General features: G+C 53.1%; 1 protein-coding gene across 2 annotated transcripts; it reads left to right on the forward strand.

The window, feature by feature from the left end:
- The first annotated feature begins 2,282 nt into the window (after positions 1–2,282).
- pafah1b3 lies at positions 2,283–24,619 on the forward strand. Of its 2 annotated transcripts, XM_041182657.1 has the most exons (6): positions 2,283–2,307; positions 3,990–4,148; positions 8,843–8,932; positions 10,256–10,372; positions 20,512–20,634; positions 24,175–24,618. In XM_041182657.1, the coding sequence occupies exons 2-6, from the start codon at positions 4,068–4,070 to the stop codon at positions 24,436–24,438; spliced, it is 675 nt and encodes a 224-aa protein (XP_041038591.1). In that variant the 5' UTR covers positions 2,283–2,307; positions 3,990–4,067; the 3' UTR covers positions 24,439–24,618. The 2 variants fall into 2 exon arrangements, with proteins under 2 accessions (XP_041038591.1, XP_041038593.1); XM_041182659.1 differs by lacking the exons at positions 2,283–2,307; positions 3,990–4,148 and adding an exon at positions 5,957–6,013 and having other exon boundaries at positions 24,175–24,619.
- Positions 24,620–62,600: the final 37,981 nt, after the last annotated feature.

The raw sequence follows: 62,600 nt of genomic DNA on the forward strand, positions 1-62,600 counted from the left end.
TCTCTCTCTCTATCCCCCTCCCTCTCTCTCTCTCTATCCCCCCTCGCTCTCTCTATCCCCCTGTCTCTCTCTCTCTCTATCCCCCCCTCTCTCTCTCTCTATCTCTCTATCTCTCTCTATCTCTCTCTCTCTCTCTATCTCTCTCTCTCTCTCTCTCTATCCCCTCTCTCTCTCTCTCTCTTTCTCTATCCCCCCTCACTCAATCTCTCTATTCACCCTCTCTCTCTCTCTCTCTATCTCGATCTCTCTCTAACGGTTTTTCACTCACCCGCTCTCGGCGTTTTGCTGACGCCCCATCCCGGTTCCCGTCAACTGCGCCGCCAATCGTCGCCCAGCGCCTGCAGCAGCTCCGCCAATCGTCGCCCAGCGCCTGCAGCAGCTCCGCCAATCAGCGTTCAGCGCCTGCAGCAGCTCCGCCAATCGTCGCCCAGCGCCTGCAGCAGCTCCGCCAATCAGCGTTCAGCGCCTGCCGATGCTCCGCCAATCGTTGCCATCGCCTGCAGCAGCTCCGCCAATCGTCGCCATCGCCTGCAGCAGCTCCGCCAATCGTCGCCATCGCCTGCAGCAGCTCCGCCAATCGTCGCCCAGCGCCTGCAGCAGCTCCGCCAATCAGCGTTCAGCGCCTGCCGATGCTCCGCCAATCAGCGTTCAGCGCCTGCAGCAGCTCCGCCAATCGTCGCCCAGCGCCTGCAGCAGCTCCGCCAATCAGCGTTCAGCGCCTGCCGATGCTCCGCCAATCGTCGCCATCGCCTGCAGCAGCTCCGCCAATCGTCGCCCAGCGCCTGCAGCAGCTCCGCCAATCAGCGTTCAGCGCCTGCCGATGCTCCGCCAGTCGTCGCCATCGCCTGCAGCAGCTCCGCCAATCGTCGCCCAGCGCCTGCAGCAGCTCCGCCAATCAGCGTTCAGCGCCTGCCGATGCTCCGCCAATCGTCGCCATCGCCTGCAGCAGCTCCGCCAATCGTCGCCCAGCGCCTGCAGCAGCTCCGCCAATCAGCGTTCAGCGCCTGCCGATGCTCCGCCAATCGTCGCCATCGCCTGCAGCAGCTCCGCCAGTCGTCGCCCAGCGCCTGCAGCAGCTCCGCCAATCAGCGTTCAGCGCCTGCCGATGCTCCGCCAGTCGTCGCCATCGCCTGCAGCAGCTCCGCCAGTCGTCGCCCAGCGCCTGCAGCAGCTCCGCCAATCAGCGTTCAGCGCCTGCCGATGCTCCGCCAGTCGTCGCCATCGCCTGCAGCAGCTCCGCCAATCGTCGTCCAGCGTCTGCAGCAGCTCCGCAATCAGCGTTCAGCGCCTGCAGCAGGTACGCCAATCAGCGTTCAGTGCCTGCAGCAGCCCAGCCAATTTGCGTTCAACGCCTGCAGCAGCTTAGCCAATCGTCGCCCAGTACCTGCAGCTTTGCTCCAATCAGCGTTCAGCGCCTTCAGCATTTCCGCCAATCGTCACCCAGCGCCTTCCGCAGCTCCGCCAATCGTCGGCTAGCGCCTGCGGCATCTCCGCCATTCAGCGTTCGTCGCCTTCTACAGCTCCGCCAATCAGCCTTCAAGGCCTTAAGCTGCTTCACCATTCGTCGTCCAGCGCCAGCGCCTGCACCTGCCCCGCCAATCGCCGCTAATAACCTTCAGCAACTACGCCAATCAGCGCTCAAGACTTCAGATCAGGGGTGGACCCCTGCCCTAGCACCTCCCCTCACCTTGGCCCGGTAAATATCTGTCCAGGCACCACACCCTGGCATCACCGCTAGCCGAGGCCCGGCATCCCCCACTGCTCGGGGCAACCTCTACCCTCCGCTTCGGTTATGCCTGTCGCCTGGCACCGCCCCGCTGGACACGAGCCTCCCTCTCACTCCGCCTCTCCATATGGCCCCTCCCCCTATCCACATACTGCTACTGGCCATGCCTCTACACCAGGCCCCGCCTCTACCCCTGGCTCCCGCCTCTGGCACCTCCCCGCCACTGGCCCCGCCTCTACATCTTGCCCCTTCCCCTGGTACCGCCTCCACGCCTGACCCCACCCATCAGCTGGCCCCGCCTTTGCACCTGGTCCTGCCCCCTCTCGCTCTCCCCTCATTCTGCGCCCCCTATAAATGCCCCGCCTCTTCACTTGGCTCCGCCCTCCCGCTGACTCGCTCATTCTCTGCACCTCATCCATCGTGACCACATAGCCGGCCACGCACGTTTCGGCTGGCTCCCCCTACGTGCGGAGTGGTTGTTCCCAAACATAACGACCCACCCCCTCCCCCCCCCCAAACAGTGAATGGTACAAACCGAGCACCAGTCGCGCAAGCGCAGAAATATTCAGCGCTGCGTCCGGGTAAGATAGACAGATAGAGGGATAGAGAGAGAGAGGGAGGGAGGGAGGGGGGAGAGAGAGCTTCATCCCTCCCCGCGACATCACCCCCCCCCCGATCCCTCCCCCCGAGATCCCCCATCCCCCCCCCCCGAGATCCCCCGATCCCTCCCCCCGAGATCCCCCATCCCCCCCCCCCCGAGATCCCCGATCCTCCCCCGAGATCCCCATCCCCCCCCGAGATCCCCCGATCCCTCCCCCCGAGATCCCCCGATCCCTCCCCCCGAGATCCCCCCCCCCCGAGATCCCCCGATCCCTCCCCCCGAGATCCCCCCCCCCCGAGATCCCCCCATCCCTCCCCCCGAGATCCCCCCCCCCGAGATCCCCCGATCCCTCCCCCCGAGATCCCTCCCCCCGAGATCCCCCCCCCCCGAGATCCCCCGATCCCTCCCCCCGAGATCCCCCCCCCCGAGATCCCCCCATCCCTCCCCCCGAGATCCCCCCCCCCCGAGATCCCCCGATCCCTCCCCCCGAGATCCCTCCCCCCGAGATCCCCCCCCCCCCGAGATCCCCCGATCCCTCCCCCCGAGATCCCTCCCCCCGAGATCCCCCCCCCCCGAGATCCCCCGATCCCTCCCCCCGAGATCCCCCCCCCCGAGATCCCCCGATCCCCCCCCCCCCGAGATCCCCCCCCCCCGAGATCCCCCCATCCCTCCCACCGAGATCCCCCCATCCCTCCCCCACCGAGATCCCCTCGCACCCCCCCCCCCCCCCAGATATCCCCCTTTGCCAAACCTGCCCCCTCTCGCCCCCCCCGCCCCCTCTCGCCCCCTCCCCTGCCCCCATCGTGCCCCCCCACCCCCATCGCCTACCCCATCGTGCCCCCCCACCCCCATCGCCTACCCCATCGTGCCCCCCCACCCCCATCGCCTACCCCATCGTGCCCCCCCACCCCCATCGCCTACCCCATCGTGCCCCCCCCACCCCCATCGCCTACCCCATCGTGCCCCCCCACCCCCATCACCTACCCCATCGTGCCCCCCCACCCCCATCGCCTACCCCATCGTGCCCCCCCACCCCCATCGCCTACCCCATCGTGCCCCCCCACCCCCATCGCCTACCCCATCGTGCCCCCCCACCCCCATCGCCTACCCCATCGTGCCCCCCCACCCCCATCGCCTACCCCATCGTGCCCCCCCACCCCCATCGCCTACCCCATCGTGCCCCCCCCACCCCCATCGCCTACCCCATCGTGCCCCCCCACCCCCATCGCCTACCCCATCGTGCCCCCCCCACCCCCATCGCCTACCCCATCGTGCCCCCCCACCCCCATCGCCTACCCCATCGTGCCCCCCCACCCCCATCGCCTACCCCATCGTGCCCCCCCCACCCCCATCGCCTACCCCATCGTGCCCCCCCACCCCCATCGCCTACCCCATCGTGCCCCCCCCACCCCCATCGCCTACCCCATCGTGCCCCCCCACCCCCATCGCCTACCCCATCGTGCCCCCCCCACCCCCATCGCCTACTCCATCGTGCCCCCCCACCCCCATTGCCTACCCCATCGTGCCCCCCCCCACCCCCATCGCCTACCCCCATCATGCCCCCCCCACCCCCATCGCCTGCCCCCATCGTGCCCCCCCACCCCGGGCGTACCTGGAGAATCAATGCCTCTCATGGCCTGTTCTTTACCTGACGTATTTCAGGATCGCTCTCGCAGTGAACACCCCTGAATCCTGATCAAAGAACCTTCTGGAAGTCTCAGCACACGTTATTTGGTCGGAATGAGTGACGGAGATAACAACCCAGCAGCCATTCCTGTTCCTGTCACTGACGTTCAGGGCGATGGACGATGGATGTCCCAGGTAAAGTGGCAGCTCAATAACAGGAGCTTCCTGTGTCGTCACATCAGCTACTCCTCAAAATGGGTGACGGACACTCTGCCTGTCAGTTCTGCACTATCCAGGTGTTATACCTTCCACTTTTATACGCTCCAAAGAAATTATAGACTGTCTACAGCACAGAACGAGGCCATTCAGCCCGAGCAAATCCGTTCCTCCCTCTCTTCACTCTTTTCCCTGCACTCTGCACATTTCCTCTTTTCTCTTTTGAATTCCACGATTGACCTTGCCTCCACCACCCTCTCAGGCAAGGCATTCCCGATCCTAATAACTCTTCCTTATGTGGCCCTTTGTGAATCTTTCCTGCACCCTCTCCAAAGCCTTCTTACAGTGTGTCACCCAGAATGGGACACGCTATTCCGGGGTTTATGAAAGTTTGTCTTCTCCAGGCTTTTGTACTCTTTACTTCTATTTGAAAAACCCAGAATCCCATATGCCTTTGCCAACTTGCTCAACCTGTGCTGTCACTTGCAATGATTTGTGTACAAATGTCCCCAGGTCTCTGTGCTCCTGAACCCCCTTTATTTTACATTGTGTCTTCCCGTCCTTCCTACCAAAATGCAATATTTCACACTTCTCTGCACTAAATTTCATCTGCCATTTATCTGCCCATTCCACCAACTTGCCTATGTCCCCTTGAAGTCAGTCACTATGTCCTCACAGTTCACAATCTTTCAACGTTTTATTTCATCTGCAATTTTTTAAATTGTGCCCTACTTGTGTCTGAGGTCTTGGGTCAAGAATGTGGATCAAGGAAAGCATGGGTCCTAGCACTGACCCCTGGCGAACCTCGCTGTGTACCTGACACCTGCAAGGAAAGCATGGGTCCTAGCACTGACCCCTGGCGAACCTCGCTGTGTACCTGACACCTGCAAGGAAAGCATGGGTCCTAGCACTGACCCCTGGCGAACCTCGCTGTGTACCTGACACCTGCAAGGAAAGCATGGGTCCTAGCACTGACCCCTGGCGAACCTCGCTGTGTACCTGACACCTGCAAGGAAAGCATGGGTCCTAGCACTGACCCCTGGCGAACCTCGCTGTGTACCTGACACCTGCAAGGAAAGCATGGGTCCTAGCACTGACCCCTGGCGAACCTCGCTGTGTACCTGACACCTGCAAGGAAAGCATGGGTCCTAGCACTGACCCCTGGCGAACCTCGCTGTGTACCTGACACCTGCAATGGGGGAGTTATTTTATGAGGAAAAGTTGGAGAGGCTGGAGCTGTATCCATTGGAGTTTAGAAGATTGAGAGGTGATCTTATTGAAAAATATAAGACCCTGAGGGGACTTGACAGGGTGAATGCTGAAAGAATGTTTTCCCCTTGTAGAACTAGGGGACACAGCGGAAATGTAAGGGGTGTCCCATTTAAGATGTACAAACATGCGAATTGGGAGCAGGAGCTGGCCACCAGGATTAGAGGGGAGGTGGTGGAGTAGTGGTATTGTCACTGGACGAGTAATCCTGAGATCCAGGGTAATCCTCTGGGGACCCGGTTCGAATCACACCACAGCAGATGGTAAATTTGAAATCAGCACTAGGACCATCAGGAAAACAGTTTAAACAAGGAGATGTGGAATATTATAAAAGGGAAGACCAGAAAGAGTGGGAAGGACCTGGCAAGGTTATAGGGAGTGATTGGGAAGTAGTAATTGTGCAACACGATAATCAAACTGTTAGTGTGCATTCTTCACAGTTAATCGGTACTGACTGTACCTTTACAGGCTCTGAACAAGACATAGAACACGAGGAGGCACTTCACACACACACACACTGGGTAGTTATGAGGAGCAGACGACGGCAGATACAGGGTTGACTGACTATGAACAAGGTAATACTGAGGTACAGGACAACGTTATTCGTCCTTAAGTCCAACTACCCAAAGTAGGAACAAAGGTAACAAACGTGCCAAAAGGGGCCAGTGTGTGGACAGATGCCACTCTCATAAGGAGAGCAGGAAAGGCTAATGGTAAATACAAACATTAGCTAAATGTGCAGGACGAAGGACAGGAGACAAGATCTATCAATTGGCAAACTGAGGTCAAGATGTGTAAACCCAGAAAGCACAGGATGAGTTCTGACAGTGGACCAGAAAGCAGCCGTGACACTAGAAAAAGATCACAGACTTGCGAACAGGATCCTGCTCACTTGGGAGAAGATCATAGAGTAGATGTCCAGAAAAGGAGAGGAATGTGAGTAGAGGCCCTAGCTTAACAAGGAAGACGAGAGCAAGCTAGCAATCTCAACAGGAGCAGAGTCCTTATGACAAGAGAGATTCTAGTAGCTGCTAATAAATTGGAAAATAATCTGATAAAGGAAGCCAAATGGAAAGAGTTAGAAAGTTGGAAGGAATTTGGGGTATTTTCTGAAATACCTGACAGAGGACAGCTAGCTTTATCTCACAGATGGATCTGTACAGAAAAGCTACTCCCAGATGGCACACATAAGGCCAAAGAGAGATTAGTAGCCCGAGGCCTTGAAGAGATTCTAGGAGATCAGGGTGTCAGAGTGGACTTGCCTACTGCAGGGAAAGTGAGTTTGAAGATTTTTCTAAGCTATTTTGGCATCCTATTCCTGGGAGTGCGAATCGATTGATATAAAGGCTGAGTTTTTACAGGGGGAGAAGTTTCAAAGGGAAATTTCTTTTTAAAGTGCCCAAAGAAACCGGGGGTGTAGCAGGAAAGCTGTGGGAGTTGAGCAAGTGTGTTTATGGAGTGAATGACGTGTCAAGAGTTTGGCATTTTCCCATGAGGTCTGTCCTGTTGAAATCGGGTTGCATTCAGTTAAAGGCAAACCCTGCAGTGTTCTACTGGTATCATAAGCAGAAACTAGCTGGAATCTTTATCATGCATGTTGGTGATTTCCTGAGGGGAGGATCTGTAGAATTTGAACACTGGATAAGCGAAGATAAGCAAGGAATTCCAGGTTGGAGGTCAGGCTTCAGGGGCCTTTAAGCATATAGGTTTAGACATTATACAGTCATAGAGGTCTACAGCACACAAAAAGGCCCTTCGGCCCATCGAGTCTGCACCGGTCAAACAAGTAGCTAACTATTGTAATCCCATTTTCCAGCACTAGTCCCATATCCTTGTTAGCCATGGCTTCGCAATTGAACATCCGGATACTTCTTAAATGTTATGAGGGTTGCTGCCTCTACCACCCTTTCAGATTCCCATCACCCACCTCACATCCCCACTAAACCTCCTGCCCCTTCCCTTAAATCTATGCCCCCTGGTTACTGATCCCTCCGCCAGGGGGAAAGGTTCCTTCCTGTCTACCCTACATTAAGCAGAGCTAGTTAGGAGTGACATTGAATCAACAATCTTATCTAGAAAATGTTAATCATATCCCAATAACTCAGGTTGGATCCTCACCAAAAGAGGATCCTGTTACCAAGGAAGAAACGGAACAGTTGAGTAGTTTGACTGGGCAGTTGAACTGGTTGTGCACTCAGACTAGGCCTGGCTAGTTATGACGTGTTGGAGCTGAGTACCATGATGAAACATGCTGCAGTTCAGCAAGTTCTGAGAGCAAATAAAAATATTTAAAAATTAAATTCTCAGAGATGTGTGCTCAAGTTTCCAGCCTTGGGTGATCCAGAAGATATGAGGTTGGTCATTTTTAGCGATGCTTGACATGCTGATCTTCCAGATGGGTACTCTAGCACAGCAGGGTTCATCATATCCTTGGTGGGATAGAACGATAAATGTTGTCCGCTGGCTTGGGAGGCCAAGAAAATAAAAAGGGTAGTGGAAAGCACCTTAGCTGCTGAAACGCTGACCTTGGTAGAAGCATTAGATATGGGGGTTTACTTATCCAATATACTGACAGAAATATCATATATGGGACAATGTGGGAAAAGGTTGCCCATGGAGTGTTATGCTGATAACCAGTCTCCTTGGGATAATGTTCATTCCGTGAAACGTATCACTGAGAAAAGGCTAAGAACAGACCTCGCCAGCATAACAGAAACGTTAGAGTGGAGAGAGATCTCTAAGATACAATGGGTTGATACAAGTCACCAACTATTCGACTGTTTTACGAAGAGAAGCACCTGCTCTAAGAAATGATTAAATGTATTATAAGAGGGGAGTTTTCTGTTATAATGAAATACGGGCACTATGGATGTGGAAATATGTGGCATTATTTCCTTATGTTTGTTTAAAAAAAATGTTCTTTTAAGGTTTTTTTCAAAGTTTTAATTTAAAAAGAAAAGAGGGGAATCTGTCAATGTACGAATAATTACCGTGCCCGGCAATCTCCTTGTTAAAGACAATTGCGGGTTAACCAGGTGATTATCCGGTCGAAACAGTATAAAAACATACAGCTGGAACACTTTGTGTGGAAGCTATTCAGAAGCCAGTAGCACTGAGGAGTTGTCTTGAAAATAGAGCAGCTTGAACCAAAGGACCAGCCGGGATTAATTCTTCCACTATAACCTCTTATTGTGAGTAACACCATGGATTGTGCTCAGAGCCCATTCCCCAGCCCTCATACTTTTGGAGTTTCGAATGGGATTTTGGATTACACGTGGTGATTTGCCATACCCGAGGCTTACCTGTTGTTTCCTTGCTGAGATGTATTTGGACTGTTTTGAATGTTCCAGTATAATCACGGAGTAACATTGCTTCTCTCAACATTAACCCCTTGTATCTTGCAGCACAACCGCTTTGTGGCTGACACAAAGGACAAGGAACCTGATGTCTTGTTCGTGGGAGACTCGCTGGTCCAATTACTCCACCAGTTTGAGGTGAGTCCCTCCTCTCAATGAAAGAGGCACCAGGTAGGAATATAGAAGCAGGAGGAGGCCATTCAGCCAACTGAGCCTGCTCAAGCCATTCAATAAGATCATGGCTGATCTGGTTGTGGTTTCAACTGCACTTTGCCGTCTGTCCCCCCCATAACCCTTGACTCCTTCGCCTAACAAAATCTGTCTAACTCTCCCTCAAATATATTCAATGACCCAGCCTCCATTGTTTTCAGGGGAAGAGAATTCCACAGACTAATGACACTGGGAGAGGAACATTTTTTTCCATCTCTGTCTTAAACGGTAGACCTCTTATTCTTAAACTGTGTCCCCTGGCTCTAGTCTCTCTCACAAGTGGAAAGGTACTCTCGGTATCTAACCTATCAAATCCCCTCAGGATCTTGTGTTTCAGTAAGATTACCCCTCATTCTTCGAAAGATAAGCCCCTCATCCCACAAATGAGTCGCATGAACCTTCTCTGAACTGCTTCTAAAACATTTATATCTTGTTTCAAACAAGGAGACCAAAACTACACTGTATTCTTGATATGGTCTCACCGAAGCCCTATACAGCTGCAGTAAAACATTCCTACTTTTAGATTCCATTCCCCTTGCAATAAACAGCAACACTCCCTTTGCTTTCCTCATCACTTGCTGTGCCTGCATCCTAACTTTTTGATTCATGTACCACGACAGCCAGATCCCTCTGTACCATCGAGTTCTGCAGACTCTCTCCATTTAAGTAATACACTGCTTCTCTGTTCTTCCTGCCAAAGTGGACATGTTTACAATTACCCACGTTATACTCCATCAGCCAACGTTTTTCCCACTCACTAAATCCATCGATATCCCTTTGCAGACACTCCACCTCCTCTTGCAACTTACTTCCCTACCTATCATTGGCAAATTTAGCTCCAATACATTCGGGTCCTTCATCCAAGTCATTGATGTAGATTGTAGTTAGTCGAGACCCCAGCACTGATCCCTATGGCACTCCACGAGGTGGCGCTTGCCAACCCAGATTGCCCAACAATAAATTTACTTTGTAATTTGGAATTGAGTCACACAAATCAGGGACAAGGCAGCTCCCAACTGCAGCAACAATGGAAGATGATGAAAATCCCACCGAGGTGGTGTGTGTCACAAGTGGTATTGTTCTGGAGCTTACGCCAAGGAATCATTCCCACTGTCCAAAGTCAGTGACCCCCAGGCCCGAGCTCACCCTATAATGGCTGGTGTCTCACTGTCTCTCTCTGTTCCCCCTGTGTGTCACACCCCGTGTCTCTGTCTCTCACTCTCCCACTTACGGCTGTGTCTCTCCGGACAGATCTGGCGCCAGTTATTTTCCCCTCTTCACGCCCTGAATTTTGGAATTGGAGGAGATGCAACACAACACGTCCTGTGGAGACTACAAAATGGAGAACTGGAGAACATCAGACCAAAGGTACAGGTTGAGGATGAGCCAGGAATCTATCAGAGCAAAGGGATAGATTGTCAGAGACCTGGGAATATTAGAGCAGAGGGATAGATTGTCAGAGATCTGGGAATATTAGAGCAGAGGGATAGATTGTCAGAGATCTGGGAATATTAGAGCAGAGGGATAGATTGTCAAAGATCTGGGAATATTAGAGCAGAGAGATTGTCAGAGATCTGGGAATATTAGAGCAGAGGGATAGATTGTCAAAGATCTGGGAATATCAGAGCAGAGGGATAGATTGCCAGAGATCTGCGAATATTAGAGCAGAGGGATAGATTGCCAGAGATCTGGGAATGAGAGAGATCTGGGAATATTAGAGCAGAGGGATAGATTTTCAGAGATCTGGACATATTAGGGCAAAGGGATAGATTGTCAGAGATTTGGGAATATTAGAGCAGAGGGATAGATTGTCAGAGATCTGGGAATATTAGAGCAGAGGGATAGATTGTCAGAGATCTTGGAATATTAGAGCAGAGGGATAGATTGTCAAAGATCTGTGAATATTAGAGCAGAGGGATAGATTGTCAAAGATCTGCGAATATTAGAGCAGAGGGATAGATTGCCAGAGATCTGGGAATGAGAGAGATCTGGGAATATTAGAGCAGAGGGATAGATTGTCAGAGATCTGGACATATTAGGGCAAAGGGATAGATTGTCAGAGATCTGGGAATATTAGAGCAGAGGGATAGATTGTCAGAGATCTGGACATATTAGGGCAAAGGGATAGATTGTCAGAGATTTGGGAATATTAGAGCAGAGGGATAGATTCTCAGAGATCTGGGAATATTAGAGCAAAGGGATAGATTGTCAGAGATCTGGGAATATTAGAGCAGAGGGATAGATAGTCAGAGATCTGGGAATGTCAGAGATCTGGGAATGTTAGCAAAGGGAGTGGTGTGGGAAAGAGGGGTTCCATTTCGTGGAGCACTGGCATCATTATTGGAACAGGAGGAGTCGGTACCGTTGGGACGGTCTCCACCTGAACCGATCTGGGACCAATGTTCTAGCGAAAAGGGTAAATAGGGTGGTCAACAGGACTTTAAACTAGAAAGTGGGGGGGGGGGGAAGGGGAAAACTCCAAGAAGTATGACGAATGGGAAACAAAGCAGCAGGTTAGCGTGTGGGGGGTGGATTCAACTTCATGGGAAATTATGAAAAAACTGAAAAGAAAGGAGAGCCCAGGAGAGGCTTTCTCCAGAACACAAAATAGGACAGAGTGTTTGGAAAGGGCTAAGAATCTAACTTCAAGCACATCAGATAAAGGGACGACAATGAGAAAGGGGATGGGAAATACAGGATTGAAGGTGTTGCATCTGAATGCACGTAGTATACGAAATAAGGTAAATGAGCTTGTGGCTCAGATTGAAATTGGCAGGTATGATGTGATAGACATTACGGAGACATGGCTGCAAGGGGATCAGGACCGGGAGCTAAATATCCAAGGATATACATCCTATCGACAAGATAGGCAGGTTGGCAGAGGGGCTGGGGTTGCTTTGTTAGTAAGAAATTAAATTAAATCGATAGTAAGAAATGATGTAGGGTCAGATGATTTAGAATCAGTGTGGGTAGAGTTGAGGAACCGCAAAGGTAAAAAAACCATAATGGGAGTTATGTACAGGCCTCCGAACAGTAGTCAGGATGTGGGGCACAAGATACACCAGGAGTTAGAAAAAGCATGTAAGAAAGGCAAGGTTACAGTGATCATGGGGGATTTCAATATGCAGGTAGACTGGGAAAATCAGGTTGGTAGTGGATCCCAAGAAAAGGAATTTGTGGAATGTCTACGAGATGGCTTTTTGCAGCAGCTTGTGGTGGTGCCCACTAGGGAACAGGCAATTCTAGATTTAGTGATGTGTAATGAGGCAGATTCGATAAGGGAGCTTAAGGTGAAGGAACCCTTAAGAGGAAGTGACCATAATATGATAGAATTTATCCTGCAATTTGAGAGGAAAAAGCTGGAATCAGATGTAACGGTATTACAGTTGAATAAAGGCAACTACAGAGGCATGAGGGAGGAGCTGGCCAGAATTGACTGGGAGATGAGCCTAGCAGGAAAGACAGTGGAACAGCAATGGCAGGAGTTTCTGGGAGTAATTTGGGAGACACAGCAAAAATTCATCCCTAGGAAGAAGAAGCATACTAAAGGGAGGACAAGGCAACCATGGCTGACAAGGGAAGGCAGGGACAGCATAAAAGCTAAAGAGAAAGCATACAATGTGGCGAAGAGCAGTGGGAAACCAGGGGATTGGGAAGCCTACAAAGACCAACAGAGGACAACTAAAAAAGAAATAAGGAGGGAGAAGATTAAATATGAGGGTAAACTAGCCAGTAACATAAAAAAAAGATTGCAAGAGTTTTTTTTAGATATATAAAGGGTAAGAGAGAGGCAAAAGTGGACATTGGGCCACTGGAAAATGACGCTGGAGAATTAGTAGTGGGGAACAAAGAAATGGCGGAGGAACTGAATAGGTACTTTGCGTCAGTCTTCACGGTGGAAGACACGAGTAACATCCTCAATGTTCAAGAGAGTCGGGGGGCAGAGGTGAGTATGGTGGCCATTACCAAGGAGAAGGTGCTAGGAAAACTGAAAGGTCTGAAGGTGGATAAATCACCTGGACTAGATGGATAACACCCCAGAGTTCTGAAGGAGATAGCTGAAGAGATAGTGGAGGCTTCAGTGGTGATCTTTCAGGAATCACTGGAGTCAGGGAGAGTCCCAGAGGACTGGAAAATCGCTAATGTAACCCCCCCTGTTTAAAAAGGGAGTGAGGCAAAAGACGGGAAATTACAGGCCGATTAGCCTGACCTCGGTCTTTGGTAAGATTTTAGAGTCCATTATTAAGGATGAGATTTCAGAATACTTGGAAGTGCATGGTAAAATTGGGCAAAGTCAGCATGGTTTCATCAAGGGGAGGTCATGCCTGGCAAATCTGTTAGAATTCTTTGAGGAGGTAACGAGTAGGTTAGACAAAGGAGAGCCAATGGATGTTATCTACTTGGACTTCCAGAAGGCCTTTGACAAGGTGCCGCACAGGAGGCTGCTCAGTAAGATAAGAGCCCATGGTGTTAGAGGCAAGGTACTAGCATGGATAGAAGATTGGCTGTCTGGCAGGAGGCAGAGAGTGGGGATAAGGGGTCCTTCTCAGGATGGCGGCCGGTGACTAGTGGAGTTCCGCAGGGGTCAGTGTTGGGACCACAACTTTTCACTTTATACATTAATGATCTAGATGAAGGAACTGAGGGCTTTCTGGCTAAGTTTGCAGATGATACAAAGACAGGTGGAGGGACAGGTAGTATTGAGGAGGCAGGGAGGCTGCAGAAGGATTTGGACAGGTTAGGAGAATGGGCAAAGAAGTGGCAGATGGAATACAATGTGGGGAAGTGTGAGGTCATACACTTCGGTAGGAAGAATAGAGGCATAGACTATTTTCTAAATGGGGAGAGAATTCAGAAATCTGGAATGCAAAGGGACTTGGGAGTCCTGGTCCAGGATTCTCTTAAGGTTAATTTGCAGGTTGAGTCGGTAGTTAGGAAGGCAAATGCAATGTTGGCATTTATTTCGAGAGCACTAGAATATAAAAGCAGGGATGTGCTGCTGAGGCTTTATAAGGCTCTGGTCAGACCACATTTAGAATATTGTGAGCAATTTTGGGCCCCGTATCTCAGGAAAGATGTTCTGGCCCTGGAGAGGGTCCAGAGGAGGTTCACGAGAACGATCCCAGGAATGAAAGACTTAACATATGAGGAATGTTTGAGGACTCTGGGTCAGTACTCGATGGAGTTTAGAAGAATGAGAGGGGATCTGATTGAAACTTACAGAATACTGAAAGGCCTGGATAGAGTGGACGTGGGGAAGATGTTTCCATTAGTAGGAGAGACTAGGACCCGAGGGCACAGCCTCAGAGTAAAGGGAAGACCTTTTAGAACAGAGATGAGGAGAAACTTCTTTAGCCAGAGAGTGGTGAATCTATGGAATTCATTGCCACAGAAGGCTGTGGAGGCCAGGTCATTGAGTGCACTTAAGACTGAGATAGATAGGTTCTTGATTGGTAAGGGGATCAAAGGTTACGGGGAGAAGGCGGGAGAATGGGAATGAGAAACTTATCAGCCATGATTGAATGGCGGAGCAGACTCGATGGGCCGAATGGCCTAATTTCTGCTCCTATGTCTTAGAGATAGATAGAGATATGGGAATGTCAGGAGCAAAGGGATAGAGTGTCAGATCTGGGAATAATAAGAGCAAAGGGATAGATTGTCAGAGATCTGGGAATATTAGAGCAAAGGAATAGATTGTCAGAGATCTGGGAATATTAGAGCAAAGGAATAGATTGTCAGAGATCTGGGAATATTAGAGCGAAGGAATAGATTGTCAGAGATCTGGGAATATTAGAGCAGAGGGATAGATTGTCAGAGATCTGGGAATATTAGAGCGAAGGAATAGATTGTCAGAGATCTGGGAATATTAGAGCGAAGGAATAGATTGTCAGAGATCTGGGAATATTAGAGTACGGGGATGGATTGTCAGTGGTCTGGGAATGTCAGAGATCTGGGAATATTAGAGCAGAGGGATAGATTGTCAGAGATCTGAGAATATTAGAGCAGAGGGATAGATTGTCAGAGCTCTGGGAATTTCACAGCAAAGGGATAGATTGTCAAAGATCTGGGAATGTCAGAGATCTGGGAATATTAGAGCAGAGGGATAGATTGTCAGATCTGGGAATATTAGAGCAGAGGGATAGATTGTCAGAGATCTGGGAATATTAGAGCGAAGGAATAGATTGTCAGAGATCTGGGAATATTAGAGTACAGGGATGGATTGTCAGTGGTCTGGGAATGTCAGAGATCTGGGAATATTAGAGCAGAGGGATAGATTGTCAGAGATCTGGGAATATTAGAGCAGGGGGATAGATTGTCAGATCTGGGAATATTAGAGCAGAGGGATAGATTGTCAGAGATCTGGGAATATTAGAGCAGAGGGATAGATTGTCAGAGATCTGAGAATATTAGAGCAGAGGGATAGATTGTCAGAGATCTGGGAATTTCACAGCAAAGGGATAGATTGTCAAAGATCTGGGAATGTCAGAGATCTGGGAATATTAGAGCAGAGGGATAGATTGTCAGAGATCTGGGAATATTAGAGCAGAGGGATAGATTGTCAGAGATCTAAGAATATTAAAGCAGAGGGATAGATTGTCAGAGATCTGGGAATATTGGAGTAAAAGGATAGGTTCTCAGAGATCTGGGAATATTAGCAAAGGGATAGATTGTCAGAGATCTGAGAATATTAGAGCAGAGGGATAGATTGTCAGAGATCTGGGAATATTAGAGCAGAGGGATAGATTGTCAGATCTGGGAATATTAGAGCAGAGGGATAGATTGTCAAGAGATCTGGGAATATTAGAGTAAAGGGATAGGTTGTCAGAGATCTGGGAATATTAGCAAAGGGATATATTGTCAGAGATCTGGGAATATTAGAGTAAAGGGATAGATTGTCAGAGATCTGGGAATACTAGAGCAGAGGGATAGACTGTCAGAGATCTGAGAATATTAGAGCAGAGGGATAGATTGTCAGAGATCTTGGAATATTAGAGCAAAGGGATAGATTGTCAGAGATCTGGGAATATTAGAGTAAAGGGATAGATTGTCAGAGATCTGGGAATATTAGAGTACAGGGATGGATTGTCAGTGGTCTGGGAATGTCAGAGATCTGGGAATATTAGTGCGAAGGAATAGATTGTCAGAGATCTGGGAATATTAGAGTACAGGGATGGATTGTCAGTTGTCTGGGAATGTCAGAGATCTGGGAATATTAGAGCAGAGGGATAGATTGTCAGAAATCTGGGAATATTAGAGCAGAGGGATAGATTGTCAGATCTGGGAATATTAGAGCAGAGGGATAGATTGTCAGAGATCTGGGAATATTAGAGCAGAGGGATAGATTGTCAGAGATCTGAGAATATTAGAGCAGAGGGATAGATTGTCAGAGATCTGGGAATTTCACAGCAAAGGGATAGATTGTCAAAGATCTGGGAATGTCAGAGATCTGGGAATATTAGAGCAGAGGGATAGATTGTCAGAGATCTGGGAATATTAGAGCAGAGGGGTAGATTGTCAGAGATCTAAGAATATTAAAGCAGAGGGATAGATTGTCAGAGATCTGGGAATATTGGAGTAAAGGGATAGGTTCTCAGAGATCTGGGAATATTAGCAAAGGGATAGATTGTCAGAGATCTGAGAATATTAGAGCAGAGGGATAGATTGTCAGAGATCTGGGAATATTAGAGCAGAGGGATAGATTGTCAGATCTGGGAATATTAGATCAGAGGGATAGTTTGTCAAGAGATCTGGGAATATTAGAGTAACGGGATAGGTTGTCAGAGATCTGGGAATATTAGCAAAGGGATATATTGTCAGAGATCTGGGAATATTAGAGTAAAGGGATAGATTGTCAGAGATCTGGGAATACTAGAGCAGAGGGATAGACTGTCAGAGATCTGAGAATATTAGAGCAGAGGGATAGATTGTCAGAGATCTGGGAATATTAGAGCAGAGGGATAGATTGTCAGAGATCTGGGAATATTAGAGCGAAGGAATAGATTGTCAGAGATCTGGGAATATTAGAGTACAGGGATGGATTGTCAGTGGTCTGGGAATGTCAGAGATCTGGGAATATTAGAGCAGAGGGATAGATTGTCAGATCTGGGAATATTAGAGCAGAGGGATAGATTGTCAGAGATCTGGGAATATTAGAGCAGAGGGATAGATTGTCAGAGATCTGAGAATATTAGAGCAGAGGGATAGATTGTCAGAGATCTGGGAATTTCACAGCAAAGGGATAGATTGTCAAAGATCTGGGAATGTCAGAGATCTGGGAATATTAGAGCAGAGGGATAGATTGTCAGAGATCTGGGAATATTAGAGCAGAGGGATAGATTGTCAGAGATCTAAGAATATTAAAGCAGAGGGATAGATTGTCAGAGATCTGGGAATATTGGAGTAAAAGGATAGGTTCTCAGAGATCTGGGAATATTAGCAAAGGGATAGATTGTCAGAGATCTGAGAATATTAGAGCAGAGGGATAGATTGTCAGAGATCTGGGAATATTAGAGCAGAGGGATAGATTGTCAGATCTGGGAATATTAGAGCAGAGGGATAGATTGTCAAGAGATCTGGGAATATTAGAGTAAAGGGATAGGTTGTCAGAGATCTGGGAATATTAGCAAAGGGATATATTGTCAGAGATCTGGGAATATTAGAGTAAAGGGATAGATTGTCAGAGATCTTGGAATATTAGAGCAAAGGGATAGATTGTCAGAGATCTGGGAATATTAGAGTAAAGGGATAGATTGTCAGAGATCTGGGAATATTAGAGTACAGGGATGGATTGTCAGTGGTCTGGGAATGTCAGAGATCTGGGAATATTAGTGCGAAGGAATAGATTGTCAGAGATCTGGGAATATTAGAGTACAGGGATGGATTGTCAGTTGTCTGGGAATGTCAGAGATCTGGGAATATTAGAGCAGAGGGATAGATTGTCAGAAATCTGGGAATATTAGAGCAGAGGGATAGATTGTCAGATCTGGGAATATTAGAGCAGAGGGATAGATTGTCAGAGATCTGGGAATATTAGAGCAGAGGGATAGATTGTCAGAGATCTGAGAATATTAGAGCAGAGGGATAGATTGTCAGAGATCTGGGAATTCCACAGCAAAGGGATAGATTGTCAAAGATCTGGGAATGTCAGAGATCTGGGAATATTAGAGCAGAGGGATAGATTGTCAGAGATCTGGGAATATTAGAGCAGAGGGGTAGATTGTCAGAGATCTAAGAATATTAAAGCAGAGGGATAGATTGTCAGAGATCTGGGAATATTGGAGTAAAGGGATAGGTTCTCAGAGATCTGGGAATATTAGCAAAGGGATAGATTGTCAGAGATCTGAGAATATTAGAGCAGAGGGATAGATTGTCAGAGATCTGGGAATATTAGAGCAGAGGGATAGATTGTCAGATCTGGGAATATTAGATCAGAGGGATAGTTTGTCAAGAGTTCTGGGAATATTAGAGTAAAGGGATAGGTTGTCAGAGATCTGGGAATATTAGCAAAGGGATATATTGTCAGAGATCTGGGAATATTAGAGTAAAGGGATAGATTGTCAGAGATCTGGGAATACTAGAGCAGAGGGATAGACTGTCAGAGATCTGAGAATATTAGAGCAGAGGGATAGATTGTCAGAGATCTGGGAATATTAGAGCAGAGGGATAGATTGTCAGAGATCTGGGAATATTAGAGCAAAGGGACAGATTGTCAGAGATCTGGGAATATTAGAGTAAAGGGATAGATTGTCAGAGATCTGGGAATACTAGAGCAGAGGGATAGACTGTCAGAGATCTGGGAATATTAGAGCAGAGGGATAGATTGTCAGAGATCTGGGAATATTAGAGCAAAAGGATAGATTGTCAGAGATCTGAGAATATTAGAGCAGAGGGATAGATTGTCAGAGATCTGAGAATGTCAGAGATCTGGAAATATTAGAGCAGAGGGATAGATTGTCAGAGATCTGGGAATATTAGAACAAAGGGATAGATTGTCAGAGATCTGGGAATATTAGAGCAAAGGGATAGATTGTCAGAGATCTGGGAATATTAGAGCAAAGGGATAGATTGTCAGAGATCTGGGAATATTAGAGCAAAGGGATAGATTATCAGAGAACTGGGAATATTAGAGCGGAGAGGTAGATTGTCACAGATCTGGGAATATTAGAGCAGAGGGATAGATTGTCAGAGATCTGGGAATATTAGAGTAAAGGGATAGATTTTCACAGATCTGGGAATATTAGAGCAAAGGGATGGATTGTCACAGATCTGGGAATGTGAGAGATCTGGGAATATTAGAGCAGATGGATAGATTGTCAGAGATCTGGGAATATTAGAGCAAAGGGATGGATTGTCAGAGATCTGGGAATGTGAGAGATCTGGGGATATTAGAGCAGATGGATAGATTGTCACAGATCTGGGCATATGAGAGCAAAGGGGTAGATTTTTTTCTTGCAATTTGATTTTGTGGAATGAACGAGATGAAATGTAAACAATGTGGAACATTGTACAGGAGCAACCCATTCACGGTGAATTGAGAGGCAGTGAGTTTCTCTCTTACAGTTTGGGTTCGTGGTTAAGGATCCTAATCAGCTAACGTTTAAGATTAGATTGGCATGGATTTATGTCGTGCCTTTCACCCTAAGAAGCATTGAAGCACCTTTTGTGCGCGGTCAATGTTGTAATGAAGGAAATGCCGCTCTCTGTCCACCACAGCAGCAATGTGAGACTGACTGGATAAGCTGTTTATAATGAAGTCCATCGTGGGAGGAATATTGACCCGAGGAACAGGAAGAGGCGAGGGAACAGATTCTCCTCGTTGTCTCAGAGTGGCAGCGCTGAGTGGCGTTCATCTGAGAGTGCAGACAGGGCCTTGATTTAATGCAGCGTCTGAAAACCGGCACCTCTGACCCTGCAGCACTCCCTCCATTCTGGCGTTGGGGAGTGTTGGGCTGGGTTCCAGGCTCTAGCTTCTGAAGTGGGTATTCTTACTCAGGTGTGAGAGACTGCTGCCAACTGAACCACTGCTGTCATTTTATAGCGAATGTGAGGGGGGGTGGGGACAGGTAAATGTGATCTGGTCTGGGGGCTCCAATGGAGGCTAAATACTGATCCAGACTTGTTGGGCTGAATGGACTGTCTGTGTTGTAATGTCTGTGTATTTCTGTAAAAGATATGGAATTGGTTGGGAAGAGGGAGACAGAGAGAAGGGCGAATGGGATTGCACTCAGAACGTGGTGAGTGGTGTATCCCAGCAGCCTGTACCTGGCTGTCAGCTTTCCACTGTATTTCTGAATGACTTGGGTGAACAGAGTTGGGTCTGGAAGTTTTCTGATGCCAGTGAGTTCAGTGACAGGGTGGAGAATGTACAGGGAGCTGGATTTTACATTGATTGATTAGCTCCGTGGGTAACACAGGGGATGGAGCGGTGGCAAGTGTGAGACCAGCCACTTTGGATTGCTGGTTGCTGATGCAAGTGCTGGTCAAGCTGGTTCCTTTTGAATTTGCAGGTCATCGTCCTTTGGGTGGGGACAAACAATCATGAACACACAGCAGAGCAGGTTGCTGGAGGAATTGAGGCCATCATCCATCTCCTGGATCAGCAGCAGCCTCAGGCCAAAGTCATCGTGTTGGTGAGACCTGAGGCTGGGGGGTAGTGGTGGGAGAACGGGCAGAGGGAATGGCAGTGAGGAGGGAGGGGAGGGGGATGGAGAGAGCGAGGTGGGGGCGGGGCAGGCAGAGGGTGTTGTGGGGCAGGTGAGAGGGAGGGGCCACAGTTGGGGGAGGGGGTGGTGGGGAGGGGATGACGGGGGAGGGGGGTGACGGAGGAGGGGGTGGTGGGGAGGGGGGTGACGGGGGAGGGGGTGGTGGGGAGGGGGGTGACGGGGGAGGGGGTGACGGAGGAGGGGGTGGTGGGGAGGGGGTGACGGGGGAGGGGGTGACGGGAGAGGGGGTGGTGGGGAGGGGGGTGACGGGGGAGGGGGGTGACGGGGGGGGTGGTGGTGGGGAGGGGGTGACGGGGGGGGGTGGTGGGGAGGGGGTGACGGGGGAGGGGGTGGTGGGGAGGGGGTGACGGGGGAGGGGGTGGTGGGGAGGGGGGTGACGGGGGAGGGGGTGACGGGGGAGGGGGTGGTGGGGAGGGGGTGACGGGGGAGGGGGTGGTGGGGAGGGGGGTGACGGGGGGGGTGGTGGTGGGGAGGGGGTGACGGGGGAGGGGCTGACGGGGGAGGGGGTGACGGGGGAGGGGGGGTGACGGGAGAGGGGGTGACGGGTGGGGGTGGTGGTGGGGGGGGGGTGGTGGGGAGGGGGTGACGGGGGAGGGGCTGACAGGGGAGGGGGGTGACGGGGGAGGGGGTGACGGGGGAGGGGGTGGTGGGGAGGGGGTGACGGGGGTGACGGGGGAGGGGGGTGACGGGGGATGAGGTGACGGGGGAGGGGGTGACGGGGGTGACGGGGGAAGGGGTGACGGGGGGGGTGGTGGGGAGGGGGTGACGGGGGAGGGGGTGACGGGGGTGGTGGGGAGGGGGTGACGGGGGAGGGGGTGACGGGGGAGGGGGGTGACGGGGGTGGTGGGGAGGGGGGTGACGGGGGAGGGGGTGACGGGGGAGGGGGTGACGGGGGAGGGGGTGGTGGGGAGGGGGTGACGGGGGAGGGGGTGGTGGGGAGGGGTGACGGGGGAGGGGGGTGACGGGGGAGGGGGTGGTGGGGAGGGGGTGACGGGGAGGGGGTGACGGGGGAGGGGGGGTGACGGGGGAGGGGGTGACGGGGAGGGGGTGACGGGGGAGGGGGTGACGGGGGAGGGGGGTGGTGGGGAGGGGGGTGACGGGGGAGGGGGTGGTGGGGAGGGGGGTGACGGGGGAGGGGGTGACGGGGGAGGGGGTGACGGGGGAGGGGGTGGTGGGGAGGGGGGTGGTGGGGAGGGGGTGACGGGGGAGGGGGTGGTGGGGAGGGGGTGACGGGGGAGGGGGTGACGGGGGAGGGGGTGGTGGGGAGGGGGTGACGGGGGAGGGGGGTGACGGGGGAGGGGGTGACGGGGAGGGGGTGACGGGGGAGGGGGGTGACGGGGGAGGGGGTGGTGGGGAGGGGGTGACGGGGGAGGGGGTGGTGGGGAGGGGGTGACGGGGGAGGGGGTGGTGGGGAGGGGGTGACGGGGAGGGGGTGACGGGGGAGGGGGTGGTGGGGAGGGGGTGACGGGGAGGGGGTGACGGGGGAGGGGGGTGACGGGGGAGGGGGTGGTGGGGAGGGGGGTGACGGGGGAGGGGGTGGTGGGGAGGGGGTGACGGGGGAGGGGGTGGTGGGGAGGGGCTGACGGGGGAGGGGGTGGTGGGGAGGGGGTGGGTGATGGGGGAGGGGGGTGACGGGGGAGGGGGTGGTGGGGAGGGGCTGACGGGGGAGGGGGTGGTGGGGAGGGGCTGACGGGGGAGGGGGTGGTGGGGAGGGGCTGACGGGGGAGGGGGTGGTGGGGAGGGGGTGATGGGGGAGGGGGTGGTGGGGAGGGGGTGACGGGGGAGGGGGTGGTGGGGAGGGGCTGACGGGGGAGGGGGTGGTGGGGAGGGGGTGATGGGGGAGGGGGTGGTGGGGAGGGGGTGGTGGGGAGGGGCTGACGGGGGAGGGGCTGGCGGGGGAGGGGGTGGTGGGGAGGGGGTGGTGGGGAGGGGGTGACGGGGGAGGGGCTGACGGGGGAGGGGGGTGGTGGGGAGGGGGTGGTGGGGAGGGGCTGACGGGGGAGGGGCTGGCGGGGGAGGGGGTGGTGGGGAGGGGGTGGTGGGGAGGGGCTGACGGGGGAGGGGCTGACGGGGGAGGGGGTGGTGGGGAGGGGGTGGTGGGGAGGGGCTGACGGGGGAGGGGGTGGTGGGAGGGGTGGTGGGAGGGCTGACGGGGGAGGGGGTGGTGGGGAGGGGGTGGGTGATGGGGGAGGGGCTGACGGGGGAGGGGGTGGTGGGGAGGGGGTGGGTGATGGGGGAGGGGCTGACGGGGGAGGGGGTGGTGGGGAGGGGGTGGGTGATGGGGGAGGGGCTGACGGGGGAGGGGGTGGGTGATGGGGGAGGGGGTGACGGGGGAGGGGGTGGTGGGGAGGGGGTGGGTGATGGGGGAGGGGCTGACGGGGGAGGGGGTGGTGGGGAGGGGGTGGGTGATGGGGGAGGGGCTGACGGGGGAGGGGGTGGGTGATGGGGGAGGGGGGTGACGGGGGAGGGGGTGGTGGGGAGGGGGTGGGTGATGGGGGAGGGGGTGACGGGGAAGGGGGTGGTGGGGAGGGGGTGGGTGATGGGGGAGGGGGGTGACGGGGAAGGGGGTGGTGGGGAGGGGGTGGGTGATGGGGGAGGGGGTGACGGGGGAGGGGGTGGTGGGGAGGGGGTGGGTGATGGGGGAGGGGGGTGACGGGGGGAGGGGGTGGTGGGGAGGGGGTGGGTGATGGGGGAGGGGCTGACGGGGGAGGGGGTGGTGGGGAGGGGGTGGGTGATGGGGGAGGGGCTGACGGGGGAGGGGGTGGTGGGGAGGGGGTGGGTGATGGGGGAGGGGCTGACGGGGGAGGGGGGTGGTGGGGAGGGGGTGGGTGATGGGGGAGGGGCTGACGGGGGAGGGGGTGGGTGATGGGGGAGGGGGGTGACGGGGGAGGGGGTGGTGGGGAGGGGGTGGGTGATGGGGGAGGGGCTGACGGGGAAGGGGGTGGTGGGGAGGGGGTGGGTGATGGGGGAGGGGCTGACGGGGAAGGGGGTGGTGGGGAGGGGGTGGGTGATGGGGGAGGGGGTGACGGGGGAGGGGGTGGTGGGGAGTGGGTGGGTGATGGGGGAGGGGGTGACGGGGGAGGGGGTGGTGGGGAGGGGGTGGGTGATGGGGGAGGGGGGTGACGGGGGAGGGGGTGGTGGGGAGGGGGTGGGTGATGGGGGAGGGGGTGACGGGGGAGGGGGTGGTGGGGAGGGGGTGGGTGATGGGGGAGGGGCTGACGGGGGAGGGGGTGGTGGGGAGGGGGTGACGGGGGAGGGGGTGGTGGGGATGGGGTGGGTGATGGGGGAGGGGCTGACGGGGGAGGGGGTGGTGGGGAGGGGGTGACGGGGGAGGGGTTGGGGGGGAGGGGTCTGTCTCCGATGTGGGCAGTGGGCTCTGTCAGTGACTCGGGGATTGCTCCTGCTCAGGGTCTGAGCCCAGTGTGTTCTCTCATTGCCCCATCACAGGGACTGTTACCCCGCGGGAAGGAACCCAATCCACTGCGGGTGAAGAATACCCTGGTCAACGAGCTGGTGAGGAACACGGTGGAAAGTCTCAGTAACACTTCATTCCTGGACGTGGACCCAGGCTTGGTGAATTCTGACGGCACCATTAGCCACAATGATATGTATGACTATCTGCACCTGACTCGCCATGCCTACACCAGTGTCTGCAAGCTGATCCATGCCCGGGTACAGCAACTGCTGGGTGAAGCTGTCTCTGACTTGTGATGCCTGGACTGAACTGTCCCCCTTGGCACAGCCACATGGAGACCTCACCGCAGTGAAGGACCCACTGGAGGGCAGGCCCTGTGGGGAGAGCGGGTGCAAGTTAAGATGACCAAACTCAAACAATAAACCTTCCTCTGATCCCTCCCACACCCAGCCCCCTCCCTCCTCACCTCCCCCCGCCCCCCCCAACACACACACACACACACCCCACACACGCACAGCCCACACACACACACACAGCCCACACACACACACACACGCACAGCCCACACACATGCACAGCCCACACACACACACACACACAGCCCACACACACACACGCACACACACCCCACACACGCACAGCCCACACACACACACACACACACGCACAGCGCACACACACACACACACACACACACACCCCACACACGCACAGCCCACACACACACACGCACAGCCCACACACACACACACGCACAGCCCACACACACACGCACACACACCCCACACACGCACAGCTCACACACACACATGCACAGCCCACACACACACACGCACAGCCCACACACACACACACACACATGCACAGCCCACACACACACACACGCACAGCCCGTACACACAGCCCACACACACACAAACACACAGCCCACACACACACACACACACACGCACAGCCCACACACACACACGCACAGCCCACACACACACACACACACATGCACAGCCCACACACACACACACGCACAGCCCGTACACACAGCCCACACACACACAAACACACAGCCCACACACACACACACACGCACAGCCCACACACACACACGCACAGCCCACACACACACACACACATGCACAGCCCACACACACACACACGCACAGCCCGTACACGCAGCCCACACACACACACACACACAGCCCACACACACACACACACACAGCCCACACACACACACACATGCACAGCCCACACGCACACACACACACACACACACAGCCCACACACACACACACACACACAGCCCACACACACAGAGCACACGCACAGCCTACACACACACGCGCACAGCCCACACACACACACACACACACACAGCCCACACACACAGAGCATACGCACAGCCCACACACACACAGCCCACACACGCACAGCCCACACACACACAGCACACACACACACAGCACACGCACAGCCCACACACACACACACACACACAGCCCACACACACACACCACAAGCACAGCCCACACACACGCACACACACACAGCCCACACACACACAGCCCACACACACACACAGCCCACACACACACACACACACACACAACAATCCCACCCCCCACACACACACCAACCTCCACACACCAACCCCACCCCCCATCCACCCACATACCTCCCCACACACACACCAACCTCCCCACACACACACCAACCTCCACACAACAACCCCACCCCCCCACACACACACCAACCCCACCCCCCACACACACACCAACCCCACCCCCAACACACACACCAACCCCACCCCCCACACACACACACCAACCTACACACACACACACACCACCTCCCACACACACACATACAAACCGCCCCCCACACACACACACATGCACCCCCCTGCACACACCCGCGCACCCCCAGATACCCCATCATAAGTGTTAGCCAAGCCAATGTGACTGTAAATATAGTGTGGACGGAGATGCAGAAACTGGAGCAGCGATAGGGCAAGGAGGTGGTATCAGGTGGGAGGGGGAGAAAGGAGGGAATGTTGTGCAATGGGGCGTATGAGAGAGTCAGTGGGGGTGGAGGACAGCGTGTCAGTGCAGAGGGCTAAGAGGTAGTATCTGGAGGCAGAGTGTTAATGCGGGCTTGGGGAGTGTATGTCATGGTGGAGTGGGAGAGAATGTCAGTGCAAGGAGGGAGGAAGAGACTGTCAGTGTTGGGAAGATACTCGGTGCTGGAGGGGAAAAAGGGAGGGAGAGTCGGTGCTGGAAGGGAGAGTGAGGGAGACTCAGTGCTGGAGGAGAAAGAAGGAGGGAGAGTCGGTGCTGGAGGAGAAAGAGGGAGGGAGAGTCGGTGCTGGAGGAGAAAGAGGGAGGGAGAGTCGGTGCTGGAGGGGAGAGGGAGGGAGAGTCAATGCTGGAGAAGAAAGAGGGAGGGAGAGTCAGTGCTGGAGGAGAAAGAGGGAGGGAGAGTCAGTGCTAGAGGAGAAAGAGGGAAGGAGAGACGGTGCTGGAGGGGAAAGAGGGAGGGAGAGTCAGTGCTGGAGGAGAAAGAGGGACGGAGAGTCGGTGCTGGAGGAGAAAGAGGGAGGGAGAGTCGGTGCTGGAGGAGAAAGAGGGAGGGAGAGTCAGTTCTGGACGAGAAAGAGGGAGGGAGAGTCGGTGCTGGAGGAGAAAGAGGGAGGGAGAGTCGGTGCTGGAGGAGAAAGAGGGAGGGAGAGTCGGTGCTGGAGGAGAAAGAGGGATGGAGAGTCGGTGCTGGAGGAGAAAGAGGGAGGGAATGTCAGTGCTGGAGGAGAAAGAGGGAGGGAGAGTCGGTGCTGGAGGAGAATGAGGGACGGAGAGTCGGTGCTGGAGGAGAAAGGGAGGGAGAGTCGGTGCTGGAGGAGAAAGAGGGAGGGAGAGTCGGTGCTGGAGGAGAAAGAGGGAGGGAGAGTCGGTGCTGGAGGAGAAAGAGGGATGGAGAGTCGGTGCTGGAGGAGAAAGAGGGAGGGAATGTCAGTGCTGGAGGAGAAAGAGGGAGGGAGAGTCGGTGCTGGAGGAGAATGAGGGACGGAGAGTCGGTGCTGGAGGAGAAAGGGAGGGAGAGTCAGTGCTGGAGGAGAAAGAGGGAGGGAGAGTCAGTGCTGGAGGGGAAAGAGGGAGGGAGAGTCAGTGCTGGAGGAGAAAGAGGGAGGGAGAGTCAGTGCTGGAGGGGAAAGAGGGAGGGAGAGTCGGTGCTGGAGGAGAATGAGGGAGGGAGAGTAGGTGCTGGAGGAGAATGAGGGAGGGAGAGTCAGTGCTGGAGGAGAAAGAGGAAGGGAGAGTCAGTGCTGGAGGAGAAAGAGGGAGGGAGAGTCGGTGCTGGAGGGGAAAGAGGGAGGGAGAGTCAGTGCTGGAGGAGAAAGAGGGAGGGAGAGTCAGTGCTGGAGGAGAAAGGGAGGGAGAGTCAGTGCTGGAGGAGAAAGAGGGAGGGAGAGTCAGTGCTGGAGGAGAAAGGGAGGGAGAGTCAGTGCTGGAGGAGAAAGAGGGAGGGAGAGTCGGTGCTGGAGGAGAAAGAGGGAGGGAGAGTCAGTGCTGGAGGAGAAAGAGGGAGGGAGAGTCGGTGCTGGAGGAGAAAGAGGGAGGGAGAGTCGGTGCTGGAGGAGAAAGAGGGAGGGAGAGTCGGTGCTGGAGGAGAAAGAGGGAGGGAGAGTCGGTGCTGGAGGGGAAAGAGGGAGGGAGAGTCGGTGCTGGAGGGGAAAGAGGGAGGGAGAGTCGGTGCTGGAGGGGAGATGGGCAGTGAGGAAAGACAGATGGAGGGTCGTTGCTGGAGAAGAGGGAGGGAGGGTCGGACCTGGAGGGGAGGGGGAGGGTCAGTGCTGGAGGAGGGGGGCGGGGAGAGTTGGCACTGGAGGGGGGAGAGAGAGAGTCAGGGTGGACGGGGAGAGAGGGTGTCAGTGCAGGGGCTACAGGGAGTGCTAATATAAATGAAAAATCTTCAGTAAGCCAATGAGGGGCAGGGGCAGATGTCGATAGCAGAGCAGTAAAGTTTACCATTTTCTTGGATTAGTTCTGTCGTTTGAAATCCCAAACATGAAATGATTGATGGTGTATATGAAACCAGGTGATGCTGATGTTGAAAAGGAGACATCTATTCTTCGGACTCCCAAATGGTGGGAGAGAGTTTAAACCCTAAGTCAGTACCCACAGATTGTAATGATACTGTGTACTGCACACCAAGACCCACTTGCAAATAAAAAAGTTGTGCTTATGTTGAACACCTTCGTTCTGTTTTTATTTCTGATTTCCAGCCTCTGCAGTATTTTCCTGTTTTCTCGAGGTGTTTCAATGTTTGATCTACATTGTACCTTGGAGCAGAATGGTTAAGGCGAACAGCATAATTGTTCAATGCCAGTGAGGAAAGAATGGATCATTTCTGTGTCAAATGGCTGATTGTTATCTGCAAGGTTGCTTGTGAAAGAAGCAAAATGACTGATGTATGTTGACCATGTGTGATTAATGTAAACTTCAGTGGCTAGTATAATAAATACAGGCAGTGCAGTTCATGTCAGTGGTGTAGACAGGATGTTAAGCTAGAGGGGCTGTCAAAAACGCTGGTCTATAATGGAGCCAAGGGTAGAGAAGTGAGGAAGTCCTGGTTGTGGTCAGTATCTTCGAAATGCACCACGTGGACTGTTTATAGAATCTAAAAAGCACAGGAGGCCATTCGGCTCGTCGTATCTGGGTTGGTTCAGTGAAAATGTTGTCGAGTTTCATCCCACTTCTCAGCTTTTGAACCCACCAACCTGCAAATTTGTTTTCTTCAGATAACGAGAGGTACTGACGAGATTGATCTATAGAGAGCCTGCATGGACTCAATGGGCTGAATGGCCTCAGTGCTGTTGTGACCCTACAGGGGCATACACAATTAAGATTACTTTGATTTAATTCCATCTCCCTTTCAGATATTGCATTTCAAAGCTAACTTGGCTGAGGAGTGGATCTTCCAACCCCCCTCCTCCTCCTCCTCGTTTTACAAAAATTTCTTCCATGGAACATGGGCCTCGCTGGCTGGGCCCAGCATTTATTGCCCATCCCTAATCGCCCCTTGAGAAGGTGGTGGTGAGCTACCTTTTTGAACCGCTGCAGTCCATGTGGTGTACGTACACTCAGAGTGCTGTTAGGGAGGGAGTTCCAGGATTTTGTCCGTGTGGTGTAGGTACACCCACAGTGCTGTTAGGGAGGGAGTTCCAGGATTTTGTCCATGTGGTGTAGGTGCACCCACAGTGCTGTTAGGGAGGGAGATCCAGGATTTTGTCCGTGTGGTGTAGGTACACCCACAGTGCTGTTAGGGAGAGAGTCCCTGGATTTTGTCCGTGTGGTGTAGGTACACCCACAGTGCTGTTAGGGAGGGAGTTCCAGGATTTTGTCCATGTGGTGTAGGTACACCCACAGTGCCTTTAGGGAGGGAGTTCCATGATCTTGTCCCTGTGGTGTAGGTACACCCACAGTGCTGTTAGGGAGGGAGTTCCAGGATTTTGTCCCTGTGGAGTAGGTACACCCAGGGCGCTGTTAGGGAGGGAGTTCCAGGATTTTGTCCGTGTGGTGTAGGTACACCCCCAGTGCTGTTAGGGAGGGAGTTCCAGGATTTTGTCCCTGTGGTGTAGGTACACCCACAGTGTTGTTAAGGAGGGAATTCCAGGATTATGTCCGTGTGGTTTAGGTACACCCACAGTGCTATTAGGGAGGGAGTTCAGGGATTTTGTCGGTGCGGAGTAGGTACACCGCAGCGCTGTTAGGGACGGAGTTCCAGGATTTTGTCCGTGTGGTGTAGGTACACCCACAGTGCTGTTAGGGAGGTATTTCCAGGATTTTGTCCCTGTGGTGTAGGTAATTCCACAGTGCTGTTAGGGAGGGAGTTCCAGGATTTTGTCCCTGTGGTGTAGGTACACCCACAGTGCTGTTAGGGAGGGAGTTCCAGGATTTTGTCCCTGTGGTGTAGGTACACCCACAGTGCTGTTAGGGAGGGAGTTCCAGGATTTTGTCCCTGTGGTGTAGGTACACCCATGGCGCTGTTAGGGAGGGAGTTCCAGGATTTTGTCCCTGTGGTGTAGGTACACCCACAGTGCTGTTAGGGAGAAGTTCCAGGATTAGGTCCGTGTGGTGTAGGTACATCCACGGTGCTGTTAGGGAGTGAGTTCCAGGATATTGTCCGTGTGGTGTAGGTACTCCCACAGTGCTGTTAGGGAGGGAGTTCCACTATTTTGTCCGTGTGGTGTAGGTACACCCAGAGTGCTGTTAGGGAGGGAGTTCCAGGATTAGGTCCGAGTGGTGTAGGTACACCCACAGTGCTGTTAGGGAGGGAGTTCCAGGATTTTGTTGGTGCGGTGTAGGTACACCCACAGTGCAGTTAGAGAGGGAGTTCCAGGATTTTGTCGGTGCGATGTAGGTACACCCACAGTGCTGTTAGGGTGGAAGTTCCAGGATTTTGTCCGTGTGGTGTAGGTACACCCACAGTGCTGCTGTTAGGGAGGGAGATCCAGGATTTTGTCCGTGTGGTGTAGGTACACCCACAGTGCTGTTAGGGAGGGATTTCCAGGATTTTGTCCCTGTGGTGTAGGTACACCCACAGTGCTATTAGGGAGGGAGATCCAGGATTTTGTCCGTGTGGTGTAGGTACACCCCCAGCGCTGTTAGGGACGGAGTTCCAGGATTTTGTCCCTGTGGTGTAGGTACACCCACAGTGTTGTTAAGGAGGGAATTCCAGGATTTTGTCCCTGTGGTGTAGGTACACCCACAGTGTAGTTAAGGAGGGAATTCCAGGATTATGTCCGTGTGGTTTAGGTACACCCACAGTGATATTAGGGAGGGAGTTCAGGGATTTTGTCGGTGCGGTGTAGGTACACCCACAGTGCTGTTAGGGAGGGATTTCCAGGATATTGTCCATATGGTGTAGGTACTCCCACAGTGCTGTTAGGGAGGGAGTTCCAAGATTTTGTCCGTGTGGTGTAGGTACACCCACAGTGCTGTTAGGGAGGGAGTTCCAGGATTTTGTCCCTGTGGTGTAGGTACACCCACAGTGTTGTTAGGGAGTGAATTCCAGGATTATGTCCGTGTGGTTTAGGTACACCCACAGTGCTATTAGGGAGGGAGTTCAGGGATTTTGTCGGTGCGATGTAGGTACACCCACAATGCTGTCAGGGAGGGAGTTCCAGGATTTTGTCCGTGTGGTGTAGGTACACCCACAGTGCTGTTAGGGACGGACTTCCAGGATTTTGTCCGTGTGGTGTAGGTACACCCACAGTGCTGTTAGGGAGGGAGTTCCAGGATTTTGTCCCAGTGGTGTAGGTACACCCACAGTGCTGTTAGGGAGGGAGTTCCAGGATTTTGTCCCTGTGGTGTAGGTACACCCACAGTGCTGTTAGGGAGGGAGTTCCAGGATTTTGTCCCTGTGCTGTAGGTACACCCATGGCGCTGTTAGGGAGGGAGTTCCAGGATTTTGTCCCTGTGGTGTAGGTACACCCACAGTGCTATTAGGGAGGGAGATCCAGGATTTTGTCCGTGTGGTGTAGGTACACCCACAGTGCTGTTAGGGAGGGAGTTCCAGGATTTTGTCCCTGTGATGTAGGTACACCCACAGTGCTGTTAGGGAGGGAGTTCCAGGATTTTGTCCCTGTGGTGTAGGTACACCCACAGTGCTATTAGGGAGGGAGATCCAGGATTTTGTCCGTGTGGTGTAGGTACACCCCCAGCGCTGTTAGGGAGGGAGTTCCAGGATTTTGTCCCTGTGGTGTAGGAACACCCACAGTGTTGTTAAGGAGGGAATTCCAGGATTATGTCCGTGTGGTTTAGGTACACCCACAGTGCTATTAGGGAGGGAGTTCAGGGATTTTGTCGGTGCGGTGTAGGTACACCCACAATGCTGTTAGGGAGGGAGTTCCAGGATTTTGTCCGTGTGGTGTAGGTACACCACAGCGCTGTTAGGGACGGAGTTCCAGGATTTTGTCCGTGTGGTGTAGGTACACCCATGGCGCTGTTAGGGAGGTATTTCCAGGATTTTGTCCCTGTGGTGTAGGTACACCCACAGTGCTGTTAGGGAGGGAGTTCCAGGATTTTGTCCCTGTGGTGTAGGTACACCCACAGTGCTATTAGGGAGGGAGATCCAGGAATTTGTCCGTGTGGTGTAGGTACACCCCCAGTGCTGTTAGGGAGGGAGTTCCAGGATTTTGTCCCTGTGGTGTAGGTACACCCACAGTGTTGTTAAGGAGGGAATTCCAGGCTTATGTCCGTGTGGTTTAGGTACACCCACAGTGCTATTAGGGAGGGAGTTCAGGGATTTTGTCGGTGCGGTGTAGGTACACCCACAGTGCTGTTAGGGAGGGAGATCCAGGATTTTGTCTGTGTGGTGTAGGTACACCCCCCGTGCTGTTAGAGAGGGAGTTCCAGGATTTTGTCCATGTGGTGTAGGTACACCCACAGTGTTGTTAAGGAGGGAATTCCAGGATTATGTCCGTGTGGTTTAGGTACACCCACAGTGCTATTAGGGAGGGAGTTCAGGGATTTTGTCGGTGCGGTGTAGGTACACCCACAGTGCTGTTAGGGAAAGAGTTCCAGGATTATGTCCCTGTGGTGTAGGTAATTCCACAGTGCTGTTAGGGAGGGAGTTCCAGGATTTTGTCCCTGTGGTGTAGGTACACCCACAGTGCTGTTAGGGAGGGAGTTCCAGGATTTTGTCCCTGTGGTGTAGGTACACCCACAGTGCTGTTAGGGAGGGAGTTCCACGATTTTGTCCGTGTGGTGTAGGTACATCCACGGTGCTGTTAGGGAGTGAGTTCCAGGATATTGTCCGTGTGGTGTAGGTACTCCCACAGTGCTGTTAGGGAGGGAGTTCCACGATTTTGTCCGTGTGGTGTAGGTACACCCAGAGTGCTGTTAGGGAGGGAGTTCCAGGATTAGGTCCGAGTGGTGTAGGTACACCCACAGTGCTGTTAGGGAGGGAGTTCCAGGATTTTGTCCCTGTGGTGTAGGTACACCCACAGTGCAGTTAGAGAGGGAGTTCCAGGATTTTGTCGGTGCGATGTAGGTACACCCACAGTGCTGTTAGGGTGGAAGTTCCAGGATTTTGTCCGTGTGGTGTAGGTACACCCACAGTGCTGTTAGGGAGGGAGATCCAGGATTTTGTCCGTGTGGTGTAGGTACACCCACAGTGCTGTTAGGGAGGGATTTCCAGGATTTTGTCCCTGTGGTGTAGGTACACCCACAGTGCTATTAGGGAGGGAGATCCAGGATTTTGTCCGTGTGGTGTAGGTACACCCCCAGCGCTGTTAGGGAGGGAGTTCCAGGATTTTGTCCCTGTGGTGTAGGTACACCCACAGTGTTGTTAAGGAGGGAATTCCAGGATTTTGTCCCTGTGGTGTAGGTACACCCACAGTGTAGTTAAGGAGGGAATTCCAGGATTATGTCCGTGTGGTTTAGGTACACCCACAGTGCTATTAGGGAGGGAGTTCAGGGATTTTGTCGGTGCGGTGTAGGTACACCCACAGTGCTGTTAGGGAGGGAGTTCCAGGATATTGTCCATATGGTGTAGGTACTCCCACAGTGCTGTTAGGGAGGGAGTTCCACGATTTTGTCCGTGTGGTGTAGGTACACCCACAGTGCTGTTAGGGAGGGAGTTCCAGGATTTTGTTGGTGCGGTGTAGGGACACCCACAGTGTTGTTAGGGAGTGAATTCCAGGATTATGTCCGTGTGGTTTAGGTACACCCACAGTGCTATTAGGGAGGGAGTTCAGGGATTTTGTCGGTGCGATGTAGGTACACCCACAATGCTGTCAGGGAGGGAGTTCCAGGATTTTGTCCGTGTGGTGTAGGTACATCACAGCGCTGTTAGGGACGGACTTCCAGGATTTTGTCCGTGTGGTGTAGGTACACCCACAGTGCTGTTAGGGAGGGAGTTCCAGGATTTTGTCCCTGTGGTGTAGGTACACCCACAGTGCTGTTAGGGAGGGAGTTCCAGGATTTTGTCCCTGTGGTGTAGGTACACCCACAGTGCTGTTAGGGAGGGAGTTCCAGGATTTTGTCCCTGTGCTGTAGGTACACCCATGGTGCTGTTAGGGAGGGAGTTCCAGGATTTTGTCCCTATGGTGTAGGTACACCCACAGTGCTGTTAGGGAGGGAGTTCCAGGATTTTGTCCCTGTGGTGTAGGTACACCCACAGTGCTATTAGGGAGGGAGATCCAGGATTTTGTCCGTGTGGTGTAGGTACACCCCCAGCGCTGTTAGGGAGGGAGTTCCAGGATTTTGTCCCTGTGGTGTAGGTACACCCACAGTGCTATTAGGGAGGGAGTTCAGGGATTTTGTCGGTGCGGTGTAGGTACACTCACAGTGCTGTTAGGGAGGGAGATCCAGGATTTTGTCTGTGTGGTGTAGGTACACCCCCCGCGCTGTTAGAGAGTGAGTTCCAGGATTTTGTCCATGAGGTGTAGGTACACCCACAGTGTTGTTAAGGAGGGAATTCCAGGATTATGTCCGTGTGGTTTAGGTACACCCACAGTGCTATTAGGGAGGGAGTTCAGGGATTTTGTCGGTGCGGTGTAGGTACACCCACAGTGCTGTTAGGGAGGGAGATCCAGGATTTTGTCTGTGTGGTGTAGGTACACCCACAGTGCTGTTAGGGAGGGAGTTCCAGGATTTTGTCCCTGTGGTGTAGGTACACCCACAGTGCTGTTAGGGAGGGAGTTCCAGGATTTTGTCCCTGTGGTGTAGGTACACCCACAGTGCTGTTAGGGAGGGAGTTCCAGGATTTTGTCCCTGTGGTGTAGGTACACCCACAGTGCTGTTAGGGAGGGAGTTCCAGGATTTTGTCCGTGTGGTGTAGGTACACCCATGGCGCTGTTAGGGAGGGAGTTCCAGGATTTTGTCCCTGTGGTGTAGGTACACCCACAGTGCTGTTAGGGAGGGAGTTCCAGGATTAGGTCCGTGTGGTGTAAGTACATCCACGGTGCTGTTAGGGAGAGAGTTCCAGGATATTGTCCGTGTGGTGTAGGTACACCCACAGTGCTGTTAGGGAGGGAGTTCCACGATTTTGTCCGTGTGGTGTAGGTACACCCAGAGTGCTGTTAGGGAGGGAGTTCCAGGATTAGGTCCGTGTGGTGTAGGTACACCCACAGTGCTGTTAGGGAGGGAGTTCCAGGAATTTGTTGGTGCGATGTAGGTACACCCACAGTGCAGCTAGAGAGGGAGTTCCAGGATTTTGTCGGTGCGATTTAGGTACACCCACAGTGCTATTAGGGTGGAAGTTCCAGGATTTTGTCCGTGTGGTGTGGGTACACCCACAGTGCTGTTAGGGAGGGATTTCCAGGATTATGTCCGTGTGGTTTAGGTACACCCACAGTGCTATTAGGGAGGGAGTTCAGGGATTTTGTCGGTTCGGTGTAGGTACACCCACAGTGCTGTTAGGGAGGGGGTTCCAGGATTTTGTCCGTGTGGTGTCGGTACACCACAGCGCTGTTAGGGACGGAGTTCCAGGATTTTGTCCGTGTGGTGTACGTACACCCACAGTGCTGTTAGGGAGGTATTTCCAGGATTTTGTCCCTGTGGTGTAGGTACACCCACAGTGCTGTTAGGGAGGGAGTTCCAGGATTTTGTCCCTGTGGTGTAGGTACACCCACAGTGCTGTTAGGGAGGTAGTTCCAGGATTTTGTCCGTGTGGTGTAGGTACACCCATGGCGCTGTTAGGGAGGGAGTTCCAGGATTTTGTCCCTGTGGTGTAGGGACACCCACAGTGCTATTAGGGAGGGAGTTCAGGGATTTTGTCGGTGCGGTGTAGGTACACCCACAGTGCTGTTAGGGAGGGAGTTCCAGGATTTTGCCCGAGCGGTGTAGGTACACCCACAGTGCTGTTAGGGAGGGAGTTCCAGGATTTTGTCCATGTGGTGTAGGTACACCCACAGTGCTGTTAGGGAGGGAGTTCCAGGATCTTGTCCGTGTGGTGTAGGTACATCCCACGGTGCTGTTAGGGAGGGAGTTCCAGGATTTTGTCCGTGTGGTGTAGGTACACCCACAGTGCTGTTAGGGAGGGAGTTCCAGGATTTTGTCCGTGTGGTGTAGGTACACCCACAGTGCTGTTAGGGAGGGAGTTCCAGGATTAGGTCCGTGTGGTGTAGGTACACCCACAGTGCTGTTAGGGAGGGAGTTCCAGGATTTTGTCGGTGCGGTGTAGGTACACCCACAGTGCTGTTAGAGAGGGAGTTCCAGGATTTTGTCGGTGCGATGTAGGTACACCCACAGTGCTGTTAGGGAGGGAGTTCCAGGATTTTGTCCGTGTGGTGTAGGTACACCCAGAGTGCTGTTAGGGAGGGAGTTCCAGGATTAGGTCCGTGTGGTGTAGGTACACCCACAGTGCTGTTAGGGAGGGAGTTCCAGGATTTTGTTGGAGCGATGTAGGTACACCCACAGTGCAGCTAGAGAGGGAGTTCCAGGATTTTGTCGGTGCGATGTAGGTACACCCACAGTGCTGTTAGGGAGGAAGTTCCAGGATTTTGTCCGTGTGGTGTAGGTACACCCACAGTGCTGTTAGGGAGGGATTTCCAGGATTTTGTCCCTGTGGTGTAGGTACACCCACAGTGCTGTTAAGGAGGGAGTTCCAGGATTTTGTCCATGTGGTGTAGGTACACCCACAGTGCTGTTAGGGAGGGAATTCCAGGATTTTGTCCATGTGGTGTAGGTACACCCACAGTGTTGTTAGGGAGTGAATTCCAGGATTATGTCCGTGTGGTTTAGGTACACCCACAGTGCTATTAGGGAGGGAGTTCAGGGATTTTGTCGGTGCGGTGTAGGTACACCCACAGTGCTGTTAGGGAGGGAGTTCCAGGATTATGTCCGTGTGGTGTAGGTACACCCACAGTGCTGTTAGGGAGGGAGTTCCAGGATTTTGCCCGTGCGGTGTAGGTACACCCACAGTGCTGTTAGGGAGGGAGTTCCAGGATTTTGTCCATGTGGTGTAGGTACACCCACAGTGCTTTTAGGGAGGGAGTTCCAGGATCTTGTCCCTGTGGTGTAGGTATACCCACGGTGCTGTTAGGGAGGGAGTTCCAGGATTTTGTCCATGTGGTGTAGGTACACCCCCCGCGCTGTTAGGGAGGGAGTTCCAGGATTTTGTCTGTGTGGTGTAGGTACAGCCCCCGTGCAGTTAGGGAGGGAGTTCCAGGATTTTGTCCCTGTGGTGTAGGTACACCCACAGTGTTGTTAAGGAGGGAATTCCAGGATTATGTCCGTGTGGTTTAGGTACACCCCCAGTGCTATTCGGGAGGGAGTTCAGGGATTTTGTCGTTGCGGTGTAGGTACACCCACAGTGCTGTTAGGGAGGGAGTTCCAGGATTTTGTCCGTGTGGTGTAGGTACACCCACAGTGCTGTTAGGGAGGGAGTTCCAGGATTTTGTCCGTGTGGTGTAGGTACACCCACAGTGTTGTTAAGGAGGGAATTCCAGGATTATGTCCGTGTGGTTTAGGTACACCCACAGTGCTATTAGGGAGGGAGTTCCAGGATTTTGTGCGTGTGGTGTAGGTACACCCACAGTGCTGTTAGGGAGGGAGTTCCAGGATTTTGTCCGTGTGGTGTAGGTACACCGCAGCGCTGTTAGGGACGGAGTTCCAGGATTTTGTCCGTGTGGTGTAGGTACACCCACAGTGCTGTTATGGAGGTATTTCCAGGATTTTGTCCCTGTGGTGTAGGGACACCCACAGTGCTATTAGGGAGGGAGTTCCAGGATTTTGTCGGTGCGGTGTAGGTACACCCACAGTGCTGTTAGGGAGGGAGTTCCAGGATTTTGTCCGTGGGGTGTAGGTACACCCACAGTGCTGTTAGGGAGGGATTTCCAGGATTTTGTCCCTGTGGTGTGGGTACACCCACAGTGCTGTTAAGGAGGGAGTTCCAGGATTTTGTCCATGTGGTGTAGGTACACCCACAGTGCTGTTAGGGAGGGAGTTCCAGGATTTTGTCCATGTGGTGTAGGTACACCCACAGTGCTGTTAGGGAGTGAATTCCAGGATTATGTCCGTGTGGTTTAGGTACACCCACAGTGCTATTAGGGAGGGAGTTCAGGGATTTTGTCGGTGCGGTGTAGGTACACCCAAAGTGCTGTTAGGGAGGGAGTTCCAGGATTATGTCCTTGTGGAGTAGGTACACCCACAGTGCTGTTAGGGAGGGAGTTCCAGGATTTTGCCCGTGCGGTGTAGGTACACCCACAGTGCTGTTAGGGAGGGAGTTCCAGGATTTTGTCCATGTGGTGTAGGTACACCCACAGTGCTTTTAGGGAGGGAGTTCCAGGATCTTGTCCCTGTGGTGTAGTTATACCCACAGTGCTGTTAGGGAGGGAGTTCCAGGATTTTGTCCCTGTGGAGTAGGTACTCCCAGGGCGCTGTTAGGGAGGGAGTTCCAAGATTTTGTCCTTGTGGTGTAGGTACACCCACAGTGCTGTTAGGGAGGGAGTTCCAGGATTTTGTCCCTGTGATGTAGGTACACTCACAGTGCTGTTAGGGAGGGAGTTCCAGGATTTTGTCCCTGTGGTGTAGGTACACCCACAGTGCTATTAGGGAGGGAGATCCAGGATTTTGTCCGTGTGGTGTAGGTACACCCCCAGCGCTGTTAGGGAGGGAGTTCCAGGATTTTGTCCCTGTGGTGTAGGAACACCCACAGTGTTGTTAAGGAGGGAATTCCAGGATTATGTCCGTGTGGTTTAGGTACACCCACAGTGCTATTAGGGAGGGAGTTCAGGGCTTTTGTCGGTGCGGTGTAGGTACACCCCCAGCGCTGTTAGGGAGGGAGTTCCAGGATTTTGTCGGTGCGGTGTAGGTACACCCACAGTGCTGTTAGGGAGGGAGATCCAGGATTTTGTCTGTGTGGTGTAGGTACACCCCCCGCGCTGTTAGAGAGGGAGTTCCAGGATTTTGTCCATGTGGTGTAGGTACACCCAGAGTGTTGTTAAGGAGGGAATTCCAGGATTATGTCCGTGTGGTTTAGGTACACCCACAGTGCTATTAGGGAGGGAGTTCAGGGATTTTGTCGGTGCGGTGTAGGTACACCCACAATGCTGTTAGGGAGGGAGTTCCAGGATTTTGTCCGTGTGGTGTAGGTACACCCATGGCGCTGTTAGGGAGGTATTTCCAGGATTTTGTCCCTGTGGTGTAGGTACACCCACAGTGCTGTTAGGGAGGGAGTTCCAGGATTTTGTCCCTGTGGTGTAGGTACACCCACAGTGCTATTAGGGAGGGAGATCCAGGATTTTGTCCGTGTGGTGTAGGTACACCCCCAGTGCTGTTAGGGAGGGAGTTCCAGGATTTTGTCCCTGTGGTGTAGGTACACCCACAGTGTTGTTAAGGAGGGAATTCCAGGCTTATGTCCGTGTGGTTTAGGTACACCCACAGTGCTATTAGGGAGGGAGTTCAGGGATTTTGTCGGTGCGGTGTAGGTACACCCACAGTGCTGTTAGGGAGGGAGATCCAGGATTTTGTCTGTGTGGTGTAGGTACACCCCCCGCGCTGTTAGAGAGGGAGTTCCAGGATTTTGTCCATGTGGTGTAGGTACACCCACAGTGTTGTTAAGGAGGGAATTCCAGGATTATGTCCGTGTGGTTTAGGTACACCCACAGTGCTATTAGGGAGGGAGTTCAGGGATTTTGTCGGTGCGGTGTAGGTACACCCACAGTGCTGTTAGGGAAAGAGTTCCAGGAATTTGTCCGTGTGGTGTAGGTACACCGCAGCGCTGTTAGGGACGGAGTTCCAGGATTTTGTCCGTGTGGTGTAGGTACACCCACAGTGCTGTTAGGGAGGTATTTCCAGGATTTTGTCCCTGTGGTGTAGGTAATTCCACAGTGCTGTTAGGGAGGGAGTTCCAGGATTTTGTCCCTGTGGTGTCGGTACACCCACAGTGCTGTTAGGGAGGGAGTTCCAGGATTATGTGCGTGTGGTGTAGGTACACCCACAGTGCTGTTAGGGAGGGAGTTCCAGGATTTTGTCCCTGTGGTGTAGGTACACCCACAGTGCTGTTAGGGAGGGAGTTCCAGGATTTTGTCCCTGTGGTGTAGGTACACCCACAGTGCAGTTAGAGAGGGAGTTCCAGGATTTTGTCGGTGCGATGTAGGTACACCCACAGTGCTGTTAGGGTGGAAGTTCCAGGATTTTGTCCGTGTGGTGTAGGTACACCCACAGTGCTGTTAGGGAGAAGAGATCCAGGATTTTGTCCGTGTGGTGTAGGTACACCCACAGTGCTGTTAGGGAGGGATTTCCAGGATTTTGTCCCTGTGGTGTAGGTACACCCACAGTGCTATTAGGGAGGGAGATCCAGGATTTTGTCCGTGTGGTGTAGGTACACCCCCAGCGCTGTTAGGGAGGGAGTTCCAGGATTTTGTCCCTGTGGTGTAGGTACACCCACAGTGCAGTTAGGAGGGAGTTCCAGGATTTTGTCCTGTGGTGTAGGTACACCCACAGTGCTAGTTAAGGAGGGAATTCCAGGATTATGTCCGTGTGGTGTAGGTACACCCACAGTGCTATTAGGGAGGGAGTTCAGGGATTTTGTCGGTGCGGTGTAGGTACACCCACAGTGCTGTTAGGGAGGGAGTTCCAGGATTTTGTCCGTGTGGTGTAGGTAACCCCAGGGCGCTGTTAGGGAGGGAGTTCCAGGATTTTGTCCCTGTGGTGTAGGTACACCCACAGTGCTGTTAGGGAGGGAGTTCCAGGATTTTGTCCCTGTGGTGTAGGTACACCCACAGTGCTGTTAGGGAGGGAGTTCCAGGATTTTGTCCGTGTGGTGTAGGTACACCCCCAGTGCTGTTAGGGAGGGAGTTCCAGGATTTTGTCCCTGTGGTGTAGGTACACCCACAGTGTTGTTAAGGAGGGAATTCCAGGCTTATGTCCGTGTGGTTTAGGTACACCCACAGTGCTATTAGGGAGGGAGTTCAGGGATTTTGTCGGTGCGGTGTAGGTACACCCACAGTGCTGTTAGGGAGGGAGATCCAGGATTTTGTCTGTGTGGTGTAGGTACACCCCCCGCGCTGTTAGAGAGGGAGTTCCAGGATTTTGTCCATGTGGTGTAGGTACACCCAGAGTGTTGTTAAGGAGGGAATTCCAGGATTATGTCCGTGTGGTTTAGGTACACCCACAGTGCTATTAGGGAGGGAGTTCAGGGATTTTGTCGGTGCGGTGTAGGTACACCCACAGTGCTGTTAGGGAAAGAGTTCCAGGAATTTGTCCGTGTGGTGTAGGTACACCGCAGCACTGTTAGGGACGGAGTTCCAGGATTTTGTCCGTGTGGTGTAGGTACACCCACAGTGCTGTTAGGGAGGTATTTCCAGGATTTTGTCCCTGTGGTGTAGGTAATCCCACAGTGCTGTTAGGGAGGGAGTTCCAGGATTTTGTCCCTGTGGTGTAGGTACACCCACAGTGCTGTTAGGGAGGGAGTTCCAGGATTTTGTCCCTGTGGTGTAGGTACACCCACAGTGCTGTTAGGGAGGGAGTTCCAGGATTTTGTCCCTGTGGTGTAGGTACACCCACAGTGCTGTTAGGGAGGGAGTTCCAGGATTTTGTCCGTGTGGTGTAGGTACACCCACAGTGCTGTTAGGGAGGGAGTTCCAGGATTTTGTCCGTGTGGTGTAGGTACACCCACAGTGCTGTTAGGGAGGGAGTTCCAGGATTTTGTCCCTGTGGTGTAGGTACACCCACAGTGCTGTTAGGGAGGGAGTTCCAGGATTTTGTCCGTGTGGTGTAGGTACACCCACAGTGCTGTTAGGGAGGGAGTTCCAGGATTTTGTCCCTGTGGTGTAGGTACACCCACAGTGCTGTTAGGGAGGGAGTTCCAGGATTTTGTCCGTGTGGTGTAGGTACACCCACAGTGTAGTTAAGGAGGGAATTCCAGGATTATGTCCGTGTGGTTTAGGTACACCCACAGTGCTATTAGGGAGGGAGTTCAGGGATTTTGTCGGTGCGGTGTAGGTACACCCACAGTGCTGTTAGGGAGGGAGTTCCAGGATATTGTCCATATGGTGTAGGTACTCCCACAGTGCTGTTAGGGAGGGAGTTCCACGATTTTGTCCGTGTGGTGTAGGTACACCCACAGTGCTGTTAGGGAGGGAGTTCCAGGATTTTGTTGGTGCGGTGTAGGGACACCCACAGTGTTGTTAGGGAGTGAATTCCAGGATTATGTCCGTGTGGTTTAGGTACACCCACAGTGCTATTAGGGAGGGAGTTCAGGGATTTTGTCGGTGCGATGTAGGTACACCCACAGTGCTGTTAGGGAGGGAGTTCCAGGATTTTGTCCGTGTGGTGTAGGTACATCACAGCGCTGTTAGGGACGGACTTCCAGGATTTTGTCCGTGTGGTGTAGGTACACCCACAGTGCTGTTAGGGAGGGAGTTCCAGGATTTTGTCCCTGTGGTGTAGGTACACCCACAGTGCTGTTAGGGAGGGAGTTCCAGGATTTTGTCCCTGTGGTGTAGGTACACCCACAGTGCTGTTAGGGAGGGAGTTCCAGGATTTTGTCCCTGTGCTGTAGGTACACCCATGGTGCTGTTAGGGAGGGAGTTCCAGGATTTTGTCCCTATGGTGTAGGTACACCCACAGTGCTGTTAGGGAGGGAGTTCCAGGATTTTGTCCCTGTGGTGTAGGTACACCCACAGTGCTATTAGGGAGGGAGATCCAGGATTTTGTCCGTGTGGTGTAGGTACACCCCCAGCGCTGTTAGGGAGGGAGTTCCAGGATTTTGTCCCTGTGGTGTAGGTACACACTCAGTGCTATTAGGGAGGGAGTTCAGGGATTTTGTCGGTGCGGTGTAGGTACACCCACAGTGCTGTTAGGGAAGGAGTTCCAGGATTTTGTCTGTGTGGTGTAGGTACACCCCCCGCGCTGTTAGAGAGTGAGTTCCAGGATTTTGTCCATGTGGTGTAGGTACACCCGCAGTGTTGTTAAGGAGGGAGTTCCAGGATTATGTCCGTGTGGTTTAGGTACACCCACAGTGCTATTAGGGAGGGAGTTCAGGGATTTTGTCGGTGCGGTGTAGGTACACCCACAGTGCTGTTAGGGAGGGGGTTCCAGGATTTTGTCCGTGTGGTGTAGGTACACCACAGCGCTGTTAGGGACGGAGTTCCAGGATTTTGTCCGTGTGGTGTAGGTACACCCACAGTGCTGTTAGGGAGGTATTTCCAGGATTTTGTCCCTGTGGTGTAGGTACACCCACAGTGCTGTTAGGGAGGGAGTTCCAGGATTTTGTCCCTGTGGTGTAGGTACACCCACAGTGCTGTTAGGGAGGTAGTTCCAGGATTTTGTCCGTGTGGTGTAGGTACACCCATGGCGCTGTTAGGGAGGGAGTTCCAGGATTTTGTCCGTGTGGTGTAGGTACACCCACAGTGCTATTAGGGAGGGAGTTCAGGGATTTTGTCGGTGCGGTGTAGGTACACCCACAGTGCTGTTAGGGAGGGAGTTCCAGGATTTTGTCTGTGTGGTGTAGGTACACCACAGCGCTGTTAGGGATGGAGTTCCAGGATTTTGTCCGTGTGGTGTAGGTACACCCACAGTGCTGTTAGGGAGGGAGTTCCAGGATTAGGTCCGTGTGGTGTAAGTACATCCACGGTGCTGTTAGGGAGAGAGTTCCAGGATATTGTCCGTGTGGTGTAGGTACTCCCACAGTGCTGTTAGGGAGGGAGTTCCACGATTTTGTCCGTGTGGTGTAGGTACACCCAGAGTGCTGTTAGGGAGGGAGTTCCAGGATTAGGTCCGTGTGGTGTAGGTACACCCACAGTGCTGTTAGGGAGGGAGTTCCAGGATTTTGTTGGTGCGATGTAGGTACACCCACAGTGCAGCTAGAGAGGGAGTTCCAGGATTTTGTCGGTGCGATGTAGGTACACCCACAGTGCTGTTAGGGTGGAAGTTCCAGGATTTTGTCCGTGGGGTGTAGGTACACCCACAGTGCTGTTAGGGAGGGATTTCCAGGATTTTGTCCCTGTGGTGTGTGTACACCCACAGTGCTGTTAAGGAGGGAGTTCCAGGATTTTGTCCATGTGGTGTAGGTACACCCACAGTGCTGTTAGGGAGGTTGTTCCAGGATTTTGTCCATGTGGTGTAGGTACACCCACAGTGCTGTTAGGGAGTGAATTCCAGGATTATGTCCGTGTGGTTTAGGTACACCCACAGTGCTATTAGGGAGGGAGTTCAGGGATTTTGTCGGTGCGGTGTAGGTACACCCAAAGTGCTGTTAGGGAGGGAGTTCCAGGATTATGTCCGTGTGGAGTAGGTACACCCACAGTGCTGTTAGAGGGGGAGTTCCAGGATTTTGCCCGTGCGGTGTAGGTACACCCACAGTGCTGTTAGGGAGGGAGTTCCAGGATTTTGTCCATGTGGTGTAGGTACACCCACAGTGCTTTTAGGGAGGGAGTTCCAGGATCTTGTCCCTGTGGTGTAGGTATACCCACGGTGCTGTTAGGGAGGGAGTTCCAGGATTTTGTCCATGTGGTGTAGGTACACCCCCGCGCTGTTAGAGAGGGAGTTCCAGGATTTTGTCCATGTGGTGTAGGTACACCCACAGTGTTGTTAAGGAGGGAATTCCAGGATTATGTCCGTGTGGTTTAGGTACACCCACAGTGCTATTAGGGAGGGAGTTCCAGGATTTTGTCTGTGTGGTGTAGGTACAGCCCCCGCGCAGTTAGGGAGGGAGTTCCAGGATTTTGTCCCTGTGGTGTAGGTACACCCACAGTGTTGTTAAGGAGGGAATTCCAGGATTATGTCCGTGTGGTTTAGGTACACCCCCAGTGCTATTCGGGAGGGAGTTCAGGGATTTTGTCGTTGCGGTGTAGGTACACCCACAGTGCTGTTAGGGAGGGAGTTCCAGGATTTTGTCCGTGTGGTGTAGGTACACCCACAGTGCTGTTAGGGAGGGAGTTCCAGGATTTTGTCCGTGTGGTGTAGGTACACCCACAGTGTTGTTAAGGAGGGAATTCCAGGATTATGTCCGTGTGGTTTAGGTACACCCACAGTGCTATTAGGGAGGGAGTTCAGGGATTTTGTCGGTGCGGTGTAGGTACACCCACATTGCTGTTAGGGAGGGAGTTCCAGGATTTTGTCCGTGTGGTGTAGGTACACCGCAGCGCTGTTAGGGACGGAGTTCCAGGATTTTGTCCGTGTGGTGTAGGTACACCCACAGTGCTGTTATGGAGGTATTTCCAGGATTTTGTCCCTGTGGTGTAGGGACACCCACAGTGCTATTAGGGAGGGAGTTCAGGGATTTTGTCGGTGCGGTGTAGGTACACCCACAGTGCTGTTAGGGAGGGAGTTCCAGGATTTTGTCCCTGTGGTGTAGGTACACCCACAGTGCTGTTAAGGAGGGAGTTCCAGGATTATGTCCGTGTGGTGTAGGTACACCCACAGTGCTGTTAGGGAGGGAGTTCCAGGATTTTGTCCGTGTGGTGTAGGTACACCCACAGTGCTGTTAGGGAGGGAGTTCCAGGATTTTGTCCGTGTGGTGTAGGTACACCCACAGTGCTGTTAGGGAGGGAGTTCCAGGATTTTGACCGTGTGGTGTAGGTACACCCACAGTGCTGTTAGGGAGGGAGTTCCAGGATTTTGTCCCTGTGGTGTAGGTACTCCACAGTGCTGTTAGGGAGGGAGTTCCAGGATTTTGTCCTGTGGTGTAGGTACACCCACAGTGCTGTTAGGGAGGGAGTTCCAGGATTTTGTCCCTGTGGTGTAGGTACACCCACAGTGCTGTTAGGGAGGGAGTTCCAGGATTTTGTCCTGTGCGTGTAGGTACACCCACAGTGCTGTTAGGGAGGGAGTTCCAGGATTTTGTCCGTGTGGTGTAGGTACACCCACAGTGCTGTTAGGGAGGGAGTTCCAGGATTTTGTCCGTGTGGTGTAGGTACACCCACAGTGCTGTTAGGGAGGGAGTTCCAGGATTTTGTCCGTGTGGTGTAGGTACACCCACAGTTCTGTTTGGGAGGGAGTTCCAGGATTTTATCCGCGTGTGGTGTATCTACACCCACAGTGCTGTTAGGTAGATAGTTCAAGGATTTTGTCCCTGTGGTGTAGGTACACCCACAGTGCTGTTAGGAGGGAGTTCCAGGATTTTGTCCCTGTGGTGTAGGTACACCCACAGTGCTGTTAGGGAGGGAGTTCCAGGATTTTGTCCGTGTGGTGTAGGTACACCCACAGTGCTGTTAGGGAGGGAGTTCCAGGATTTTGTCCGTGTGGTGTAGGTACACCCACAGTGCTGTTAGGGAGGGAGTTCCAGGATTTTGTCCGTGTGGTGTAGGTACACCCACAGTGCTGTTAGGGAGGGAGTTCCAGGATTTTGTCCGTGTGGTGTAGGTACACCCACAGTGCTGTTAGGGAGGGAGTTCCAGGATTTTGTCCGTGTGGTGTAGGTACACCCACAGTGCTGTTAGGGAGGGAGTTCCAGGATTTTGTCCGTGTGGTGTAGGTACACCCACAGTGCTGTTAGGGAGGGAGTTCCAGGATTTTGTCCGTGTGGTGTAGGTACACCCACAGTGCTGTTAGGGAGGGAGTTCCAGGATTTTGTCCGTGTGGTGTAGGTACACCCACAGTGCTGTTAGGGAGGGAGTTCCAGGATTTTGTCCGTGTGGTGTAGGTACACCCACAGTGCTGTTAGGGAGGGAGTTCCAGGATTTTGTCCGTGTGGTGTAGGTACACCCACAGTGCTGTTAGGGAGGGAGTTCCAGGATTTTGTCCGTGTGGTGTAGGTACACCCACAGTGCTGTTAGGGAGGGAGTTCCAGGATTTTGTCCGTGTGGTGTAGGTACACCCACAGTGCTGTTAGGGAGGGAGTTCCAGGATTTTGTCCGTGTGGTGTAGGTACACCCACAGTGCTGTTAGGGAGGGAGTTCCAGGATTTTGTCGTGTGGTGTAGGTACACCCACAGTGCTGTTAGGGAGGGAGTTCCAGGATTTTGTCCGTGTGGTGTAGGTACACCCACAGTGCTGTTAGGGAGGGAGTTCCAGGATTTTGTCCGTGTGGTGTAGGTACACCCACAGTGCTGTTAGGGAGGGAGTTCCAGGATTTTGTCCGTGTGGTGTAGGTACACCCACAGTGCTGTTAGGGAGGGAGTTCCAGGATTTTGTCCGTGTGGTGTAGGTACACCCACAGTGCTGTTAGGGAGGGAGTTCCAGGATTTTGTCCGTGTGGTGTAGGTACACCCACAGTGCTGTTAGGGAGGGAGTTCCAGGATTTTGTCCGTGTGGTGTAGGTACACCCACAGTGCTGTTAGGGAGGGAGTTCCAGGATTTTGTCCGTGTGGTGTAGGTACACCCACAGTGCTGTTAGGGAGGGAGTTCCAGGATTTTGTCCGTGTGGTGTAGGTACACCCACAGTGCTGTTAGGGAGGGAGTTCCAGGATTTTGTCCGTGTGGTGTAGGTACACCCACAGTGCTGTTAGGGAGGGAGTTCCAGGATTTTGTCCGTGTGGTGTAGGTACACCCACAGTGCTGTTAGGGAGGGAGTTCCAGGATTTTGTCCGTGTGGTGTAGGTACACCCACAGTGCTGTTAGGGAGGGAGTTCCAGGATTTTGTCCTGTGGTGTAGGTACACCCACAGTGCTGTTAGGGAGGGAGTTCCAGGATTTTGTCCGTGTGGTGTAGGTACACCCACAGTGCTGTTAGGGAGGGAGTTCCAGGATTTTGTCCGTGTGGTGTAGGTACACCCACAGTGCTGTTAGGGAGGGAGTTCCAGGATTTTGTCCGTGTGGTGTAGGTACACCCACAGTGCTGTTAGGGAGGGAGTTCCAGGATTTTGTCCGTGTGGTGTAGGTACACCCACAGTGCTGTTAGGGAGGGAGTTCCAGGATTTTGTCGTGTGGTGTAGGTACACCCACAGTGCTGTTAGGGAGGGAGTTCCAGGATTTTGTCCGTGTGGTGTAGGTACACCCACAGTGCTGTTAGGGAGGGAGTTCCAGGATTTTGTCCGTGTGGTGTAGGTACACCCACAGTGCTGTTAGGAGGGAGTTCCAGGATTTTGTCCGTGTGGTGTAGGTACACCCACAGTGCTGTTAGGGAGGGAGTTCCAGGATTTTGTCCGTGTGGTGTAGGTACACCCACAGTGCTGTTAGGGAGGGAGTTCCAGGATTTTGTCCGTGTGGTGTAGGTACACCCACAGTGCTGTTAGGGAGGGAGTTCCAGGATTTTGTCCGTGTGGTGTAGGTACACCCACAGTGCTGTTAGGAGGGAGTTCCAGGATTTTGTCCGTGTGGTGTAGGTACACCCACAGTGCTGTTAGGGAGGGAGTTCCAGGATTTTGTCCGTGTGGTGTAGGTACACCCACAGTGCTGTTAGGGAGGGAGTTCCAGGATTTTGTCCGTGTGGTGTAGGTACACCCACAGTGCTGTTAGGGAGGGAGTTCCAGGATTTTGTCCGTGTGGTGTAGGTACACCCACAGTGCTGTTAGGGAGGGTGTTCCAGGATTTTGTACCGTGTGGTGTCGGTACACCCACAGTGCTGTTAGGGAGGGAGTTCCAGGATTTTGTTTGTGTGGTGTAGGTACACCCACAGTGCTGTTAGGGAGGGAGTTCCAGGATTTTGGTTCTGTGGTGTAAGTACACCCACAGTGCTGTTAGGGAGGGAGTTCCAGGATTTTGTCCGTGTGGTGTAGGTACACCCACAGTGCTGTTAGGGAGGGAGTTCCAGGATTTTGTCCTTGTGGTGTAGGTACACCCACAGTGCTGTTAGGGAGGGAGTTCCAGGATTTTGTCCCTGTGGTGTAGGTACACCCACAGTGCTGTTAGGGAGGGAGTTCCAGGATTTTGTCCGTGTGGTGTAGGTACACCCACAGTGCTGTTAGGGAGGGAGTTCCAGGATTTTGTCCGTGTGGTGTAGGTACACCCACAATGCTGTTAGGGAGGGAGTTCCAGGATTTTGACCCTGTGGTGTAGGTACACCCACAGCGCCGTTAGGGAGGGAGTTCCAGGATTATGTCCGTGTGGTGTAGGTACACTCACGGTGCTGTTAGGGAGGGCGTTCCACGATTTTGTCCGTGTGGTGTAGGTACACCCACAGTGCTGTTAGGGAGGGAGTTCTAGGATTAGGTCTGTGTGGTGTAGGTACACCCACAGTGCTGTTAGGCGTGAGTTCCAGGATTATGTCCGTGTGGTGTAGGTACACCCACAGTGCTGTTAGGCGTGAGTTCCAGGATTATGTCCCTGTGGTGTAGGTACACCCACAGTGCTGTTAGGGAGGGAGTTCAGGGATTTTGTCGGTGCGGTGTAGGTACACCCACAGTGCTGTTAGGGAGGGAGTTCCAGGATTTTGTCCGTGTGGTGTAGGTACACCCACAGTGCTGTTAGGGAGGGAGTTCCAGGATTTTGTCCCTGTGGTGTAGGTACACCCACAGTGCTGTTAGGGAGGGAGTTCCAGGATTTTGTCCCTGTGGTGTAGGTACACCCACAGTGCTATTAGGGAGGGAGATCCAGGATTTTGTCCGTGTGGTGTAGGTACACCCCCAGTGCTGTTAGGGAGGGAGTTCCAGGATTTTGTCCCTGTGGTGTAGGTACACCCACAGTGCTGTTAGGGAGGGAGTTCCAGGATTATGTCCGTGTGGTGTAGGTACACCCACAGTGCTATTAGGGAGGGAGTTCAGGGATTTTGTCGGTGCGGTGTAGGTACACCCACAGTGCTGTTAGGGAGGGAGATCCAGGATTTTGTCTGTGTGGTGTAGGTACACCCCCCGCGCTGTTAGAGAGGGAGTTCCAGGATTTTGTCCATGTGGTGTAGGTACACCCACAGTGTTGTTAAGGAGGGAATTCCAGGATTATGTCCGTGTGGTTTAGGGACACCCACAGTGCTATTAGGGAGGGAGTTCAGGGATTTTGTCGGTGCGGTGTAGGTACACCCACAGTGCTGTTAGGGAGGGAGTTCCAGGATTTTGTCCGTGTGGTGTAGGTACACCCACAGTGCTGTTAGGGAGGGAGTTCCAGGATTTTGTCCGTGTGGTGTAGGTACACCCACAGTGCTGTTAGGGAGGGAGTTCCAGGATTTTGTCCGTGTGGTGTAGGTACTCCCACAGTGCTGTTAGGGAGGGAGTTCCAGGATTTTGTCCCTGTGGTGTAGGTACACCCACAGTGCTGTTAGGGAGGGAGTTCCAGGATTTTGTCCGTGTGGTGTAGGTACACCCACAGTGCTGTTAGGAGGGAGTTCCAGGATTTTGTCGGTGCTGTGTAGGTACACCCACAGTGCTGTTAGGGAGGGAGTTCCAGGATTTTGTCCGTGTGGTGTAGGTACACCCACAGTGCTGTTAGGGAGGGAGTTCCAGGATTTTGTCCGTGTGGTGTAGGTACACCCACAGTGCTATTAGGGAGGGATTTCCAGGATTGTGTCCCTGTGGTGTAGGTACACCCACAGTGCTGTTAGTGAGGGAGTTCCAGGATTAGGTCCGTGTGGTGTAGGTACACCCCCCGAGCTGTTAGAGAGGGAGTTCCAGGATTTTGTCCATGTGGTGTAGGTACACCCACAGTGTTGTTAAGGAGGGAATTCCAGGATTATGTCCGTGTGGTTTAGGTACACCCACAGTGCTATTAGGGAGGGAGTTCAGGGATTTTGTCGGTGCGGTGTAGGTACACCCACAGTGCTGTTAGGGAGGGAGTTCCAGGATTTTGTCCGTGTGGTGTAGGTACACCACAGAGCTGTTAGGGACGGAGTTCCAGGATTTTGTCCGTGTGGTGTAGGTACACCCACAGTGCTGTTAGGGAGGTATTTCCAGGATTTTGTCCCTGTGGTGTAGGTAATTCCACAGTGCTGTTAGGGAGGGAGTTCCAGGATTTTGTCCCTGTGGTGTAGGTACACCCACAGTGCTGTTAGGGAGGGAGTTCCAGGATTTTGTCCCTGTGGTGTAGGTACACCCACAGTGCTGTTAGGGAGGGAGTTCCAGGATTTTGTCCCTTTGCTGTAGGTACACCCATGGCGCTGTTAGGGAGGGAGTTCCAGGATTTTGTCCCTGTGGTGTAGGTACACCCACAGTGCTGTTAGGGAGGGAGATCCAGGATTTTGTCCCTGTGGTGTAGGTACACCCCCAGCGCTGTTAGGGAGGGAGTTCCAGGATTTTGTCCCTGTGGTGTAGGTAATCCCACAGTGCTATTAGGGAGGGAGTTCAGGGATTTTGTCGGTGCGGTGTAGGTACACCCACAGTGCTGTTAGGGAGGGAGATCCAGGATTTTGTCTGTGTGGTGTAGGTACACCCCCCGCGCTGTTAGAGAGGGAGTTCCAGGATTTTGTCCATGTGGTGTAGGTACACCCACAGTGTTGTTAAGGAGGGAATTCCAGGATTATGTCCGTGTGGTTTAGGTACACCCACAGTGCTAATAGGGAGGGAGTTCAGGGATTTTGTCGGTGCGGTGTAGGTACACCCACAGTGCTGTTAGGGAGGGAGATCCAGGATTTTGTCTATGTGGTGTAGGTACACCCCCCGCGCTGTTAGAGAGTGAGTTCCATGATTTTGTCCATGTGGTGTAGGTACACCCGCAGTGTTGTTAAGGAGGGAATTCCAGGATTATGTCCGTGTGGTTTAGGGACACCCACAGTGCTATTAGGGAGGGAGTTCAGGGATTTTGTCGGTGCGGTGTAGGTACACCCACAGTGCTGTTAGGGAGGGAGTTCCAGGATTTTGTCCATGTGGTGTAGGTACACCCACAGTGCTTTTAGGGAGGGAGTTCCAGGATTATGTCCGTGTGGTTTAGGTACACCCACAGTGCTGTTAGGGAGGGAGTTCAGGATTTTGTCGTGTGGTGTAGGTACAGCCACAGTGCTGTTAGGGAGGGAGTTCCAGGATTTTGTCCGTGTGGTGTAGGTACACCCACAGCGCTGTTAGGGAGGGAGTTCCAGGATTTTGTCCGTGTGGTGTAGGTACAACCACAGTGCTGTTAGGGAGGGAGTTCCAGGATTTTGTCCGTGTGGTGTAGGTACAGCCACAGTGCTGTTAGGGAGGGAGTTCCAGGATTTTGTCCGTGTGGTGTAGGTACACCCACAGTGCTGTTAGGGAGGGAGTTCCAGGATTTTGTCCGTGTGGTGTAGGTACACCCACAGTGCTGTTAGGGAGGGAGTTCCAGGATTTTGTCCGTGTGGTGTAGGTACACCCAGAGTGCTGTTAGGGAGGGAGTTCCAGGATTATGTCCGTGTGGTGTAGGTACACCCACAGTGCTGTTAGGGAGGGAGTTCCAGGATTTTGTCTGGTGCGTGTAGGTACACCCACAGTGCTGCTAGAGAGGGAGTTCCAGGATTTTGTCGGTGCGATGTAGGTACACCCACAGTGCTGTTAGGGTGGAAGTTCCAGGATTTTGTCCGTGTGGTGTAGGTACACCCACAGTGCTGTTAGGGAGGGATTTCCAGGATTTTGTCCCTGTGGTGTAGGTACACCCACAGTGCTGTTAGGGAGGGAGTTCCAGGATTTTGTCCCTGTGGTGTAGGTACACCCACAGTGCTGTTAGGGAGGGAGTTCCAGGATTTTGTCCGTGTGGTGTAGGTACACCCACAGTGCTGTTAGGGAGGGAGTTCCAGGATTTTGTCGGTGCGGTGTAGGTACACCCACAGTGCTGTTAGGGAGGGAGTTCCAGGATTTTGTCCGTGTGGTGTAGGTACACCCACAGTGCTGTTAGGGAGGGAGTTCCAGGATTTTGTCCGTGTGGTGTAGGTACACCCACAGTGCTGTTAGGGAGGGAGTTCCAGGATTTTGTCCGTGTGGTGTAGGTACACCCACAGTGCTGTTAGGGAGGGAGTTCCAGGATTTTGTCCGTGTGGTGTAGGTACACCCACAGTGCTGTTAGGGAGGGAGTTCCAGGATTTTGTCCGTGTGGTGTAGGTACACCCACAGTGCTGTTAGGGAGGGAGTTCCAGGATTTTGTCCGTGTGGTGTAGGTACACCCACAGTGTTGTTAGGGAGTGATTTCCAGGATTATGTCCGTGTTGTTTAGGTACACCCACAGTGCTATTAGGGAGGGAGTTCAGGGATTTTGTCGGTGCGGTGTAGGTACACCAGTGCGCTGTTAGGGACGGAGTTCCAGGATTTTGTCCGTGTGGTGTAGGTACACCACTGCGCTGTTAGGGACGGAGTTCCAGGATTTTGTCCGTGTGGTGTAGGTACACCCACAGTGCTGTTAGGGAGGGAGTTCCAGGATTTTGTCCGTGTGGTGTAGGTACACCCACAGTGCTGTTAGGGAGGAGTTCCAGGATTTTGTCCGTGTGGTGTAGGTACACCCACAGTGCTGTTAGGGAGGGAGTTCCAGGATTTTGTCCGTGTGGTGTAGGTACACCCACAGTGCTGTTAGGGAGGGAGTTCCAGGATTATGTCCGTGTGGTGTAGGTACACCCACAGTGCTGTTAGGGAGGGAGTTCCAGGATTATGTCCGTGTGGTGTAGGTACACCCACAGTGCTGTTAGGGAGGGAGTTCCAGGATTTTGTTGGTGCGGTGTAGGTACACCCACAATGCTGTTAGGGAGAGAGTTCCAGGATTTTGTCCGTGTGGTGTAAGGACACCCACAGTGCTGTTAGGGAGTGAGTTCCAGGATTTTGTCTGTGTAGTGTAGGTACACCCCCAGTGCTGTTAGGGAGGGAGTTCCACGATTTTGTCCGTGTGGTGTAGGTACACCCACAGTGCTGTTAGGGAGGGAGTTCTAGGATCAGGTCTGTGTGGTGTAAGTACACCCACAGTGCTGTTAGGCGGGGAGTTCCAGGATTTTGTCCGTGTGGTGTAGGTACACCCACAGTGCTGTTAGCGAGAAAGTTCCTGGATTTTGTCCGTGTGGTGTAGGTACACCCACAGAGCTGTTAAGGAGGGAGTTCCAGGATTATGTCCGTGTGGTGTAGGTACACCCACAGTGCTGTTAGGGAGGGAGTTCCAGGATTATGTCCGTGTGGTGTAGGTACACCCACAGTGCTGTTAGGGAGGGAGTTCCAGGATTTTGTCGGTGCGGTGTAGGTACACCCACAGTGCTGTTAGGGAGGGAGTTCCAGGATTTTGTCGGTGCGGTGTAGGTACACCCACAGTGCTGTTAGAGAGGGAGTTCCAGGATTTTGCCCGTGCGGTGTGGGTACACCCACAGTGCTGTTAGAGAGGGAGTTCCAGGATTTTGTCCGTGTGGTGTAGGTACACCCACAGTGCTATTAGGGAGGGATTTCCAGGATTGTGTCCCTGTGGTGTAGGTACACCCACACTGCTTTTAGTGAGGGAGTTCCAGGATTTTGTCCCTGTGGTGTAGGTACACCCAAACTGCTGTTAGAGAGGGAGTTCCAGGATCTTGTTCCTTTGGGGTAGGTACACCCACAGTGCTGTTTGGGAGGGAGTTCAGGATTTTGTCCCTGTGGAGTAGGTACTCCCAGGGCGCTGTTAGGGAGGGAGTTCCAAGATTTTGTCCGTGTGGTGTAGGTACACCCACAGTGCTGTTAGGGTGGAAGTTCCAGGATTTTGTCCGTGTGGTGTAGGTACACCCACAGTGCTGTTAGGGAGGGAGTTCCAGGATTTTGTCCCTGTGGTGTAGGTACACCCACAGTGCTGTTAGGGAGGGAGTTCCAGGATTATGTCCGTGTGGTGTAGGTACACCCACAGTGCTATTAGGGAGGGAGTTCCACGATTTTGTCCGTGTGGTGTAGGTACTCCCACAGTGCTGTTAGGGAGGGAATTCCAGGATTTTGTCCCTGTGGTGTAGGTACACCAACAGCGCTGTTAGGGACGGAGATCTAGGATTAGGTCCGTGTGGTGTAGGTACCCCACAGTGCTGTTAGGCGGGGAGTTCCAGGATTTTGTCCGTGTGGTGTAGGTACACCCACAGTGCTGTTAGGGAGGGAGTTCCAGGATTTTGTCCGTGTGGTGTAGGTACACCCACAGTGCTGTTAGCGAGAAAGTTCCTGGATTTTGTCCGTGTGGTGAAGGTACACCCACAGAGCTGTTAGGGAGGGAGTTCCAGGATTTTGTCGGTGCGGTGTAGGTGCACCCCCAGTGCTGTTAGGGAGGGAGTTCCAGGATTTGCCTGTGGTGTAGTACACCCCAGTGCTGTTAGGGAGGGAGTTCCAGGATTTTGTCCGTGTGGTGTAGGTACACCCACAGTGCTGTTAGGGAGGGAGTTCCAGGATTTTGTTGGTGCGGTGTAGGTACACCCACAGTGCTGTTAGGGAGGGAGTTCCAGGATTTTGTCCGTGTGGTGTAGGTACACCCACAGTGCTATTAGGGAGGGATTTCCAGGATTGTGTCCCTGTGGTGTAGGTACACGCACAGTGCTTTTAGAGAGGGAGTTCCAGGATTTTGTCCCTGTGGTGTAGGTACACCCACAGTGCTGTTAGGGAGGGAGTTCCAGGATTTTGTCCCTGTGGAGTAGGTACACCCAGGGCGCTGTTAGGGAGGGAGTTCCAGGATTTTGTCCCTGTGGAGTAGGTACCCCCAGGGCGCTGTTAGGGAGGGAGTTCCAGAGTTTTGTCCGTGTGGTGTAGTTACACCCACAGTGCTGTTAGGGAGGGAGTTCCAGGATTTTGTCCGTGTGGTGTAGGTACACCCACAGTGCTGTTAGGGAGGGAGTTCCAGGATTTTGTCGGTGCGGTGTAGGTGCACCCCCAGTGCTGTTAGGGAGGGAGTTCCAGGATTTTGTCTGTGTAGTGTCGGTACACCCCCAGTGCTGTTAGGGAGGGAGTTCCACGATTTTGTCCGTGTGGTGTAGGTACACCCACAGTGCTGTTAGGGAGGGAGTTCTAGGATCAGGTCTGTGTGGTGTAAGTACACCCACAGTGCTGTTAGGCGGGGAGTTCCAGGATTTTGTCCGTGTGGTGTAGGTACACCCACAGTGCTGTTAGGGAGGGAGTTCCAGGATTTTGTCCGTGTGGTGTAGGTACACCCACAGTGCTGTTAGCGAGAAAGTTCCTGGATTTTGTCCGTGTGGTGTAGGTACACCCACAGAGCTGTTAAGGAGGGAGTTCCAGGATTATGTCCGTGTGGTGTAGGTACACCCACGGTGCTGTTAGGGAGGGAGTTCCAGGATTATGTCCGTGTGGTGTAGGTACACCCACAGTGCTGTTAGGGAGGGAGTTCCAGGATTTTGTTGGTGCGGTGTAGGTACACCAACAATGCTGTTAGAGAGGGAGTTCCAGGATTTTGTCGGTGTGGTGTAGGTACACCCACAGTGCTGTTAGAGAGGGAGTTCCAGGATTTTACCCGTGCGGTGTGGGTACACCCACAGTGCTGTTAGAGAGGGAGTTCCAGGATTTTGTCCGTGTGGTGTAGGTACACCCACAGTGCTATTAGGGAGGGATTTCCAGGATTGTGTCCCTGTGGTGTAGGTACACCCACAGTGCTGTTAGTGAGGGAGTTCCAGGATTAGGTCCGTGTGGTGTAGGTACACCCCCCGAGCTGTTAGAGAGGGATTTCCAGGATTTTGTCCATGTGGTGTAGGTACACCCACAGTGTTGTTAAGGAGGGAATTCCAGGATTATGTCCGTGTGGTTTAGGTACACCCACAGTGCTATTAGGGAGGGAGTTCAGGGATTTTGTCAGTGCGGTGTAGGTACACCCACAGTGCTGTTAGGGAGGGAGTTCCAGTATTTTGTCCGTGTGGTGTAGGTACACCACAGAGCTGTTAGGGACGGAGTTCCAGGATTTTGTCCGTGTGGTGTAGGTACACCCACAGTGCTGTTAGGGAGGTATTTCCAGGATTTTGTCCCTGTGGTGTAGGTAATTCCACAGTGCTGTTAGGGAGGGAGTTCCAGGATTTTGTCCCTGTGGTGTAGGTACACCCACAGTGCTGTTAGGGAGGGAGTTCCAGGATTTTGTCCCTGTGGTGTAGGTACACCCACAGTGCTGTTAGGGAGGGAGTTCCAGGATTTTGTCCCTTTGCTGTAGGTACACCCATGGCGCTGTTAGGGAGGGTGTTCCAGGATTTTGGCCCTGTGGTGTAGGTACACCCTCAGTGATGTTAGGGAGGGAGTTCCAGGATTTTGTCCCTGTGGTGTAGGTACACCCACAGTGCTATTAGGGAGGGAGATCCAGGATTTTGTCCCTGTGGTGTAGGTACAACCCCAGCGCTGTTAGGGAGGGAGTTCCAGGATTTTGTCCCTGTGGTGTAGGTAATCCCACAGTGCTATTAGGGAGGGAGTTCAGGGATTTTGTCGGTGCGGTGTAGGTACACCCACAGTGCTGTTAGGGAGGGAGATCCAGGATTTTGTCTGTGTGGTGTAGGTACACCCCCCGCGCTGTTAGAGAGGGAGTTCCAGGATTTTGTCCATGTGGTGTAGGTACACCCACAGTGTTGTTAAGGAGGGAATTCCAGGATTATGTCCGTGTGGTTTAGGTACACCCACAGTGCTATTAGGGAGGGAGTTCAGGGATTTTGTCGGTGCGGTGTAGGTACACCCACAGTGCTGTTAGGGAGGGAGATCCAGGATTTTGTCTATGTGGTGTAGGTACACCCCCCGCGCTGTTAGAGAGTGAGTTCCATGATTTTGTCCATGTGGTGTAGGTACACCCGCAGTGTTGTTAAGGAGGGAATTCCAGGATTATGTCCGTGTGGTTTAGGGACACCCACAGTGCTATTAGGGAGGGAGTTCAGGGATTTTGTCGGTGCGGTGTAGGTACACCCACAGTGCTGTTAGGGAGGGAGTTCCAGGATTTTGTCCGTGTGGTGTAGGTACACCACAGCGCTGTTAGGGACGGAGTTCCAGGATTTTGTCCGTGTGTTGTAGGCACACCCACAGTGCTGTTAGGGAGGTATTTCCAGGATTTTGTCCCTGTGGTGTAGGTACACCCACAGTGCTGTTAGGGAGGGAGTTCCAGGATTTTGTCCCTGTGGTGTAGGTACACCCACAGTGCTGTTAGGGAGGGAGTTCCAGGATTTTGTCCCTGTGGTGTAGGTACACCCACAGTGCTGTTAGGGAGGGAGTTCCAGGATTTTGTCCGTGTGGTGTAGGTACACCCACAGTGCTGTTAGGGAGGGAGTTCCAGGATTTTGTCCGTGTGGTGTAGGTACACCCACAGTGCTGTTAGGGAGGGAGTTCCAGGATTTTGTCCTGTGTGGTGTAGGTACACCCACAGTGCTGTTAGAGATGGAGTTCCAGGATTTTGTCCCTGTGGTGTAGGTACACCCACAGTGTTGTTAGGAGGGAATTCCAGGATTATGTCCGTGTGGTTTAGGTACACCCACAGTGCTATTAGGGAGGGAGTTCAGGGATTTTGTCGGTGCGGTGTAGGTACACCCACAGTGCTGTTAGGGAGGGAGTTCCAGGATTTTGTCCGTGTGGTGTAGGTACACCACAGCGCTGTTAGGGACGGAGTTCCAGGATTTTGTCCGTGTGGTGTAGGTACACCCACAGTGCTGTTAGGGAGGGAGTTCCAGGATTTTGTCCGTGTGGTGTAGGTACACCCACGGTGCTGTTAGGGAGGAGTTCCAGGATATTGTCCGTGTGGTGTAGGTACACCCACAGTGCTGTTAGGGAGGGAGTTCCAGGATTTTGTCCGTGTGGTGTAGGTACACCCACAGTGCTGTTAGGGAGGGAGTTCCAGGATTATGTCCGTGTGGTGTAGGTACACCCACAGTGCTGTTAGGGAGGGAGTTCCAGGATTTTGTCCGTGTGGTGTAGGTACACCCACAGTGCTGTTAGGGAGGGAGTTCCAGGATTTTGTCCGTGTGGTGTAGGTACACCCACAGTGCTGTTAGGAGGGAGTTCCAGGATTTTGTCCGTGTGGTGTAGGTACACCCACAGTGCTGTTAGGGAGGGAGTTCCAGGATTTTGTCCGTGTGGTGTAGGTACACCCACAGTGCTGTTAGGGAGGGAGTTCCAGGATTTTGTCCTGTGGTGTAGGTACACCCACAGTGCTGTTAGGGAGGGAGTTCCAGGATTTTGTCGTGTGGTGTAGGTACACCCACAGTGCTGTTAGGGAGGGAGTTCCAGGATTTTGTCCCGTGCGGTGTAGGTACACCCACAGTGCTGTTAGGGAGGGAGTTCCAGGATTTTGTCCGTGTGGTGTAGGTACACCCACAGTGCTATTTGGGAGGGATTTCCAGGATTGTGTCCCTGTGGTGTAGGTACACCCACAGTGCTTTTAGGGAGGGAGTTCCAGGATTTTGTCCCTGTGGTGTAGGTACACCCTCAGTGCTGTTAGGGAGGGAGTTCCAGGATTTTGTCCCTGTGGAGTAGGTACACCCAGGGCGCTGTTAGGGAGGGATTTCCAGGATTTTGTCCGTGTGGTGTAGGTACACCCACAGTGCTGTTAGGGAGAGAGTCCTGGATTTTGTCCGTGTGGTGTAGGTACACCCTCAGTGCTGTTAGGGAGGGAGTTCCAGAGTTTTGTCCGTGTGGTGTAGGTACACCCACAGTGCTGTTAGGGAGGGAGTTCCAGGATTTTGTCCGTGTGGTGTAGGTACACCCACAGTGCTGTTAGGGAGGGAGTTCCAGGATTTTGTCGGTGCGGTGTAGGTACACCCACAGTGCTGTTAGGGAGGGAGTTCCAGGATTTTGTCCGTGTGGTGTAGGTACACCCACAGTGCTGTTAGGGAGGGAGTTCCAGGATTTTGTCGGTGCGGTGTAGGTACACCCACAGTGCTGTTAGGGAGGGAGTTCCAGGATTTTGTCGGTGCTGTGTAGGTACACCCACAGTGCTGTTAGAGAGGGAGTTCCAGGATTTTGTCCGTGTAGTGTAGGTACACCCCCAGTGCTGTTAGGGAGGGAGTTCCAGGATTTTGTCCGTGTGGTGTAGGTACACCCACAGTGCTGTTAGGGAGGGAGTTCCAGGATTTTGTCTGTGTAGTGTAGGTACACCCCCAGTGTTGTTAGGGAGGGAGTTCCAGGATTTTGTCCCTGTGGTGTAGGTACACCCACAGTGCTGTTACGGAGGGAATTCCAGGATTTTGTCCCTGTGTAGGTACACCAACAGCGCTGTTAGGGAGGGAGTTCCAGGATTAGGTCCGTGTGGTGTAGGTACACCCCCAGCGCTGTTAGAGAGGGAGTTCCAGGATTTTGTCCATGTGGTGTAGGTACACCCACATTGTTGTTAAGGAGGGAATTCCAGGATTATGTCCGTGTGGTTTAGGTACACCCACAGTGCTATTAGGGAGGGAGTTCCAGGATTTTGTTGGTGCGATGTAGGTACACCCACAGTGCTGTTAGGGAGGGAGTTCCAGGATTTTGTCCGTGTGGTGTAGGTACACCACAGCGCTGTTAGGGACGGAGTTCCAGGATTTTGTCCGTGTGGTGTAGGTACACCCACAGTGCTGTTAGGGAGGGATTTCCAGGATTTTGTCCCTGTGGTGTAGGTACACCCACAGTGCTGTTAGGGAGGGAGTTCCAGGATTTTGTCCCTGTGGTGTAGGTACACCCACAGTGCTGTTAGGGAGGGAGTTCCAGGATTTTGTCCCTGTGGTGTAGGTACACCCACAGTGCTGTTAGGGAGGGAGTTCCAGGATTTTGTCCCTGTGGTGTAGGTACACCCATGGCGCTGTTAGGGAGGGAGTTCCAGGATTTTGTCCCTGTGGTGTAGGTACACCCACAGTGCTGTTAGGGAGGGAGTTCCAGGATTTTGTCCCTGTGGTGTAGGTACACCCACAGTGCTATTAGGGAGGGAGATCCAGGATTTTGTCCTTGTGGTGTAGGTACACCCCCAGCGCCGTTAGGGAGATAGTTCCAGGATTTTGTCCCTGTGGTGTAGGTACACCCACAGTGCTATTAGGGAGGGAGTTCAGGGATTTTGTCGGTGCGGTGTAGGTACACCCACAGTGCTGTTAGGGAGGGAGATCCAGGATTTTGTCTGTGTGGTGTAGGTACACCCCCCGCGCTGTTAGAGATTGAGTTCCAGGATTTTGTCCCTGTGGTGTAGGTACACCCGCAGTGTTGTTAAGGAGGGAATTCCAGGATTATGTCCGTGTGGTTTAGGGACACCCACAGTGCTATTAGGGAGGGAGTTCAGGGATTTTGTCGGTGCGGTGTAGGTACACCCACAGTGCTGTTAGGGAGGGAGTTCCAGGATTTTGTCTGTGTGGTGTAGGTACACCACAGCGCTGTTAGGGACGGAGTTCCAGGATTTTGTCCGTGTGGTGTAGGTACACCCACAGTGCTGTTAGGGAGGGAGTTCCAGGATTAGGTCCGTGTGGTGTAAGTACATCCACGGTGCTGTTAGGGAAAGAGTTCCAGGATATTGTCCGTGTGGTGTAGGTACTCCCACAGTGCTGTTAGGGAGGGAGTTCCACGATTTTGTCCGTGTGGTGTAGGTACACCCAGAGTGCTGTTAGGGAGGGAGTTCCAGGATTAGGTCCGTGTGGTGTAGGTACACCCACAGTGCTGTTAGGGAGGAAGTTCCAGGATTTTGTTGGTGCGATGTAGGTACACCCACAGTGAAGCTAGAGAGGGAGTTCCAGGATTTTGTCAGTGCGGTGTAGGTACACCCACAGTGCTGTTAGGGAGGGAGTTCCAGGATTTTGTCCGTGTGGTGTAGGTAGACCCACAGTGCTATTTGGGAGGGATTTGCAGGATTGTGTCCCTGTGGTGTAGGTACACGCACAGTGCTGTTAGGGAGGGAGTTCCAGGATTTTGTCCCTGTGGTGTAGGTACACCCAGGGCGCTGTTAGGGAGGGAGTTCCAGGATTTTGTCCCTGTGGAGTAGGTACACCGAGGGCGCTGTTAGGGAGGGAGTTCCAGAGTTTTGTCGGTGTGGTGTACGTACACCCACAGTGCTGTTAGGGAGGGAGTTCCAGGATTTTGTCCGTGTGGTGTAGGTACACCCACAGTGCTGTTAGGGAGGGAGTTCCAGGATTTTGTCGGTGCGGTGTAGGTACACCCACAGTGCTGTTAGGGAGGGAGTTCCAGGATTTTGCCCGTGTGGTGTAGGTACACCCACAGTGCAGTTAGGGAGGGATTTCCAGGATTTTGTCCCTGTGGTGTAGGTACACCCACAGTGCTTTTAGGGAGGGAGTTCCAGGATTTTGTCCCTGTGGTGTAGGTACACCCACAGTGCTGTTAGGGAGGGAGTTCCAGGATTTTGTCCCTGTGGAGTAGGTACACCCAGGGCGCTGTTAGGGAGGGATTTCCAGGATTTTGTCCGTGTGGTGTAGGTACACCCAAAGTGCTGTTAGGGAGAGAGTCCTGGATTTTGACGGGTGGTGTAGGTACACCCTCAGTGCTGTTAGGGAGGGAGTTCCAGAGTTTTGTCCGTGTGGTGTAGGTACACCCACAGTGCTGTTAGGGAGGGAGTTCCAGGATTTTGTCCGTGTGGTGTAGGTACACCCACAGTGCTGTTAGGGAGGGAGTTCCAGGAATTTGTCGGTGCGGTGTAGGTGCACCCACAGTGCTGTTAGGGAGGGAGTTCCAGGATTTTGTCGGTGCTGTGTAGGTATACCCACAGTGCTGTTAGAGAGGGAGTTCCAGGATTTTGCCCGTGTAGTGTAGGTACACCCCCAGTGCTGTTAGGGAGGGAGTTCCAGGATTTTGTCCCTGTGGTGTAGGTACACCCACAGTGCTGTTAGGGAGGGAGTTCCAGTATTTTGTTGGTGCGATGT

The sequence above is a fragment of the Carcharodon carcharias genome, unplaced genomic scaffold (genome assembly GCF_017639515.1).
Source record: "Carcharodon carcharias isolate sCarCar2 unplaced genomic scaffold, sCarCar2.pri scaffold_985_ctg1, whole genome shotgun sequence".
NCBI lineage: Eukaryota > Metazoa > Chordata > Chondrichthyes > Lamniformes > Lamnidae > Carcharodon > Carcharodon carcharias.

Bases quoted from the DNA above. Each gene is read 5' to 3' on its own strand.
- pafah1b3 (XM_041182657.1), top strand. From the start codon at position 4,068: ATGAGTGACGGAGATAACAACCCAGCAGCCATTCCTGTTCCTGTCACT. The intron at 10,373-20,511 runs GTACAGGTTGAG...TTGAATTTGCAG, and splicing joins TGGAGAACATCAGACCAAAG to GTCATCGTCCTTTGGGTGGG. The intron at 20,635-24,174 runs GTGAGACCTGAG...GCCCCATCACAG, and splicing joins AGGCCAAAGTCATCGTGTTG to GGACTGTTACCCCGCGGGAA.